Here is a 72089-nt window from a genome sequence, read left to right as displayed (position 1 = left end):
GTTATCAAGCAAGAATTAGACTTACAGTATCTAGTCTATTTGTATTTGGCAAAATTAAAGAAAATATTCTATCTATCCTATATTTGTGAGTCTGAAGTTTCAAATCTAATTTATCTTTTATCATGACTAAGGAAAACTAAAATTATAACTATCTAGTCTTCAGCTACATCAAAGACCCCAAAAGATATAATATTACCTAAGTAAATAGGAGGAACATTGTAAGCAACTTCAAAAAATCTAGAATGACAGAGATGGCTGTCTGTCTGGATAGTCACCCAAAGTTCCTCTACAATGTTGGGGCACCCATCTTCAGCCTATAGGCCTAGAGTTTCTCAGTTGCTTCTCCCTGAGTCCTGTAGAATGTTTGGCAGTCTCTGTGAAACAGGAACCCAAAGAAACATTTCGCCTTGCAAAATTTCAATGGTCATCTTCCTATGGGTCCTGCATGTCTGGTTTATATAACTTATTATCAGCAGTCTAGGCATGAGCAGTTTCTTGACCAAATGGCTATTTTTGCCAAAAAGAAGATAAACTCCATATAGAGTACCTACAATGCCCATATTTTTCTTTGAAGTAAATCTGTGCTGCCAGAAACAGATATGTCTCACTGTCCAGAAAGTGTAAGTTTTTAAAACATTTTAAATGCCATATTCTGTAGGCCTTTGAAGTGTTTTAGGATTACCTACCTAAAGGAATTATATCTATGTGTACCTAGAAAACTAACATGACTATAAGTTTGATTATCATCGATGGCTAACTATTAATCTTTATTTCTATATTGTACATTAAAATTTCAAATGAGCTGCACAAACATAATACCTTAAACAACAGAAGAAATATATATAATATGACAAATTAATTTTAAATTTTTATCAATAAAGTAAAATCCATAGCAATATAAAACATTTCAAACAAGTTGTTGTTCTTTAAATATAGATTCAATAATCTACCCTTTCATCCTATCATATCTATAATATCCCCCTTTCTTCTTTAGAAAGGGATTGGATTTATAATCGACCCTTTTTAATAAAAATAAACATTTATAAATAATATTTTAAGAATTTGGGCATAGCTTCTCACACTACTTCTTGCTGGCTGAGGGTGCTGATAGTCTATGGGGATCCTAAGAAAATAAAAAATTATGGTCAAGCCCTAATTAGAATAGTCTGTGAGGCTGTATTGCCTGAGCCAGTTGCCTTGAAGCCATTCTGAATGTTGGATCATCTGGACCACAGTGTCACAGGAGGTCTTTCAGGGTATCTTGGCTGATCAAACCATATTAGCCTGGAAGCAATCAACAGGTTCTCATCTTCTGTGGAAACAAAAGTAGAATCCCCTTCTGAAAGCAATGTGTCCTTAGACACAAATTTTGAAGTCAAGATACCTTTAAAATATACATATTGGTTTAACTCAGCAACCTTTATAATCAAATGTCTTTCTGCAGTTAAAAATTCAAAAGACAATACAATCCAGACTCTGTGTGTGATTTCCATCTTTACATGGCTTATTTTTTATATTACATTTTTTTCACATTTTTAATTAATTTTTTTTATTTTATAATTTAATATGATTTTACATATCAGCCACGGATTCCCCTGTCTTCCCCCCCCCTCAGATCCCCCCCAACGCCTTCTCCCCAGCCCAACCCCATTTCCATCTCCTCCAGGGCAAAACCTCCCCTGATAGATTCAGTCCAGGCAGGTCCAGTCCCCTGCTCCCAACTGAGCCAAGTGTCCCAGCATAGGCCCCAGGTTCCAAACAGCCAGCTCGTGCACTAAGGACAGGTCCCGGTCCCACTGCCTGGGTGCCTCCCAAACAGTTCAAGCTAATCAACTGTCTCACTTATCCAGAAGGCCTGATCCAGTTGGGGGCTCCTCAGCTATTGGTTCATAGGTCATGTGTTTCCATTCATTTGGCTATTTGTCCCTATGCTTTTTCCAACCTTGGTCTCAACAATTCTCGCTCATACAAACCCTTCTCTTTCTCACCAACTGGACTCCTGGAGCTCTACCTGGGGCCTAGCTGTGGATCTTTGCATCTGCTTCCCTCAGTCATTGGATGAGATTTCTAGCACGACAATTAGGGTGTTTGGACATTTTATCAAAGTAGGTCAGTTTGGGCTTTCTCTCAACCATTGCCAGTAGTCTATTGTGGAGGTATCTTTGTGTATTTCTGTGGACCTCTCTAGCACTTTGCTCCTTCCTATGCCCATGTGGTCTTCATTTATCATGGTCTCTTATTCGTTATTCTCCCTCTCTGTTCTTGATTCAGCTGGGATCTCCCACTACCCTAAGCTCTCTTTCCCTTGAGCCTTGCCCTTCATTACCCCCACTCACGTCCAGGTTGTTCATGTAGATCTCATCCATTTCTCTGTCATTGGACAATCCCTGTGTCTTTCTTAGGGTCCTGTTTTCTAGGTAGTCTCCCTGGAATTGTGAGTATCGGTCTAGTCATCTTTTTTTACATCTAGTATCCTCCTATGAGTGAGTACATACCATATTTGTCTTTCTGAGTCTGGGTTACCTCACTCAGGATGATTTTTTTCTAGATCCATCCATTTTCCTGTAAACCTCATGAGGTCATTGTTTTTCTCTGCTGAGTACTACTCCATTGTGTATATGTACCACATTTTATTTATCCATTCTTCAGTTGAAGTAGGAAGGCTACTGATTTTTTTTTTTGAGTTAATCTTGTATCCTGCTATGTTGCTGAAGGTGTTTATAAGGTGTATCAGTTCCTTGGTGGAATTTTTGGGGTCACTCATGTATACTATTATGTCATCTGCAAATAGGAAAAGCTTGACTTCTTCCTTTCCAATTTGTATCCCCTTAATCTCCTTATGTTGTCTTATTGCTCTGGCTAGAACTTCAAATACTATATTGAGTAAGTATGGGGAGAGCGGACAGCCTTGCCTTCTTCCTGATTTTAGTGGAATAGCTTTGAATTTATCTCCATTTAATTTGATGTTGGCTGTTGGCTTGCTGTAAATTGCCTTTATTATGTTCAGGTATGTTCCCTGTATTCTTGAACACTCCAAGACCTTTATCATGAAGGGGTGTTGGATTTTGCCAAATGCTTTTTCTCCATCTAGTGGATGATCATGTGGTTTTTATTCTTTGAGTTTGTTTATATGGTGTATTACATTGACGGACTTTGATATGTTGAACCAACCTTGCATCCCTGGGATAAAGCCTACTTGATTATGGTGGCTAATTGTTTTGATGTGTTCTTGGAGTCTGTTTGCCAGTATTTTATTGAGTATTTTTGCATCAAAAATCATGAGGGAGATAGGTCTGTAGTTCTCTTTCTTTGTTCCATCTTTGTTTGGTTTAGGAATCAGGGTAATTGTAGCATCATAGAAGGAGTTTGGTAATGTTCCTTCTGTTTCTATTGTGTGGAACAATTTAAAGAGCATTGGTATTAACTCTTCTTCGAAGATTGGGTAGAATTCTGCATTGAAACCATCTGGTCCTGGGCTTTTTTTTGATTGGGAGACTTTTAATAACTGATTTTATTTCCTTAGGGTTATTGGACAATTTAAATAGTTTATCTGGTCTTGAATTAACTTAGGTATGTGGTATTTATCCAGAAAATTATCTCTTTCTTTAGATTTTCCAGTCTTGTGGAGTAGAGGCTTTTGAAGTATGACCTGATGATTCTCTGAATTTCCTCATTGTCTGTTCTTATGTCCCCCTTTTAATTTCTGATTTTGTTAATATGGATGCTCTCTCTCTGTGTCATTTGGTTAGTTTGGATAAGGGTTTGTCTATCTTGCTGATTTTCTCAAAGAACCAACTCTTTGTTTTATTGATTTTTTTGTCTTGTTCTATTTGTTTCTATTTTATTGATTTCAGCTCTCAATTTGATAATTTCCTGTCATCTATTCTTCCTGGGAGACTTTGCTTCTTTTTGTTCTAGAGCTTTCAGGTGTGCTGTTAAGTCACTAGTGTGAGATTTCTCCAACTTCTTTATGTGGGCATTTAGTGCTATGAATTTCCCTCTTAGCACTGCTTTCATAGTGTCCCATAAGTTTGGGTATGTGGTATAGTCATTTTCATTGATCTCTAGGAAGTCTTGAATTTCTTTCTTTATTCCTTCCTTAACCCATTGTTTTTTCAGTTGAGCATTATTCCGTTTCCATGAGATTGTAGGATTTCTGTAGTTTTTGTTGTTGTTGAAATCTAACATTAAACCATGGTGGTCTGATAGAATGCAGGAGATTATTCCAATTGTTTTGTATCTGTTGAGATTTGCTTTGTGGTCAAGTATGTGGTCAATTTTAGAGAAGGTTCCATGGGGTGCTGAGGAGGTATATTCTTTTTTGTTAGGATGGAATGTTCTGTAGATATCGATTAAGTCCATTTGAGCCATAACATTAGTTAAGTTCTTTATTTCTCTGTTAAGTTTCGATTTGGGAGATCTGTCCAGTGGTGAAAGTGGGGTGTTGAAGTCACCCACTATTAATTTGTGGGGTTTTACATGTGATTTAAGCTTTAGTAATGTTTCTTTTACATATGTGGGTGCCCTTGTGTTTGGGGCATAAATTTTCAGAATTGAAACTTCATCTTGGTGGATCTTTCCTATGATGAGTATGTAACGCCCTTTTTGATCTCTTTTGATTGACTTTAGTTTGAAGTATATTTTGCTGGATATTAGGATGGCTACACCCGCTTGCTTCTTTTTTTTTTTTTTTTTTTTTGGTTTTTCGAGACAGGGTTTCTCTATGTAGCTTTGCGCCTTTCCTGGAACTCACTTGGTAGCCCAGGCTGGCCTCGAACTCACAGAGATCCACCTGGCTCTGCCTCCCGAGTGCTGGGATTAAAGGCGTCCGCCACCACCGCCCGGCTACCTGCTTGCTTCTTAAGACCATTTGATTGGAAAAGTTTGTCCCATCCATTTACTCTTAGGTAGTGTCTGTCTTTGAATTTGAGGTGTGTTTCTTGTATGCAGCAGAAAGATGGGTCCTGCTTTCATATCCATTCTGTTAGCCTGTGTCTTTTTATAGGTGAATTAAATCCATTGATATTAAGGGATATTAATGACCAGTGATTGTTCATTCCTATAATTTTTTTTTTTTGGTGATAGTGTGTGTGTACTTCTCTTCTTTGGGGTATACTGCTGTGGTGCTATCTATTGCCTGTGTTTTCAGGAGTGTATCTGACTTCCTGGGGTCGGAATTTTCTTTCTAGTGCTTTCTAGTGTAAGGCTGGGTTTGTGGAAAAGTATTGTTTAAATCTGGCTTTGTCTTGGAATGTCTTGTTTACTTCGTCTATGATGATTGAAAGTTTTGCTGGGTATATTAATCTAGGCTGCCATCCATGGTCTCTTAGTATCTGCATTACAATTGTCCAGGTCCTTCTGGCTTTCAAGGTCTCCATTGAGAGATTGGGTGTTATTCTGATGGGTTTGCCTTTATAAGTCACTTGGCCTTTTTCCTTTGCTGCTCTTCATATTCTTTCTTTATTCTGTACGTTTAGTTGTTTAATTATTATGTGGCAAGGGGACTTTGGGGGGCGCTAGTCTGTCTGGTGTTGTATAGGCTTCTTGTATCTTCATAGGCATTTCCTTCTTTAAGTTGGGAAAGTTTTCTTTTATGATCTTGTTGAATATATTTTCTGTGCCTTTAAGTTGGTATTCTCCTTCTTCTATCCTGTTATTTGTAGGTTTCATCTTTTCATGGTGTCCCAAATTTCCTGGACAATTAGGGTCATTACTTTGTTGGATTTAGTGTTTTCTTTGACTGATGAATCTATTTCTTTTACTGTATCTTCAACGCCAGAGATCCTCTCTTACATCTCTTGCATTCTGTTGGTTATACTTGCATCTGAAGTTAGTGTTCGTTTACTCAGATTTTCTATTTCCTGCATTCCCTCTGTTGTTGTCTTCTTCATTTTTTCTATTTCCCTTTTCAGGTCTTGGACTGTTTCCTACATTTGTTTCATTGCTTTTTCATGATTTTCTTTCAGGGATTTATTCTTTTCTTCTGCTTTATTTGTCCTTTCCTCTAGTTTTTTTTTTATAGCATTCTTACCATTTTTTGTTTGTCTCTTCCTCCATTTCATTTTTGATTTCTTCTTTATAAGCCTCTAGCATCTTTATGATGTTATTCATAAGGTTGCTTTCTTCTGCTTCTTCCATTTTGTGGTGTTCAGGTCTAGCTGTTGGAGGAGGGCTAGGTTCTGGTGATGCTGTATTGCTCTTCATTTTGTTGTATGTACTTCTGCCTTGATGTTTGCCCATCTCTATGGTGATATTTTATTTGTACTGAAATGTAATTTTAATTTTATGTTAATAAAGTTGCCCTGGGGTCAGAGCTATTAGAGCCATAGCAAGAGCGTGGTGGTTAGAAGAGCTAGGTAGATTTCTGTGTGTTCAGGGATACAGCCAGTATTGGAGACATACGCCTTTAAGACCTGGGGGGTGGTACTTACAGGCAGTGATGAGGCAGTCATGTGGTTGGGTTTACAACCAATGAGAAGGCAGAACAGAAAGACTATTTAAACACAGACAAACAGGAAGTAGCTCTCTCTCGGGGAAGCTAGGAGCACTGCAGGAGGTAAGATTTTATCTCTGAGCTCTGACCTCTCAGCTTTCTCTTTTACATTGGCTCTGTGTTTCTTATTTTAATAAGACGATTGGTTACATCTACACATCTCCTTGTGGATTCATTCTTGGTCTTATCAGTGTCTTGGTCCAGACAGAGCTGACAGATTCAGGAAGCCTCTCTGGGCCAAATGGGAACTGGGGGTTGGTCTCTGAGTCTCAGGAAGTGGCTGGGTTCTCCGCGGATGGGTGTTGGGGCAGGGCTTGGAGATTGCAGGCTCTGCCGGGGGCGTCTTGGGCAAGGGGAAACTTTTTTTTGGGGGGGGGGTCCTACCCGATGGCCAGAACCTGGGGCCAAGTTGGGCAGGTCTTCTCCAGAATGGCTGCTGCCCCGGGATGGGTCCTAGGGTCAAGCCTCCCTGGGTATGACCCCAGGCACTCACCTCTGGTCCATATGGGAGTTCAGGGCTTGATGGAAGCTGGGGGCTGGTCTCTAAGTCTCAGGAAGTAGCTGGGGTCTTGGGCAGATGGGTGTGGGGGAGGGCATGGAGATTGCAGGGTCTGTCAGGGGTCTTGGAGAAGGTGAACCTTCCCAGTGGGGGTGGGGGAGTCCTGCCCTATGGCCAGAACCTGAGGCCAATTTGGGCAGGTCTTCCCAGGAATGGCTGGTGCCAGGGATGGGACCTAGGGGTAGGCCTCTCTGGGTATGACCCCAGGCACTCACCTCTGGTCCAGATGGGAGATTTGGGCAGGATGGGAGCCAGGGGCTGGTCTCTTAGTCTCAGGAAGTGGCTGGAGTCTCGGGCAGATGGGTGTGGGGTCAGATTGTATAGATTGCAGGGTCTGCCTGGGGTCTTGGAAAAGGGGAACCTTCCTGGTGGGGGTTGGAAGATCCTGCCCTATGGCCAGAACTTGGGGCAAATTGGGCAGGTCTTCCCTAGAATGGCTGGTGCCCAGGGATGAGATCTAAGGCCAGGCCTCTCTGGGTATGACCCCAGGCACTCACCTCTGGTCCAAATGGGAGTTCTGAGCCTGATGGGAGCGAGGGGCTGGTCTCTATATTACTTTTACTGTTTCTTTAAAGACTTTATTTTTTTAATTATCTATTTCTTTATATGATTGTATATACTTCTTTTCCTCTTTATTCCAAGCCTATGTACATTTTCACATACACTGTAAACTATTTAGGGTTTATGCCATCTGAATCTGTCTTATTGTGAATCTACTGCTTTAAACCTCAGCATGGCTAGTACTTAGGTCCAGGTTTGGCTGCTGACTCTGCCCACCTCAGCTTCCCAATATGGCAGAGGTAATTCACTGTCAGCTCTGGGAGCCATGCTCTCTGCCAACTCTGGGAGGCAATGGGTCCATGCCTCCATCCAGCACCCTGTAGCCCAGAAGCCTATTCTTTCTCTTTTTTTCTTTATTTTTTATCTGTACTAGCAAAAGCTAAATCCACCATGCAGCATACTGCATGACTTGGAGACCCCTCTGTGTACTGTGACAGGAATCCAACATCCTTCAGGTCAAGCCCACATGCTGCAAACTGCCATAGAGTATCTCAAGCCTGCAGGCTGTGGCTGGCCTGAGAGACACACTAGGAAGCTGATTTTAGTTCTGTTTTAGAATTTTTTCTTTAAGTTCTCTCAAGTTTTAGGTAGAAAGTCGAGTCCCACATTGGTTGTCAAATGACAAGGCAGCTTAGAGGCAGACAGAAATCCAAGCAGATAGACAGGAAGTGAAAGGAGAGTTGGAGAGATGCTATCCTGCCATCCAGGGAACAGCATGTAATAGCACACAGGTAAAGCCCTGGAACACATGGTGACAGATAGATTAACAGAAATGGGCTGAGTTTAGTTATAAGAGCTACCTAGCAAGAAAATTGAGCCATAGGCCATGGCCATGCAATTTGTAATTGATATAATTGATATAAGCCTCTGTGTGTTTACTTGGGTTTGAGTGGCTGTAGGACTGGGTGAGACATAGTAAAACTTCCAGCTACAGTGCACATACTGATATGCACAGGCACACACACACACACACAGAGCATGATTCTGAATTTTGAAAGTGAAATGTAAAACATTGTAAATGTAAGAGGTAATACTAGGAAAACCAAATTTTTAGATATGCAAAACCACTGTAATTAAATACTTTAGGTACACAGCACCTATAATTTTCAAAAGGTACTAAATAATTTGTACCAATTGGTAAGAATTGTCTCATTAAAAGAAGGTAAGGAAATGTGTTGAAGATAGACAGACTCAAAAATTTAAAGTGAACAAGGAAAAGGGTATATAAGATATGTGTGTGTGTGTGTGTGTGTGTGTGTGTGTGTGTGTGTGTGTGTGTGTATTGCTGGTGATATATAGACCTCAATTTTTTACAACATAGTTTGTTTTAAAAGACTCTTCTTATATATGCACTGAATGTCACTGCTCTTTATCAAATGCCAGTTGATCATCTAGTGACTTTATTTATTTAATCTATATTTTTCACATTAATCATTTCACAAATAATACATTCTGGGGGCTGTTGTAGCATAGTCTTTAGGTTAGGTAATGACAATTCAATGATATTCTTTTCTAATTTTTATTTGAGTATTTTGTACATAGATGTACTTTATTTACCTTCTTTTCACTCCCCACTTCCAATTCCAATTCCTCCCTTGACACCTCTCAAACTCATGACCTTTTCTTCTATGTTTAATATATATAATTAACATATATAATATAATATATAATATAAATCCTATTTAATCCACTAATTAGCATTGACCTTTTTTTATATTTATTTAGGGTTGACTCTTAGCATTTGAGTCTCATTCCTGAAAAAGATGTTTCCCCATTGACTGCCACACTTCATCTAGGAGTGAGAGCTTGTTAAAATATCCTTCATCCATGTAGATATGTTGACTGTTGTAGTCTTTGTGGGTCTTTTGCTGGCATCCATGTTGTCTAGAGTGCAAGGGGAAAATATTCCTATCCTTTCTGGAAGAAACTTTAAAAAATCTTTCTGGACTCTCTTCCACGATGATTCTTGAGCCTCAGGTATAGGTTTTGTGTTAATATGTCTTATTTTATTCCAATCACCTTTTCTTTAAATTTAGACAAGCTGGAGAATCTCCCTTATAGTCTTCATTTGCTGCAAAAAGGGTAGTCAAACATACAAGTAGAAGGATGAATATTTAGTAGGGTTTACACTACAGAGAACAGAGCCACTTTAAAAAGTATATTCTGAAATATAGCCAATCAATTTTTAAAAGAGAAAAAATTCCTTGAAGTTGACATAAATACAAATTAGAAACAGATAAAATTGGGACCATTCATCTACTCTCAAGTAGGTTTTTGCCTTACAAATTTTGTCATGTATTATAGTGTTTATTTTTCCATCACTGAAGTAAGGACCAAGACTCTAACCTTATTCTTTTTATTATAAAGAAAATTTTTAAATGAGTAAATATATTCTACATGTTTAAAATCCAAAAAAGAAAATATTCAAATGGAAAGGGATGGTGACATAGATCTATAGTCACTATACCCCAGGAGGCTGAGGCAGAAAAGAGTAAGACTCATGGCAGTCTAGGTTACAAAGTAAAGACCTGTCTGGAAAAATATTCCATGCTATGATTATTATTTTTATGTTTTGTGGGACTCCTAATAGTGAGAGAGATGATATCTCTGAGTCTTTTGTCTGCTCTTGGGACCCTTTTCATCCTACTGCATTGCCTCTCTCAGCCCTGATATGAGAGGTTGGGCCTAGTCTTATCATATTTTGTTATATTATGGTCAGTTTATATCCCTGGGAGGCCTGCTCTTTTCTGAAGGTAAATGGAGGAGGAATAGGTCTTGGGAAGAGGGGAGGTAGGGGAGGGACTGGGAGGAATGGAGGGAGGGAAAACTGTGGTCGGGATGTATTGTATGAGAAAAAATTAAAAATAGAAATAAATGAAATAATATATAAACAATAAAAAGATGAATAATAAAATAAATTTTAATCAAATAAAAGAAAGAATAGTCTCAAATTTGTCTCCCAGGTATGCAAAATATGATGTTTGAAATGAAAAATGTGCTGACTCTAAAAGCATGGGCTTCCAGTTTAATAATGAGGCAAATGAAAATTGTGATTTACTTCCGGGTAAGACAGAGCTTTAAAAGATGTCTCCCTGTGATGGGTTGAAGGGGAAGAGTTGGAATAAGAAAGAATATACCTGGGAGGGGACTATCGAGGGGCTGGACTCCCATAGTCCCCAATACCAGTTATAGGAATTCATGAGATAATGACTCCTCTAGTGGGATTATCCAGCAGTGGACAATCACATAATAATACTACCCATGACCTAAAGGGCTGTTACCTGTCCCCAATTAGAAGTGAATCCCATTGTTTAAAACTGATACACAGGGACCAGAAACACAAGCTATCTTAACACTTCCTTGGAGTAAACAGACAGGAAGTTCTGCCTATATGATAGTCGTATAGCTCTTGCAAATCCCAAACCCAGTTTGCTGCGGGTGGCAGGAATATCATAAGAACTCAGCTGGTTATGGCAAAGTCACTACATGGAGGAATCAGGGAATTCCTCCAGAGGAAGCCAAATCCCAAGGAGTTTTTGGTGTTACTTAGCTTGTCATATGTCAGCTGTATTCTGTTATGAAAATCATGTGTGCCTTCATAGCTTTCCCAATTGACTTTTCCCTAAGAAGTGCTAACAGTGTGGACTGATCACTCTCTGGGCATACACATTCCAGGAATTTGGAGAACTGCCTTAGGAAAGGCTTTCTCTGGAATCAGATTTCTCCCTTGGCTACTGTCAAGGACTAGCAGTAATAACAGTCCACATGCAAGTCTCCTGATTTAAGATAAATTCCACTAGGAGACACCACCTAGGTCAGGTGGACGTTAGTAATAGCTTTACACAATTCAGCTCAGACCCTCCTTTCTTACAGCCTTACTAACTTTATAGACCTCTAACTCCTTATCTAACCACTTCTAGGATTATTTAGATAACCTTCTGCGCTGACAGCTATGCTCAGCCAGAACTCCAATTCAAGCATCCCTGTAATTATCATCATTAGCAGCATCCGGCCAGGTCCATCCCCAGATGGAGGAAAGTACTTTATCAGAGATACCTCTGTACTCTCTAAGAACAGACTGAAGCATCCGGGCCACCTGTTTGAGACGGCCTGGCAGATGTGCCAATTAAGCCTTACATCCTTTTTTCCCAAACCTTACCTCCAGTTCCAGATCTCCCTTTAACTATCACTAGAGGCATCTAGCTGTACACAGGTTGCCTAGCGACTGAGCACACTTCCCCGACCCTGCAGAAAAACGGCAGATAGCTTGGACAGATAGGAGCCACAGGAAAAAAGAAGACAGTTTTATTTTCTCCCATTGAACTAGCAACTTATAGATTCTTAGCACTTCCTACCAATCACATTTAAGATTATACTTGAGCACATAAGAGCCCTCTTCTTAGATATTACCTGATTTAGCCTTTAGTTAATTCATTTCCCCATTGGTCACTTCCCTTTGGGGTTGCAAATGATAATTAATGGTTATTGCCTCCCTATGTGATTCTTATCACCCCTCCACTTGACCCTGGAAGCCTGGTTTTGCACTGCTAAGGGAATACTGCTTGTAAGTGTATATATACCAGAACTCCCAGGGCACAAGAGGACAGAGAAGAGAAAAGAGAATGGAAGAACTAGATGGGTAAGAACTTGAGAGGAATGAACTGAGATGGGGAAGAACTAGATTGAAGAGCTAGAAGAGAGGACAAGAAGAATGAGATGGAAGATGAGGAAGAGCCAGATGGGGAAGAACAAGATGAGGAAGAGTCAGATGAGAGAGAAGGAGATGGGAGAGGAGCTGATAGGTGAAAGGACTAGATAGAGGAGAACCTAGAAGGGACAGAACTAGATGAAGGAATTAAGATAGAACCTAGAGGGGACAGTAGACAAATATAGAGAAATCAGGCAAGGAAGAAACTAGGCATGAGAGCAGAATAGAAGCTGTGTAGAGAGAGAACTATCACATAATAATAATAAAGTGTATGAACTAAGGAGTTTCGTGTACATAGATTCATTTCTTTTCATCAAAGATTAATTATTAGCTGGTTGTAGATTCTTCCTGGACCCTGGGAGGGGACTATCGAGGGGTTGGACCCCCATAGTCCCCGATACCAGTTATAGGATTTCATGAGATAATGACTCCTCTAGTGGGATTATCCAGCAGTGGACAATCACATAATAATACTACCCATGACCTAAAGGGCTGTTACCTGTCCCCAATTAGAAGTGAATCCCATTGTTTAAAACTGATACAAAGGAACCTGAAACACAAGCTATCATGAAGCATGAAGTTGAACAGCTACAGCAGATTTAGAGAGAGCTGTGGGATGTATTCATGAAATTGGACTGAGTGTGGGAGGAAGGTGCCTCTCTGCCACAGGTTTCACTGCTACAGAGACAGAGAACTCTGAATCTCAAAAAAAAAAAAAAAAAAAAAAAAAAAAAAAAAAAAAAAAAAAAAAACCAACTGGCATCCACAGTGGCCAGATATCCAACCAGGTGACTAATAACTTTCTCCAGACTCCAGTTCTCTTGGTAAACACTCCCAAGCCAGAACATTAATCAACTCAGGTGTAGTAAGTGGGAACTGCAGAACGGTAGAAGAATCTGATCAGTCCACGTACTTCAAGTCTAAGTGTGACCAGGAGAGAGACTAGTTATATAAACACAGGAAGCTACTGAAATGAAAACAGCTCTACAGACATCTACTAGGTGCCCAGGACATGAGAGCAAAAGCTCAACTGAGTCCTATCATGCTCCATACATCTTCCAGATCTCAGGTTTTGAAGAGGCTGCTTCAAAAACTTCATCTGTTTTTGCATGTGTGTTAAATATTCAAAACTCATGATAAAGTCTGAAGGGGCTTCCTACTACTAGATTTTCAAAGATTAGAGTCAGTCAGAGATAGGCAGACTGGTAAGAATTAATTGAGCATACAATCTCTTGTCTTATCTGTAATTTATGATGACACACACACACACACACACACACATATATGTAATCATAGTTGATGATCACATATATGTTTGTGAGTGTATTCAACCATAAAGTAGAATGACGTTGTACTATTGACAGGAAGTGAATGCACTAGAGATCATCACAGTTGGCAAAATATGCAAAACCTACAAAAATTTCATGTTTTTGCTTACTTTTAGATTCTAGATCATATAATATACATACATATTTGTACAACTTGAAAGAAGAAGTAAGCCTATCTGAGAAAAGATAGAAGGGGGAAAAGGAAGGATATAGGAAATGCAAGTGGTGGAATTATTACATTTATGAATGAAAATGTCTATGTAATTCTTACCACTATGTACAATTAATATATGCCAAGAAAAGAAAAAAAGAAAAAACAGTGAGTCTGAGAAGCAAAAGCAATATGAAAAATCTAGATGAATAAAAGCAAAGCAAAGTAGAAGGGGGCTCTGTATGGAGAAAAAGTAAAGAGTGGGTTTGGGAGCCTGGTAAAGAGAGGGTAACAAGCAGTGATGAAAACCAAAGTTCAGCTATACACATTTATCATCAGAATGTCATAATGAAGCACATTATCTCCTATGATAACTTCAAAATTTAAAATAATAAAAAGAAATAAAACTTGTTTAGATACATATTTATAAAAATATTAAAATGTGACAGATATACTATGTTGTTTTATGTCATAATAAAGAAGAATTATGTCATCTGAAGAAAAATGAATGGAAATGTAGGTATCTATTTTAAATAACACAATCCAGAATTAGAAAAAAATACTACATTTTTTCTCTTATACAAAGAAGCTAGGTTTTAAATATATGTTATATATTTAACATTAAATATTAGTTAAATAATTGATTAAATTATGCATTAATAGTTAATTAATTAGATAATGATATTTAATATTATATATAATAAAACATGAATTTAGAGAAATATGACAGGAGAGGAAGAAATTTATAAAGAGAGAGAAGACAACAGTATGGTGGGGGTAATAATGAGAAAATGTCACATCTTTCATATGAACAATCAACAATTAATTAAAATTATGTACATATACATATATTCACATATGTATGCACACATATGTGACATGAATGCTTAAGGAGAACTTTAGAGGATGAGAAAATAGGGACCAGAGAGAGTACAGAATGGTTGATTGGGAGAGTGAATGATAGTGAATATAAGCAAGGCACTACGATGTATCCATAGCAAAGTTACAAGAAATACATTTTGTATGATAATTGAAAATTAATTAAAATAGCTTGTTCAGTCCCCCAGTAAAACATCAGCCACAACTGTAGCATTCCACAGAACACTATACATGGTACTCCTCAAAGCTTTCCCATTCATCCTTCATATTGGAAGTTCAGAAACTGACAATGAAGAACATCCTGAGAGCCAGGTACATGTCTGTAACGCCAGCACTCAGAAATCTGAGTTCAACCACAACCTGACTACCTAAAAGAGACCCCCCAAACCAACCAAACAAACAAACAAACAGCAAGAAGCCTGATGAAAATCTACCAAAGTGAGTTAAATGAGCTATTCTTCCTACGATCCTGAAACAGATAAAGAATGTGAGATGAAAACCAAAAAATTCCCAAGTGTGGTGGAAATGTATGCCTGCATGGATGCCTACAATCCAGCACTGGGGAGGAAGGAAGAAAGTAAGTTCAGATCAGAATGAGCAACAGAGAAAGTTCTTATCAAAACTAACTAACTAAACAAACAAACAAACAAACAAATAAATAAATAAGAAACACAAATAACTCTGAATGTTATATATACTTTAAAAACAATATATTAATATTTCTACATTAATTATTACAAATGTATAAACTAGTATGTGATAATAGCAGGGGAAATGTATGTATATCATCTATTATCTCCAACACTTTTCTATGAACCTAAATCAATTCTAATAAACACCACGTTTAAAAATTCATATGAAACTAAATGGGATTAGCAGATTAAACACAAGAATAAATTTTTAGTAAACTTGAAAAATCAATAAAATATTCAAAATTAAATGAAAAAAGTGACTGGAAATTAGTAGATTAAATCGTACATTAGTCATCTTCAGTCAACTTGCTGAATATTTATTTAGCAGCCAGAGAGGATAAAGTAGAAGACAAAATAAAAACTAAAAATTATAGCTGAAGATATTCACCTACAATTCACCTAATTACACTATGAGACCCTGGACTCTTTTTACTGTTATTGTTTGTTTGGATTTTTGTTTTGTTTTTTGGTTTGGTTGCTGTTAGTTTTGATTTTTAGAGATGGGTTTCTCTGTGTAGTCCTGCTTTTCCTGAAACTAACTTTATAGACCAGGCCAGTCTTGAACTCACAGACATCTACCTGCCTCTGCCTCCTGAGTGCTGGAATTAAAGGCATGCGCCATCACCATCCAGCAGCCATAGACTCTTAGTAGTATTTTTTAGCGTGTTGACTAAATGAGTTTCATATCCACTATTGGATCTGAAATACTAGTCCTAGTTTATTGAGACCTAATCACTTATACATGCAGCTAACTCTACTGAATAAAATGTTCTGAAATACTTTCTTTAAGATGATGCCAATTGTCATTACATATTTTTTAAATTATTCACTGACCTGTTAACTTATGTCATATAAACTTTTACAGATTATATTACATTTTATAGAAAAATATCAGAGAATAAGATGCATTCAGTATATAGCATATTAAGCAAGTATTCTAGTTTGGGGACAAGGAGATGGCTTAGTTTGCCAAAGTGCTTGCCACCTGAGCCTAATGACCTAGGTTGTATCTTCATAACCCACACAAAACTGGATTTAGTCTTCAAGCATCTGTAATCCCAGTGCACCTGTGGGAGGTAGAGACGGGAGAATCCCTAGAAGCTCACATCCCATCTATCCTGGCTTACCACACATTGAAGTTACCCTGCTTTGAACAACTTAGAAAATGATAGTAACACCTAATGGTGGACTTCCAATCTTCAAACACAGCTACAGATTTTAAATATTTATAAAATGCATCCAAATTTTAAAATATCCCAGAAAATAAAAGTCATTTTTATTTTTACTAAATATGATCTCAAATAAAATATATTTAAAGTTACTAATGAAAATATATAATTGTTCTGAAACACAATTCATCAGTCCATGTACTTAATTGTTAATGACTATATCCTAATTTGCTTATAGTCTACATTAATAAGGAATCATGTATTTAAATAATGAGTTTTTATTATTTTATTTGTAATTGAAAAATAAAATTCTACATATTTTGTTTATGAGGAACAATGCTACTGTGTAGATATCTACTGTGCGGGGATTAAATTGAATAAAATATGCTTCATCTGACATAATTTTAACTTCTTTTCAATGAAATTATCCATATGAATATTATAAAAAACAAGTCTACCAAAATACACATATAATTAAAAGTGAAGTAACATTGACAAAAAAAAGCAATACCAAAAAATTACAGTCTTCCATTTTCTTACAGAACTATTGTTTCTGATTAAAATCTGTCTTTCCTCTGAAACTTAATCAATGATTTCTTTAATGCCACCTTAACATCTTTGTTCCTCAAACTATAAATCAGGGGGTTGAGCATGGGCCCAACATTAGTGTAGAAAACTGAAGATATTTTTCCTTGTTCCATAGATCCAGAAGAATATTTAAGATACATGAATGCTGCTGATCCAAAGAAGAGAGAAATCGCCATGATGTGAGAGCTACAGGTACTGAAGGCTTTTGATCTTCCTTGTGTGGATTTGATATTGAGAATGTTGGCAAGGATGAAAACATAGGAAATGAGGATGGTAAAGCTGGGCACTGTGATGTTAATACCCACAACTATGAGAACTACAACCTCGTTGACATAGGTGCTGGTGCAAGAAAGTTGGAGGAGGGGCAGGATGTCACACAAGTAATGGTTGATGACATTGGCATTGCAGAAGGTCAGTCTGAGCATGCAGCCTGTGTGGGCAGAGGCTCCAGCAAACCCCATCCCATAAGCAGCAATAGATATCACAGAACAGACCTGAGGGGACATGGTGACCTTATACAGCAGTGGATTACAGATGGCCACATAGCGATCATAGGCCATTGAGGTCAACATGTAGCATTCAGAGATGACAAAAAAGAGAAAGAGAAACAGCTGAGTCATGCAGCCTACATATGAGATGGTATTCTTCTCGGAGACAAAGTTCATCAGCATTTTGGGACTGAAGACAGAAGAGTAGCAGAGATCAATGAAGGAGAGGTTGAAGAGGAAATAGTACATGGGAGTGTGCAGGTGAGGATTGAAGCCAATTAGGGTGACCAGGCCAAAGTTTCCCACCACTGTGACAATGTAGATCATTAGAAACAGGTAAAAGAGGGGCAGCTGGAGCTCTGGACGATCTGTCAAACCAGCAAGGACAAATTCAGTCACAATGGAGCTGTTTTGAGCTAGCATAATTATCATTGAAAATCTAGGAGAGAAGAAAATTTTATTCATGGACAAACCAGCTTTGTTTCTAAGCTTTTAACCTCAGCAGAATTTGGTACAACTGATGAAAGTTCTCCTTTTTCATATGAATATATTATCACACTCTCCAATTATAACAAATTTGAGTCACTCTTGCCTGTTTTATCTTCTTAACCTGAATAGCACAATAATATTCTCCTATCCCTGCCTCAGCATATGGGGATATAATGACTGACCTGTAAGCCTAGCCATTGATAAACTTAGGTGGTGAGATATGTTGTACAAAATGTACACTCTTTCATCTGGTCCTACAATTCTCATTCCTTAGTTCCATTAGAATTCCTTAGTTCTTCTGTGATGACCAAGAGAATTCCAGTAGGGCATCAACCACACAGATACTCCTTATAAAAGGTCATTCCTCACAGTTGGTAAGGTTTCCATAGAGCTTACTTCAAGGCTCTATGAAGCTAGCAATGGATAGTAGGTATGAAGAATATCCACAGTAGATTAATATTTACCACTAATTATCTTCTTCCATGTTCCTTCACATTTTATTCTACTCTATCCTAGTTTCACAGAGGATGGAGAAAGGTTTTGATTTCAAACCTCTATAAAGGCACCAAAGAGAAAATAGTAATTTATATGGCTGTGGGTTTCATTAGTGATAAAGATTTTTAATGCCCAAACTGTATTCTTATGTTATATAAACTATGTATGTACATGATACATTAATGTTTTGTATAAAATAGAATAAATACCCCCCCTCACACACACACACAAAGACAGCTTTGGGTTTCCTGTGTTACCTGGACCTATTATGGCTGTCTTACTATCAGACTGAAGAGGAAGCCAACACAACAAAGAAGAACCACAGGCAGGCTGACAGTAGAGCCTGAGCCTTGTAGTATCGATTTGTTGTTGTTGTTATTCAGCGGAATAATTTTTTTTCCTTTTTACCCAGAAGAAGAATTAGAGACATGAACAAGGAGTGAATGAACTCACCCTTTCTCATTTCTGAACCGTCCTCTATATATGTCATGCCACCACTATCCAGGAGGTAGAACTGGCATCAAATGTGACAGAAGTGGCCAGATGTCATCACAAAATCTTGCATAACAGAAGTGTCATAGCACAGGTCTTACAGTCTGGATGTTACAGGAGTCACTCTGAGATGTGGAAAACACTTTTAACTGGTCATTTTCCCAAACATAGTAAAGAAAAGCCACTGTCACTCCAGAGCCACTATATCAATGTAGACCATGGCTTACTTATAATTCTTATGACCTGATTAGAAATCCAGGAACTGTCATTCCCTAAGGAACACTCCACGGTAATCAACTAGGAATGGAAAAAACACATCTGTGTTAAATCCCAGTTTGTCATAGTAGTCATAAACTTTTCACCAGGGGTTATCTAGTCCACTGGGCATAGATTTAAAGAGATGTAAATACAATTTACATCATTAAAAATTTCACTAATCATCATCTATGGGGTAAATTAGTTGTAGTAAAAATCTGTATATAGTTAAAGTAAATTTTATTTGTTATGCTCATTTTTAGTAATTTTATTATATATGAATTATACAAAGGGTTACATTTAATAAACTTTGAACATATTCTCCTCATACTAATCTTTTATTTTCCATCTTTCCACTCCTTTTTCTCTTTTTCTTCATGTCAATATCCTTTTGTATTTCTCTATAGCTCTCACATACAAAAGAAAACATGCAACACATGTATTGTATGATTAGCTTATTGTGTTTAGCACAATGATCTCCAGTTCCATCCATTTTCAAACAAATGTAATAATTGCAATACTGTTTATGACTTAAGTAATATACCCATATTGTGTATGATGTTTCAAGGTCTCTATACATGCATCAATTGATGAGAACCTCAGTGTTGAATTATACATAAATCAGACATGAAAACTGGTAATTTGTTCTTAGGCATTTCTACTTTAAAAATATATAAAATCGGAATGGCCCTTTGCTTCATGACAGTTTCATTGTCTTCTATTGTTCAGACAATCTTTACATATAATAGAAAAAATTAAATATTTAAGATAAATTAATATTTGTGAGTAACCATTTCAAGAAAACATGACTTCACAATTTCCACTCATACATGGATATATACTTATGAAAAAATATGTATTTTGTTTCATTTCTAGGTAAAAATTGATATGTTTAATACATTTTAATGTAGAAACTTTTAACTTAAAATTACCTGAATACATTACCAGAATTAATGTTCAATGATATATGCCAATATATTCCAGAGAGATTAATATTAATATACACATAAACAGAAATTAAAGGTTTCTGCAAAACTGTATTTTAAGCCACATTATTAAATTTTTATTTGCTATAAATGCTTCTTCCATTAAATAAGCATTCATGAATCACTTACTATATGCAAGTCAGTGTGGGAGTAAAAAGAAAGTTAAGTAAGTCGATAAGAGTTAAGACTCAGCTCTTATTCTCATTACTATTTGTAATAGGTGAGCCAACTCTAGTTATTGGAAGTATCAGTTTTCATCTAACAGAATACAGTAAGGAATCAACATCTATTGATACCCATTTGACCTAGTATGTCTCACATTGCTTGACATAAACATCTGATGAGTGTTGACCTTCACTACAAGAGGCATATTTAAGTAGGTGGGAAAAAAACTGTGACTCTCCAAAACACACACACACACACACACACACACACACACACACACACACACACATATTGTTTAGCTTTCAAGAATTCTGTGTGTGTGTGTGTGTGTGTGTGTGCGCGCGCACACACACACGCATTCAAGGGTCTATGTATACATACATTTGTGAAATTTAATCCTACATATATATTCCAACAAAGCTCACTATAATTAAGATACAAAATTATTCTACCAATATAAAACAATAACCACATATAAAGTATATAACCTCAGTGCTCACATCATCATCTTATTCTCTGACAACTAATGATCTTATCATCATCTCTACAATATGATTAACTGGAGGTTAATCAATGGAATATTCTACAATATGTGACCTCTGGAAATGCTCTCACAGTTTTGTGGGTGTTTTTGTTTTTCATTTTTGTATGGTTGCTTTGTTTTGTTTTCTCTATACATAATGCCTTTCAGCTATCTTTAAACTGGGGCATTTGTCAACATCTTATTGCTTTAATTGCTGAAAAAAATAGTCTGTTTATGATAATCCAAGTTTTCCATTCTTGTGTGACAAACATAAGAGTACTTGGTCTTCATTTTGTCACAAGGCCTAGTATGGGGGTAATAGTGCCATACAGGGACTGGAGTATCACGGTTGAGTCTATTGTCATTAGCATTTTCAAGTCAAGAGTCTCAAATTCCTCATGTTAAAAGAATAGGCAGAATGTAACCCAGTCCTGATACTGGAAACTTCATTTGATGACAAGAGATGGCAAGTTGGAACTCCATCTCCCCCATCATTTGGAGATGTCATTAGGATTTTAGGAAGTTTCCAATTTAGTAAGTTTCCATACAACCTCTCAAATGCTCCTCAACTCTGGTTGTCTCTCCCTGCATTAGCTTCTCCTCCCCACTGTTCCTTCTGTTCCATCCCTCCTGTCCCTAGTCTACATATAAAATATATTCTATTTTCCCTCCCATGGAGATCTATGTGGTATCCCCTCCCCAGTTTTTTATTGTATTCCTAATTTTTCTGAGTCTATATATTGTAGCTTGGTTAGCATTTATTTGAAGACTAATATCCACATACAAATGAATGCATACTATATTTGTCTTTCTGGGTCTATGTTTTCTCACCCAGGTTGAATTTTTTAAAGTTCCATCCATTCACCTGAAAATATCATGATGTCACTTTTTAAACAGCTGAGTAATATCCCATTGTGTAAATGTACCACATTTTATTTAGCCATTCTTCTGTTGAGGATGTCTAGGTTGTTTCCAATTTCTGGTTACAATGAATTAAGAAGCAATGAACATAGTTGAGCAAGTACCATTGTGACAGGATACTTTGGATATATGACCAAGTGTGGTATAGCCAGATCTTGAAGTAGATTGATTCTTAACTCTGTGAGAAACCACCGTAGTGAATTCTGTAGTGACTGTACAAGCTTGCACTCCCACCAGCAATGGATGAGTGTTCCATTTATTCCATGTTTTTGCCCACATGAGCTGTCACTGGTATTGCTCTTGCCATTCTGATAGGTATAAGATAAAAATCTCAAAGTGGTTTTGATTTGCAATTTCCTAATGGCTAAGGATGTTGAACATTTCTTTGTTTCTCAGCCATTTGAATTTACTGTATTGAGAATTCTCTATTTAGATCTGTACCCCATTTTTAAATTAGAATATTTGGTACTTTGATTTCAAGTTCTTCAGCCCTCTGTCAAGTACAAGGTTGATAAAAATATTTTCTCATCATGTGAGCTTCTGCTTTGTCTGAGAGATGTTGTCTGTACCTCATTTTTAAGTTGGAATATTTGGCATTTTGATATCTAGTTTTTTGAGTTCTTTATATATTTTGGATATAAGCCCTCTGTCATGTGTAGGGTTGATAAAAATATTTTCCATTCCTGTAAGCTTCTGTTCTGTCTGTTCTTTGCCTTACAGATCTTTTTAGTTTCATGAGATTCCATTAATTGATTACTGATCTTAGTGCCTGCTCTAATGTTGTTCTGTTCAGAAAGTTTTCTCCTGGGAAAAAGTACTGGGACTGGGTTATATCAAATTGAATTATTGGCCAATGTGGTCCTATGGATATCCACAAACAACCCAGGCTCTTGTTAAAACAATAGGTTTCTCTCCACAACTATCAACAATGCCCCATTGCTGAAGACAAAACCCAAACAACTCATTGTATATGGAGTGGCCAAGCTAGTGCCTACATAGAACATTCACCCCTATGTTCTACTGTTTTGGGTACTAGGGGTACTTCAAAGTCTACCAAAAGAGAAACATACACCAACACTGCCATAAAACATTTGATCTAAAATGCAGTCCTGCCTGCAAAATATGCTAAAGCAACATTGGCCCAAAGCTTATGGAAGTAACCAACCATTGTCTGATATTTAAATAAGGCTCATTCCCTAAGATGGAACCCATACCCAACACTGCTTGCTGATCAAGAACCAGAGACCTAGGGGAAAATCAAATACTATTGGGGGAAAAAAGCAGCAAAAAGAGACAAATGACTTCTAATGGTATTCTTTTATACTCATAGATCAGTGCCTTATTCAGCCATCATTCCTCTTGTAACAGATAGGAACAAATAGACCCACAACTAGATATTACACAAAGAAAGCAAGAGACCTTGGAACACTCAATCCTAAATGGGATGTCTCCATCAAATCCCTTCCCTCAAGCTTAGGGAACCCAGTGGATGAGGAGGCAGAAAGAGTGTAAAAGCTATAGGAGATAGAGGATACCAGGAAAACAAGGCCCTCTAAATCAACTGAGCAAAGCTTATATAAACTCATAGAGACTGAAGTATCAAGCACAGGGCTTGCACAGGTCTGCATGCATATTATGGTTTTTAATTTATCATTTTCATTGGATTCCTGAATGTGTGAACAAGGGAGGGGGGAGTCTTTGAGTCTTGTGACTTTTCTTGAGGAATTTTCATTCTATTGATTTGCCTTGTCTAACTTCGTGTAAAGTTTTTTGTTTTTTTGTTTTTTACTGCATTTTGTTTTGTTGTTATCTTTTAGAAGTCTGTTCTTTTCTAATGCGAGACAGAAAGGGAGTAAATCCAGATGGGAAGGAAGGTGGGGAGAACCTGGGAGGAGTAGTGGGAGGGAAAATTGTAAATAGGATATATTGTATGAGAAAATAATCTATTTTCAATAAAGGAAAACAGAGTGGAAAGGGGAATACACTGATTTTCTAGCTTTTATTATCTATCAAACACAAGTGAGCTAAAAAATGTTCCACATTTATTGTTTGTTAAAGAATAATTATTAGTTATAATCAAATAGGACAGGAATAGGGACTTGAGAATAAAAATAACCGTGAACATGGGAATATATATCGTTTTCAACATAAGGAACCTCCAATTAAGAATATCTCTTATATAAGCCTGTGTGTAAACATATACATATATAGTGTCCCATTTGTGCTGACAATGCTCTCCCTAAGAGTCAGAGACCAACAAAATGCCAGTATTCAGCATGAGAAAACCCATTTTGATTTGTTGGTAAAGGGAGTCCAATAGACTCTAAGAGCTATATAGGATATTGCTATTGTCCTTGGTTGCCTCCAAGAAGTTGAGATTAAATCACCGTACTGACGACACCATACACTATAGACACAACACTTAGAAGAGGTTAGGATTTGACCAGTAAGCCTACCCCTAAGTACTAGCTTTCATAGTACTACAAGGTGCTATTTGAATTGCCAAGGAAGAGAAACAAGCAATAATCCTAGACAACAATGTCACTTATAACCACATCAATGGTCAACACAGCAAGATACTCCTAAAGGTGAAAAATGGCACTTCATATCTAGGAGTATCTAAATGGACTTAATGTCAACTCAGTAGGAAGAAAATCATGTTTAATTCTGGAAACCTAGACAATACCCAAAGCTAGTGAGGTCATGTATATTAAAGGAAAACTTACTATGACCATTTTACTAAACCAGCATAAATCTTAACTTCATTCTAAATATTTATCCTTGTACCCTCAAATAGGCATAGCTTTTACCATTCATCAATGAAGCTTCCCTTTGCAACAAATGAAGATTATTACAGAAATCTGCAAGTGGTCAAAATGCAGAAAACAATTGATCTTTGGTTCCCTGTCCCAATTTATAAATCTACACTATAACTCCTGAACCTAAGACTCAGCAAACATCAGGAAAGAAGGACCAGATTATGAGCCAGAGAACCAGGAAATCTGTTGAGAGACTGTATCCCTAGAAATGACACACCCATGATACTCCAACAATATTTATGCCTAAATGGGACCTGAACAAAGAAAACACCATAGAAATAAACATACTAATGTGGAAGGGATGACATCTCACTAGGCCCCACACTTAGACAAAGAAATGCTGACAGTGAAAGAATTAGTCATCATCAGGGATAAACTCACTAACTGGTTATTGAATAACAAGTAATCAGCCCTGAAATCATACATACAAGCAACCATATGAGAGAGAGAGACAGAGAGACAGAGACAGAGCTTGTATGTAAAATTAAAAGAGGCCATGAATTTAAGAAAGAATTGAAAATTAGGGGGAAGATGGAGAAGGAGAAAAAGAGTGAGATAATGTAATTATATGTATTAATTAAAAAAAATCTCTTCCCCTGCTCCAGCTTAGAAGATGCAGATGTTATACAAAAATGGGCCCAGTCATGGCAACAGCCAAGTTTCACAGACTACTGGCTCAGTTGTGACCTGGTGGGACCACTAGTATCATAGAGCATGTCTGCAGAAGTGTTGCTCTCAATGACAGGAAAGAAAAGTCCATCACCCTGAGATCAAGGTTACAATCAGAGTAAGCATGTTCCATCTGTGTGCTAAGAAGGATATTTCAATTTTTCTGTACCTATTTCTTCTAAATTGAAACATTCCTTCCTCAAGAGAGGAGTGTCCTAAGACTCAGGGGAGATCACAGAACTTACAAGTCCCCTCCTAAGATGATATAAGTCATAAACAGTTTCTCAAAGAAGGGGGACTCTTTGGTAAGACTTGCTTGAAAGTTGGACAGGAGCACTAGAGAAGCAGCTTTGGGGAATCTCCATTCATGTTGGGTAGGATTATAGTGACAAGGCTGCCTTTGGTTTTCCCATGTTCTTTAAGTAACCCAAATGAATCTATTGCTTTATCAAGTTGTTCTTGCGTGGAATCCTTTCATTTGTCTCTTTTGGATGAACCCTTCAGGGTCAGTAGATGTTGAGCCATGTAAACAAAAAAGTCATGTATTTTAACTACACTGAAGCACATCTACCATGAATTCATTCAAGGTAGTAGTAGAGGTTCCTTAGCCTCAGAGGCAGTGCCTAGTGGTGAGCACCTGCTCTGCTACCTAGAAGAACAGATTCCACCAGCAACCTCACTATGTTTTATCCCCCTCTGTCTTTGACTGCTGTCCTGCTATAGAAGGACCCTGCTTCAGCTGTTATACTGAAGCAAGGAGTGCCATGTTATTTCATTCTTATTCCTAACAAAGCCATGATTTGCTTGTAAGACAGACCAGCTAAGTTTTGACCTCACCAGAGCCCTTTCTAGGCTGCCATCTTCCAGGGTAATGAGCTTAAATTCTAACTATGCCATCATATCCAACTGGTCTGGGATTAATTCCTTCATTGGAGATGCATGTGATAGTTTTGAAATTCTGTGCTGATATCTATTCATGAAATAGAAGGGGTGAGAACTGCAGAAAGAAGCATCCCAGATTTATCCACAGAGAAGTTGATGTTGAGGGCACAACAAGTGAAGAATTCAGTAGCATTTAAATTCATTTGAGTGACATATTGAACTAGATGGTAAAACAGACACTGTTCCATGAGCAGCAATACACTAAACTTCTGAGATTTCTCACTTCATAATTTCTTTGGCAGTTCAATCCAGAATTATGGCCATTTATGTTGACAGTGCCTATTCTTTGTTATTCAATGTTATTAAGCTTTCATCCCAAAAATGACTTAATATGATTTTAATAAGTTAATACCAGATTTGACTTACTATGTTAATTTTTTAAAACTATGTTTATATCGAGTAATTTTAGTAGTAGATAGTATTAAATATGAATTTAATTAAAATATTAAATCATTTCATTTTCCTAAATCAACAAAAGCAATTAAACTTTTAAATAAGCCCGTTACTCTGAGGTGATAGCTCAATGGATAAAGCACTTACCATGGAAGATGGAGGACTAGAGATCAAATCTGAGAATCCACACAATAATATCCACAGGTGGCTACCTTGATCTGCCTGTAATTGCCACACTCAGATGACAATGAGGAACCCTTGGAGCAGGCTGACTATCTAGACTAGCTCTATTGGTGAGCTTTGCAATCAAATAAAAGCTCCTAACTCAATGACTAAATGGATAGTGATGGAGAAAAACTCCTGATAACAACCACATGCACATGCACACTGTGTGCACACATTCATATGAACACTACACACATGTGAAGATGGAAGAAAGAAAGAAAGAAGGAAAGAAAGAAAGAAAGAGGGAAAGGAAGGAAGGAAGGAAGGAAGGAAGGAAGGAAGGAAGGAAGGAAGGAAGGAAGGAAGGAGGGAGAAATATGCCTATTTGATTTACAAAACTGAGCCAGGCTATGCTCTGACTTGTTCTCCTCCAGTCTAAGCTGCTGTCTACAGAAGAATACTCAGTGATGCTTTGCATCTTGAACTTACGACTCAACACTTAATCTTTATCTAAGTACACTTACTTTAGGTTTGTGTTTTACACACCTGACCCTGTATCCTTAAGAAATATTGCATGTCTACTAAAATACATATATATTAGTAGATTTCAAACCATTTTTCACAAGTCTGATTATTCATGTGCAGCAAAGAGTACAGCAAAAAACAAAAATATAGAATATCCGTGAAAAGTCAACTTTAAGCAAACTTGATAATTATACAAACATAAATAATAATGCTTAATTCTAGTACCAATAATTTTATTCAGATTGATTGAAAGATTTAACTGGAATAAGAATTTATCAGCCTATATATCCAAACAAATATTTTAGAACTTTTCAAGTATCATGATCTACATAAATAAAAGAATCACACTTTAAAGATCCAAGGAAGACATAACCACTGTTTTTTATACTATTGCCTCAGAACAGAAACACTCCTGGTGGAAAGGGTAAGGCTCCTGATATTCAGTACACACACAATATTCACAAAGCACTGCCTCAAGAATATGTTACCAGTAAACAGTTCCTGAAATACCAAAAGCCTCTGTGTAGAACTGAGTGTTTATCAATGATGAGACTTGAGTGAGTCATTAACCATAATGGCTAGGGCTTATCAGTAATGCAGCTACTCCTGAGTCTCCCATATTCCTGTCAGACCCTGTGAGCAACCCCAACCTACTCATAGTTTCACCAGGATTGACTTGTGTTCAATCATTTCTTTGGTCTGTTGTTGGTATCCTAAGTAGACTAGTTGAAAGCTTATCCTTTTATCCCCAGAAAAAGTCAAAAGATGTAGATGGAAAACTCTCTGTTCAGAACTGTTTTGGGTCCTGTGGATACACACACACACACACACACACACACACACACACACACACACACACACACACACACAAATTAACTGTTCTTTCTGTGCTCTGCCTAAGTCATTTCTCTCTACAAATGAATATGTGACATACAACAGGCTCCTGAAATATATATTTAACTAAGTGAACATGACTCATCAGAAAAGCTTACTAAAGTTCCTCAGTCTCAACATCCTAGAAAAATGATCACCAATCATAAAAAGATGAAAATATTTATTACTCTGTCTCCCATACCTGCACTGCTTTAATGTGAGGTTTTTGTAGGAATTTGTGTATTTTCTAGTTGGATCTCAAATCTTTGCATTATGGCATCATGGCTGTCTATTTTCTGAGAGAATCCCAACATCTGAAATCACTATGAAACAACTCTCTAGAAAGTCTTTTTTCCCACAATTACCTACCCTTGTATTTCTTCATCAAATTCAAGATGGGTGTGAATCTAATCTCTGATTCATATACTGTGTGTCCTTAAAAAGTCATATAAACTATTTCCTTATCCAGATAATAGATACATATAAAAATAACACTATAGATTTATACATTATTTTTGTCCCTGAGAGTCAAACTCAAACAAAAGCAGGTATGCACTTTATCCCTAAACCTTAAATCCAGCTGTGGTTTTGTTTTTATAGGAAGCAGATTGATTTTACAAAACTGTATCCATCATATATATACAACAGAAGGAATAAATAGTCCTGTGTTCTGTATCCAGGAATGTGAATATGTCACTTAAAAAAATCATAGATCAATCCATGTACCATAGAAAGACAGTAACAATTTCAGTTCTATTCAAAACTAGATATTAGATTGTCTATGTATTGTGGGGGTTGATTAGAGGGATGAGGCTGAATATATCCTCAGAGACTTGTAAGAATCAAGTGCTATTTAAAAATAGTACAGAATTAAATTATAGATATGAGACTAGAAGTCTGACATAAGAAAACCTCTCTGAAGGACCTCAGATAAACTTGAAATTTGACAACTATGTTATATCTACCTCTTTGTCCTTCCTTATCTCATCTAAATTTAGTTAATGAAACTCCCTGTTTTCTCGGGAAGCAAACATGCAAAGAAAACCAAAATTGTCTCAGAAATGGAAGAAAGAAAGAAGTGGAGCATAAAAAATACACTTCATGAATTTCCTTGAAGAGAAGGCACACAACAAAAAGCCATAGGTATTATTATCTCTAGGAACAGAAAGACAGGAGAACAGAGTCTTGATCTGATACAGGCAATGACCAACATCTTGGAGCCATAGTAAAGTTGAAAACAACTCAAATGGAAAAAATAAGACACCAGAGTAACATCTCATAGTGGCAGGATGAGGGATTACAGTAGAAATCCCCAGACTATATATAGATGAGAAAAAACAGAACAGGAGAAATGTAATGAGAAAGACAAAGAAGAGAGAGGGACATGCCAAAGCAGTGGGGCAGGGATAAGGAACCATCACTGTTCATTCAGCTGTGATTCTTTTCATGGTTTTCTTCACAGCAAGTTTGACATCTTTGTTCCGGAGACTGTAAATGAGAGGATTCAGCATGGGGACCACAAGAGTGTAAAACACTGAGAAAAATTTTCCCTGGCCCACAGTCTCAGCAGATGATGGCTTGACATAAGCAAGTAGCCCAGATCCATAGAAGAGACTAACAGTCACAATGTGAGACCCACAAGTGCCCAAGGCTTTGGACCAACCCTTACCTGATGACATATGAATGATATTGAAAAGGATCATAGCATATGACACTAAGATAATGAGGCTAGATAAAATGATAATTGTTCCAACAACAGCAGAACTCACAAGCTCATTGACATAGGTGCTACTGCAGGAGAGCTGGAGAAGAGGGAAGATGTCACACATGTAGTGGTTGATGATGTTAGAATCACAAAAGCTGAGCCTGATCATAAACCCTGTGTGAACCATGGCCCCAGCAAAACCCATCAAGTAAGAACCAAACATCAGCAGACCACAGATCTTAGGGGACATGACAGTTGTGTACTGGAGGGGCTGACAGATGGCCACATAGCGATCATAGGCCATGGCTGTCAGCACATAACACTCTGAATTGACAAAAAAGCAGAAGAAAAATAGCTGAGTCATGCATCCTGTAAAGGAGATGGTGTTCTTCTCCAAAACAAAACTCATCAGCATTTTGGGAGTACAAACAAATGAATAACAGAAATCAATGCAGGACAGATTGAAGATGAAAAAGTACATGGGAGTGTGAAGGTGTGAGTTTAGGCAAATGAGATTCACTAAGCTCAGATTTCCTAGAACAGTGGCTGTGTAGTTTAACAAGAAGAGTGCAAACAGTGGCAGCTGGAGCTCTGGTTGAACTGTTAATCCCATAAGAATGAACTCAGTCACTGAAGAGTTACTTTCTCTGGCCATTTGCTTCATTGCTTGCATCTGTAATAATGGGAGTAGAAAATGGCATTAACAAGTAACCCATTTTTTTTTTTTTTTTTTTTTTGGTTTTTCGAGACAGGGTTTCTCTGTGTAGTTTTGCGCCTTTCCTGGAACTCGCTTTGGAGACCAGGCTGGCCTCGAACTCACAGAGATCCACCTGGCTCTGCCTCCCGAGTGCTGGGATTAAAGGCGTGCGCCACCACCGCCCGGCGAAACCCATTTTTGATTCCAGAGGCAGAACTGGAGTTACTGCTTACTAATTTGGGGTTTAGTGAACACACAGCACTGACATACAATTGATCTTTTTTGTTCCTCAGAAAGCCCTGTTTCCTTTTCTCTCATACCCACTTTATTTCCACATATGCACAGGAAATGCATATAGAACTTCAATGTCTCTGAACATTTTTCCCCTGGTTTTCCTCTACAAGGAACTAGGGCAGTAAAGAGTAAAGTGGAATAACCCATAGGGATTTGTCAAGGCAAAGATCATTTACTGCTCACCTTTGTCATCTGGAGCCTTCCCTGCTATCAGAACTCATGATGTCTTTCTCTTCACTGTCTTGAGAGGGTTGCAGTTAACAATAATGAAGCAGGTTATAGTCATCAATGAGACATGCCTGTGCTAGTCTGGGAGTAGTATAGGGGGAAGTAACATAATTTTGAGAACTTCACCAAAAATTTATTTTCACATATAGAAGAGAAAATCAGTATCTTCTATGTATCTCTAAAAAATGAGAATATTCATCCTAAGACCAAGATACCTTAGAAAATTATTCTCTTTGTTATGGGACTTCTTCCCACATTGGATAAGCTCTCGAGGGTAGATGTAGCTGAGCTTATGTTTGTATCCAGTGTCATAACTAGTGTTGGATGCTTAGAGATAATATAATTTCCCAGCAGGAGTACCTGTTCCTAAAGGCAGAGTTCTGACTAGTCCCCTTTGTCATTCTCCTCATTATGCTTTGCATAACTCTGAAAGAGGAATGTCTAGGGACATGCCCACTTACCATTTGGAACTTTCTTATGATTATAGTAACAAAAATTAGACCAATGAGCAACATTGTACAAAACTATTGTACAAGGACGATTTCAAATCAATATAATTTTAAATCCAGATTTCCCAGTTTGTAACTATAAAACTGCAGGTTTCTCTGACACTTGTTTATATATAATTGCAAAGTAGACTGATAAAAATGATTTGATTTAGTATCAGTATAGACATCTTCCCTAGAATACATAAATCCGTGGTTTAATTTTAGTACCGCAAAACAATTACACAGTACTAGCGTTAAGTAAAAGAGCTATCTCATTTCATGATTCAATGAAATGATTTACAATATGTATTAGAACTCTACTGTATATATGAAAAGGGGCTGGTAAGTGTTAGCTGTCCTTTATTCCACATTTTTATTCAGATAAATTAACCTTCTCAGTTTGGGCATTATTGCCATGTGAAGTAGATATCATCTTGTGGTACTATACTATGGAGTGGAGCAGAAGCAATATCCTTGACCCTACTCCCTTCACGTTAATATCTCCTCTCAAAGATCACATATAGCAATTTTCACCAAAAGTATTTTTGTAGCTATTTTAAGACATTCTACTGGTACTACTGGGACCAAGAAAACTAGGTGCCAAAGCATGGTGCACCATTTTGGTGAATACGCTGAAATTCAGAATTGCTGCTAATAGAGGATACACAAAATCAAATTTTACAAAAAATTACTAAGCTGTTTTTCCTAGGTAAATTTAAAATTTCAATTTAAAACAGTAAAATTAAAAATCAAAATGTTAACCCTTTGTGTATAGATAATTTGCATGATTCCTGGTTCTATCTTTCTACCTGTAGACCAATCAATTGATCATGGGCTATTTTTGCAGTTGAGATGATGAAGTTTCTACTCAACCTTAATTCACACAAAGAGATGATATTTTATATTTTCTACAAATTATATTATGACACACATTATTTGTGTATGTGACTTGTCAATGCACTTTTTTCTTGGGTACTTGGGATCGAACATCTGGACCTCACACATATGCAGAAATTGTTCTTATCCACCAAACTACATTCCCAGTCCTGTTTTACTTATTAATATTAATTTTCTGCTGATTTTTGAATGTATAGAATAAGTTTCTTTTTTTCTTTTTGAATATATCCCTACTATAGTTTCCCTTCCCTCAACTCCCCCCAGTTTCTTCCCATATCTCCTCCCCACTGAAACCACTCCCTTTCTGTCTCTTTTTAGAAAAGAACAGGCTTCTAAGAGATAACAACCAAACATAACAAAAGAAGATATAATGATATACAAAAAAAAAGAAAGAAAGAACTCACATTGAAGTTGGATAAGGCAAACAAACAAAAGAAAAGGAGCCATCAGAATAGTCATGAAAATCAAAGACCCATTCTTTCATATATTCAGGAGTCCCATAAAAATACTGAACTGACAGCTAGAACATGTATGCAGAAGACCTGGTGCAGACCTCTGTTGGCCCTGTTCTTGCTGCTTCAGTTTCTGTGAGTTCTTTTGAGCTTTGCTCAATAGATTTAGAGGGCCTTCTTCTGTCATCCAGCATCCTCTCTGGCTCTGCTTCTGTGGAGTTCTGTGAGCTCTAACGGGAGAAATTTGATGGAGATATCCCTTTTAGAACTGTGTGTTCAAAGGTCTCACTCTCTGTGTAATGACTGGCTGTTGGTCTCTGTATTTGTTCCTATATACTGAAGCAGGAAGCCTCTCTGTCTCATAAAATTCGTTCTATTTCCTCCCTCCCAAAGAGATCTATATGCCACCCTTCCCTTCCTCTGTACCTAACCTTTCTGGTTCAATAGATTGTAGTTTAGTTATAATTTATTCAATGCCTAATATCCAGATGCATACCATATTTATCTTTCTGATAAAAATCATCTCAGTTGGAATGATGTTTTTCTAGGCCTAACCATTGGCCTGCAAATTTCACGGTGTCATTTTTTTAACAGCTGAGTAATAATCTGCTGTGTGACTATACCATATTTTCTTTATCCATTGTTCTGTTGAGGGACATCTAGATTATTGGTAGTTTTTGGCTATTGTGAATAAAGCTGCAAAGAACACTGTTGAGCAAATGTCCCTGTGGTAGGATGAAGAGTCCCTTAGGTGTATGCTAAAGAGTGGATCATGATATAGATAGATTCCTGACTTTGTGAGGAAACACCATGTTGATTTCTGTAGTGACTTTACAAGTTTGAACTCCCACTAGCAACAGAAGAGTGTTCCCCTTATTCCACATCCTTACCAGCAAGCAGTCACTTGTGATATTGATCTTAGCTATTCTGACAGTTGCAGGATGGAATCTCAAAGTAGTTTTGATTTACATTTCCCTGATGGCTAGGGATGCTGAATATTTCTTTAAATGTTCCTCAGTCATTTGTGTTCCCTCTACTGAGAATTTTTTTTAGATCTGTACTCCATTCTTAATTGAATTATTTGGGGTTTTGTTTGGTATCTAGTTTCTTGAGTTCTTTATATATTTTGGATATTAGTCCTCTATGATGGCTATTCCTATCATTAACTGGACTATATCTGGAATGAACTATAATCCAGAAATGGAGGGCACACTTGTGATCCAGACTTGAGTCAGGAAGACAACATGACTTTGATCCAGCCCTTGAGGCAAGAAGGCACACATTTTAAAATCTTGGCCACACCTTTAATTGGAAGCCTATATAAGGACAATGGAAGAAGAAAGGGTGTGTTATTCACTGTAGGAGTTCCCAGTAGAATTTTTAGGATCTTTTATGTATACTATGATATCATCTTCAAATATGGATACTTTGACTCCCTCCTTTAGAGTTTGTATCCCCCTGAGGTCCTTCATTGTCTTATTGCTCAAGCTAAACCTTCAAGTACTGTATTGAATATGGAGTGGACAACCTTATCTTAGTCCTGATTTAGGTGGAACTGTTTTGAGTTTCTCTCTATTTACATTAATGTTAGCAATGGGTTCGTTGTTAAGTGTTCTTATGTTTCTATGTATATTCCTTGTATCTCTGATCTCTCTGGGACTTATATCATTAAGGAGTGTTAGATTTTACCAAAGGTCTTTTCTGTATCTGATGAAGTGATCATGTGGGTTTTTTTTCAGTTTGTTTTATATGATCGATTACATTTATTAATTTTTTGTATATTCAATCATCCCTGCATGTATGAGATGAAGTTTATTTGATTATAGTAGATGATCTTTTTGATGTAGTCCCTGATTCTGTTTGCAAGTATTTTGTGTGGGTAAAGGCAGGAATAAGAGTGACTCTCTTAAAGTAGCCAAATAATTCATCATCTAATTAATAAACTTTAAACTCCATTTACCCTAATGATATCCCATCCCAAGTTGATATTAATCTTTTCTTGCTCTATGTTACTCCATTGCTCTTATACAAATTAATTGCTTATTCTGCCTAGTTTCTGTTCATTATTTCCCTTAATAACTAATATCCTAGTATATACCATACTCTTTATATTCAACAGGCATTAATAATATGAATGCACAATTGTTTAACCTAGTACTCCACAATTTCTTTATGGATTTATGCATCATTATTGCTGCTTCTAAAATTAACATTCTACTCTCAGGGATATGCTGGAGAACACACCATAAAGCCTAACCACACAGGCTGAGTTGGCTACTAAGCCATTCTCCCAGTATACTGGCAGGGGGTGGAGGGGATGACACAACAACCTTAACACAACAGGTTCCACTTGAACATTAAGTACTAAAAAGAATATAGATGATTAAAAATCAAAGAAATTCAATGGAGCAAGTTTCTCTGGGCACTAGGACTTGTAGAGTCCAAGCTTGTACATCATCAACAAGAAGTTAGTGGGAAAAAAAAGAAAACTGGTCTTGTGAATCCTCAGTGTAGTACTACACATAACTACAGGGTTGCTATTATAAAGTTTTTTTCTTTTTTTTTAAGTTTAATTTTTTAAGAAGTAAAATATAATTACATAGTTTCCCCCCTCAAGCTCCCTCATTTTCTCTCTCATCTGCTTTGTCCTACTGGTACTATTTGTATGTATATGATTTCAGGAAACCAGAAGGGTCAAAAGGTAGAAAACCATTGTGGACCCCATGGCTATACCACCAATACAACTTCAGCACCTAACATCAAGGAAGCTTGGGTAAGAGGTGGAGTATGTGTATGTGTAAGAACCAGATGACATGGAAGCTACTGTGAGATTGGGTCGCATAAAAAATTACAGAGAACTTCACTGATGAAACAGAAATAGCATGGCCTCCTAAGCGGGGCCTGAAGGAGTATAGCACAAGTAGATATGCCAACATAGAAGGGGCAAATATCACACGGCTCCACCCATAGACAGAGAAGTATAGGCAACTAGGAGCATTGGAGGAGGGTAGTTCTCCCCATGGATGACACCCCATAAATTGGTTATGAAGTGTTTTTTTTTCTTTTTTGGAGATGGACATAAAGATGGAAATTCAGCTTCCCACAAAGGCATAATCAGGATGATTCTCTGGTGAAGACTGATACTTATGCTAGGATGGCAAAGGAGTCCGTCCTACCTGTGAACCTTAGGTGATCATTCTTTGACTTCTGGCTAAGATCATGTGTAGAACACTGGAGAGCCACAGAAGTTACAGTGACAGAATCCAGATTTGCTTAGGAGATATTTTTGCTCAGAGTTTTCCTCTTTTAAGTTTTCATGTACTCTTTGTAGGTAGGTTATCTTTTACCCAACTGGATTGGAAATAGTTTCTTTGGTACAAAATGTTTGTGTATGTTTCTTTCTGCAATAAAAAAGAAAATATAAAATGGAAGATTTTCCTCATTTTTTCATTATATTTAAAGCTATTTTTTTCACAGTGTAGACAATTTTTCTAGGTAGAAGATCTATGAGACACCATAAATATCATTCATAAAGCCAGATGGATGCAAGGGTGTTTGTTGTCTCTCCCTTACAGGAAGACTCAGGATTTAATGCAAAAATTCTTTAAATTTGTAATCCCATATGATGTATTATAGCAAAGTTTTCTGTCATGTTAAGGATTTCCGTTGGGGTTTCCTCTACAAGGTAGCAACCTTGAATTTATTTTGGTATTTTAACTATCTTATAGATGCAATTTTGACAAATTGATTTTCAAGACTTTAGGGATATACATTTCATGCTCACATTCAGAAACCAAAAGTTCTGTAAAAAGTCCTTCTTCTGGGAATTTCTATGAGACCAGTACATGCTATGGAGCAATGTCTTGATAATTTAACAGTCAGTAGTTGTCTAGATTCTTAGAGCACTCCCTCACAGGAAGCAGTAGTATCTGTTTCCATATTCTTCTGACTGAGATTTATTACTGTAGAATTTTATGCTGATGACTGAGAGTCAAATCAGCATGGATTAGGCTTGGTGTTATAAAATGATTGGCCAAGAAATTGGCCTTGAAATTAATAAAAATTTGATCCTATGGGAGACCTCAGAGAAAAAAAGCTTGTATAGCTATGAAGAGCAATGTAAAAGATGTCACTAATAATGTTCCAAGACTGTTTCTGATAGACTAATAAGTGTCCCTGCCTGAAATGAAAATTAAGGAGTGATTAGCACACACACACACACACACACAAGAAACAGAGAGAGAGAGAGAGAGAGAGAGAGAGAGAGAGAGAGAGAGAGAGAGAGAGAGAGAGAGGAGAGAGAGAGAGAGAGAGAGAGAGAGAGAGAGAGAGAGAGAGAGAGAGAATTTGACTTTTTCTCATTAACCCCTTTCTTCTAAATTTCCCATTTCTTTGTCCTGAATTCTTTTCCTAATGTGATCCAGGTCCTCTGAAACCCTCAATCAGCTGAAAAAAAAAAAACTAATGAGATTTGTTCACAGTTAAAGATAATCCTAATTTAAGATTGTTTATAGGTCTGTAAGTCTCAGTGTTTTTATCTTACAGTCTTTCTGTTAGAGTGTTATGGCCTTAGATTTTTATATTTACATAGATGGCTTGTTGTGAATTAATTTTTGTGTGTAGTGTACATAATTCTTATTATCAATCTTAAATACCCTTCTTCATATATCCAATGTCCTTTTGTTCAAAATAGTCCCATTGAGAATATGTACTTCAGCACCTCATCTTCTGTGGGCAGTTACTTTGCAATGAACATTTGATTATATCTAGAGGAATATTGTAGACTGAGGTTCATGTGTGTATGGTGGTGATAAGGAGAGCATGTCATAGAATGGTAGGGGCCAAAGATTCTGTTTTGTTTCCACTACATAGGATAATTGCACAGCAATAATTTAGTTTCTTGAAGTGTGTCACCGCAATAACAACTTTACTTATCTGAGTAAGCATGTGAAGAGTAGAAGGGGACAAATACTATTGTATTTTCATGTATCTAATAAACTTTTAATATATTGTGTAAATTTTCTCAAAACATAATAGATCTTTTATTTTATATATTTTAATTTATCATTATCATTATTTTACAATTTGTACCCATAAATTTCTGTATGATAACCAAGAGATTTACTATGGGTCCAGAATTTAAGCTAATTTTTATGAAACTATTTTTTAGTTTTTTATAAGAATATGCAGATATGCCACAAGGTGGTGGTGCATGCCTTTAATCCTAGCACTTGGGAGGCAGGGGCAGGTGAATCCCTGTGAGTTTGAGCTTAGCCTGATCTACAGAGTTAGTTCCTGGGCAGCCAGGGCTACACAGAGAATATTGTCTCAAAAAAAAAACCAACAAAAAAGTGCAGACATAAATAAACAATGATCAATATAGTCTACAGTATCATACCTAGGAAGTGAAAAGTTCTAATGTAAATTTCTACTAACTTGAGAGCCTATTTATACTTCTATCGCATTCATACAATTATTTTTGTACAATACTACTCCTTGGTCAACAGTTTATTACTGAAATCAGAGGAAAGCTAAAAGTGGCAAGTGAGAATGTCCCTGGACATTTCTTCTTGTAGAAGTGTGCAAAGCTTAATGAAGAGAATGACAAGGGGTACCACTCACAGTTCTGCCCTGGGGACTAGATACTCCCTCTGGAAATTTATAAATTGAGTAGAATGTTGAATCTCCAAAGGACTGATGTTAGTTCTATGGCACACACTCAACAATTTTTTTCTCTCAAGAAACTCATCCAGCATGGAGAACATCATAAAGAAGGAATAATTTTCTGTGCTTCTAATAAATTTTCTCAAAAATCTTAACCTCGAGATATTGGAGACTCCTGAAAGAAAGCCACCTTCTTTTTTGTATGAAAGAAGAATCTTGGTGAAATTCTCAAACAGCAACCACGTTGTTTTCCCCAGAAAACATCTTCTAGCAAGTCAGACACATTGTCAGCATATTGCAATTGCTAGCTTCATTATTAGCAACTTTGGGCCTCTGAGCACTTTTTGGAGGAAGACATCATGAATCCCAATGTTAGGGAAGGCTCCAGGTGAACCAAGGTGAGCACTGAATAACCTTTATCTTGACATTTTACCTTCGAAACCACATCTATATGAATCATAAGTTCTGAGGAAAATGCATGCATTGCTGTTTTCAGTCTTAATCCTTAGTAAACACTAAAAGAAAGAAAGGATGCTTCCTGCAAAGAAACTGAAATCCCCTAGCATCTTTCTGGAGTGATATAGACAACATGGGTAGGCAAAGGAAAAAGTAAGGATTCCTCAGGACTCCATGATCCTCACTCAAGCTTGGAAACTGATAAATCCAGCTCTGCCCTTGGAGTGAATGATGGTTAGTGGGTTAACATTGCTTTCTACACTTACTCTTGCAGATGCCACACATGATGCAAATGACTATGAAAAATGACTCTTCAGTGTCTGAGTTCTTTCTTATGGGACTGACAGACCAACCTGAGCTCCAGCTGCCTTTATTTATTCTGTTCTTGGTGAACTACACAGTCACTGTGATGGGAAATTTGAGCTTAATGAATCTCATTTGCCTAAACTCAAACCTTCACACTCCTATGTACTTTTTTATCTTTAATCTGTCCTTCATTGATTTCTGTTATTCACTTGTCTTTACTCCCAAAATGCTGATGAGTTTTGTTTTAGAGAAGAACACCATCTCCTTCAGAGGATGTATGACTCAGCTCTTTTTCTTCTGCCTTTTTGTGAACTCTGAGAGTTACTTGCTGACAGCCATGGCATATGACCGCTATGTGGCCATCTGTCAGCCATTGCTGTACAAAGTTGTTATGTCCCCTAAGCTCTGCTGTCTGTTGATATTTGGTACTTACTCAATGGGATTAATTAGTGCCTTGTTCCACACAAGTTTCATGATCAGGCTCAGGTTTTGTGATTCTAACATCATCAACCACTACATGTGTGACATCTTCCCACTCCTTAGGCTCTACTGCAGTAACACCTACGTGAACGAGCTTGTGAGTTCTGTTGTGGTGGGTATAGCTATCATTTTATGCTGCCTCATTATCTTTATCTCATATGCTTTGATCCTTTTCAATATCATTCATATGTCATCAGGTAAGGGTTGGTCCAAAGCCTTGGGCACTTGTGGGTCTCACATCATAACTGTTTGTCTCTTTTATGGATCTGGGCTGCTTGCTTATGTCAAGCCATCATCTGCTGAGACTGTGGGCCAGGGCAAATTTTTCTCAGTGTTTTACACTTTTTTGGTGCCCATGTTGAATCCTCTCATTTACAGTCTCAGAAACAAGGATGTCAAGCTTGCTGTGAAGAAAACCTGGAAGAGACTCACAAGCTAATTTATCCATTGATGAGTCCTTTAGCCACATTTATTTCAGTTTGATGTGTCTTTCTCCTTCTTTCTTGTCTTTTACACTACATATATACTATTATTTTCTTTCTCCTCATTCAATAGAATTGATACTGTACATTTTTTCTTCCTCCATGCAAAATTGCTCTGTATGTACCATGAGGATATGAGACATCTTTAAATTCAAATGTGTTTATGATGGTGGAATGTCCACTGCATATATCAGATTAAGAGCCTGGTTGGCTTTTTTTACATTTTACACTATCTAAGAATAAAATTTCTTAGTACTTTTTCTTATAAATATCATTGTGCACTTATTTTAAAATTTATTTATGTGTATGTGTTAGTGTTCCTGAGTTCACATTTACCATGTGCATACAGGAGACTGAGGGAGACAGAGAGGTATCAGATTCCCTAGTGGCAGAGTTATAGGCAGATGAGAGCCACCATGTATAGAACAGAACTCATGGAATAGAACTCAGATCTTTTGTAGGAGAAGCAAGAGTTCTTAACACCTGAGTCCTCTTCATGGCCCGAATTACATTTTGTTCCCAGCTAATGAAATCCCTGGCATTCTACACTTTATTTCTAATTCATTTCTTTCTTTTTTGGTACAGTTTTGATGTTTTTCCTTATTTGGAGTGTTTATTACCTGTGTATTAATTCAAAGAGATGAGAAGACACTTGAGAGCATAAAATAATTGTTAAAATTTCAGCAGTTATTTGATATGGTTCTTATTCTAGCATTTTAGCTTCCAATTGATAATAGAAATCTTTAAGTTAGGGGGTAAGGCTTTACTTTTACACAATTTATTATTTGCCTTGTATTATAATTTCTTATTGTCTGTGTTGGATAGGAGACATGCTCTGTAGTGTCCCCTGAAAACCCACAGATGTGTGGATAGTGAGTGTCTAAGCTCCCTCAGTGAATCTCCCAGCTCAGCTTGCAGTTGGCTTCACTGAAGAATCTGTTTTCTTCCTGACTCTGAATACTGATGATATGTTCTTAGGCAGCACCTTGTGAAGACAATGAGCTTTGTGAGCTTTCTTAATACTACAGGCATCTGTCTTCCCTCCAGGAGTAAACATGTCTATTTTTAGATAATAATTGCATGATAGAGGATGTATCATGCTTAGGGTTTAATGAATCATGAAAGTGTAATTTTTTAAAAATAATTTGTCTATTTTTATTTTATGTGCACTTGTGTTTTGCCTGCAAGTATGTCTGTGTGATGGTATCAGATCATGGAGTTATGTACAGTTGTGAGTTGCCATGTGGGTGCTTGGAAGTGAACCCAGGGCCTCTGGAAGAACAGTCAGTGCTCTTAACTGCTGAACCATCTTTTCAGTCCTGAAAGTATATATTTTATGTTAATAATGTTTAAAAAAGAGATTTGACTTAGAACTGCAGAAGTAGAAAAATGATGCATTTAAAAATTAATTCAATCTGCTAAAAGTTAGTTGTACTAGAGAATTAAGCATTTCTATTTATTATAATGATGATAAGATTATTGAATGTTTTTAATTTCTCAAAGGTATTCTGAATGCCTAGAGACTTTTCAGTTGTTTTTTATTGATTAATTCATTAAAGCATGTGATTAAATAGAGGAAGTGAATGAGAGCCATAGGCACAGCATATAAAGTGTGGTCTTAGTTTTATATTGCAGTCAGCATCATAGCCTGAAGCAAAACAAATCAGCAAATAGCCTAGCTCAGTTCTGGGAAGTAAATAGGTCTATCTCCCCATGGAGCAGTGTATATTTACCCAACTAGTTCATTCCATCATCTAAAGGCATTCTTGAGTTCTGATTTGATGGTCATGAAAGGCTTCAGGTACATCTCTCCACAGTATTCACCTTTTCCCATTCATGTATAAATATTAAGATGGAGTTTTCAAACAAACATTAAGGTGTGGAGGCCATGCCTATCATGAGTATCCTGGATCCATTGTAATTTCAGGGTTATTTTGCTGGCATTATTGTCTAGAAAACAGTCTGGTGGGGCCAAGGGTAGGGAGATCTGATGTATTATCACCCTATGGCCCTGTCAGGAGCAAGGACAAGATGAATGCCATTGACTAATCCACCATTATAGCCCTAGCAAAGGCATTTACCTCCACAGCAGCTTCAGCAGTTACTGACAGGGGGCAATGTCCACTATGGATAAAAGGTAGCTTGGGCTAGATCTCTTGCTGTACTGATGGAGGATGTTTTCCAGCCTTAGACACCTCCTCTGTGGTAGTGGAAGGCCAGGCCAGCATTCCTGTGATGTCATCTTTTCAAGCAGAAGCCTTGACCTATTTGTTTCCAGGGTAGATATAGATACTTCTGTTTATTTTCAGCTGACATCATCAGTGGCCTCTTAAATAGTTGCAATGAGATTACTCCGACATGGCACAAGCTTTCTGGTAATTTTTGCCTTTGATATTTAGAAGTACTTGAAACTGAAAAATGATTTTGAACAGTTCAAAGTTCAGTGTGTCAGAGAAATAGAAGACATCTTGTGTTATTTAAATGCAATCGAATTTAATCATTTTAAAAGGTGGTAATAAATATTTGAAACAATGTCACCTGTAGGTATGATTACATAGACCAGAGTGTCATGATACTCTTCTCCATTTTCTTAACTCCTAAATCCTCTCTGCCTTTTCTCCTATGATGTTCCCTGGGCTTTCAGAAGGGGGTGATACAGAGGTCCCATTTAGGGTTCAGAGCCCATCATTCAAATGTTCTTAGTACTTTGACAAGATATGAGTCTCTGTATTAATTATAAGCCTCTGAAAAAGTAATTTTTTTGTCTCAGGCTGAGAGCAGCACTAGTCTATGGGTATAAGGATGAACAATTACAAAATGACTTGACTACATATTCAATTAGATAAATAGTGGTATTCTGTTGTCTTTTAAGCTTATGTCTTCCCTCACTCACAATAAACTTCTGAAAATGTTCATAGTACCAGAAATACAGTATTTACAGTATTTCTTATGAAGTAGGCATCAAATCAAATCAATAAGTGGTTGGTTATTATCCTAATATTCTTGCCACAATTGCATCAGTGGACATATCCAGCTTGGCAGGTTATTATTATAGTAGGCATGGTTAATGCTTTAGTTTGGCTTGCAATGAGTTTTCTAGCCAACAACCTGCAAAACACACTATAGCTGTGAAACTATAAAACCTATCCAGCCTGGAAGGAGTTTGTATCTTAGTACCAACTCAATTTCTCTGTGTCATGTATCCAAAATTAGCAGTGTCTTCAGAAATGAGATCTTACCATCTAGTTATGGTCGGCAACCAAGAGTAACAATGATAATACCCTGTTTTCCTTTTGGAGCCTCTTGGATTTCTCTAGCCAACAATTCATAGAAGGCATTTTGCACCTGGCCCTGGGGTTCTTATTGAAAAGGCTATGACTTCTGGGAGCAGTATAATAGCTCCTTTTTACTTTGGTATGTTAACTTGACATATGGTTATCTTTGAATTTATTGATTTTCCTTCTCATGTATTAAAATTTATTGTCTATTTACACACTGTTTAATCAAGTTTTGAATTGCATTTCATGTCATTTCAAATAAACTTTGCCTTGCTTATAAATTGAAATTACCTATTAAAATAATGGGGATATGGTGCAAAGATAAACTGATCACTGGGAGTCTAGCTAAAATAGCTACATTTACAACACAACTCTTGCATCTAAGACTCAAGGAACATCACAGAAGGCTGATTTAAAGTTGATTTTAAGAGCTGGTACTCTACTCTTTCCCATTCTAGCGCCAGCATCATCTTCTTACGTAGTTCCAATCTAGTCCGTAATACTGATGGTGATGGTCTGAGTGAATGGATTTGGCTATATTGGTTGCCTGGTTACCAGGGTTACCTTCAGCTCTGGCCAAGTGGATATTTTTGCCGTCAATGACACATTCATTGACCTCAAATACATGGTGTTTATGTTCCTGTAGGACTCTACTCATGACAAATTCCACAGCATAGGTAAGGCTGAGAAGGGGAAACTTGTCATCAACCAGAAGGCTATTGCCATCCTACCAACATCAAATGGGGTAGTACTGATGCCAAATATGTTATGGAACCTCATGTATCTTTACCACCATGGAGAAAACAAGGCCCACTTGAAAGTTGAACCAAAAGGGTCATCAACTCTGCCCTTTCTGCTGATGTCCCCATGTTTGTGATGGTTGTGAACCACAAGAAGAATGAGAACTCAATCAAGATTGTTAGCAACGCTTCCTGCAACATCTACTAGTCTCTCTGGGGAAAGTCATCCATGAGAACTTTGTAATTGTGGAAGGACTCCTGACCACAATCCATACTATCACTGTCATCCAGAAGACTGTGGATGGCCCTTCTTGGAAGCTGTGGTATGATGTCTGTGGGGCTGCCGAGAACATCATCCATGCATCCACACATCCACTGGTGCTGCCAAGGCTGTGGTAAAGGTCATCCCAGAGCTAAAGTGGAAGCTCACTGGCATGACCTTCCACTGTTCCTACCCTTAATGCATCTCTCACAGACCTGACATGGAAAAGGCTGCCAAGCATGAAGACATCAAAAGGTGGTGAAGCAGGCCCACTAAAGGGCATCCTAGTCTACACTGAGGACCAAATTGTCTTCTGCAACTTTAATAGTGACATCAACTCATTTTGGTTTTGTTTATAAAGGCACCAGTTTGAAAGGATTAATTTGTAGTGATTTCTTTAATATGCAAACCATTCTGTGTCATAAGTACTATTAGTATCTGCATTTTACCAATGCATGTAACTAATCAAAGGAAATTATGTTATCAACTTGAAAATGAGAAAGGTTCAAGGGAGAATAACAGGGAAGGTGGTGAGGGGGAAAGGGATGTAAATCTATTTCTTTTAAAAATGTTTTACATAATAGGTCAACTCATTTATTTATTTCCCCCTTATATTGAAAATCAGTTCTTTTCTTACACAATATATCCTAATTACAGTCCCCCCTCCTCCCAGTTCCTCCTAACCTGGATCCATTTCCTTTTTGTCTCTCATTAGAAAAGAACAGGATTCTTGCACACTCATTCATACACTGAGGAATTCCCATAAATACACTAAACTGGAAGCCATATAATGTATATGCAGAGGACCTGATGCAGGGCATAGGCTTACTTCTTCAGTCCCTTGAGTTCCTATGATTTTTGCTCAGTTGATTTAGAGGGCCTTGTTCTCATGGTATCCTCCATCCTCTCTGGCTCTTATATTCTTTCTGCCTCCTCTTTTGCTAGGTTCCCAAAGCTCTGATGGGAGGGATTTGATGGAGATATTCTATTTGGAGTTGAGTGTTCCAAGGTCTGTTTGTTTGTCTCTGTCTGTCTCTCTGTTTCTCCATCTCTTTCTCCCTGTAATGTCTGGCTATGGACCTGAAAAATATTCTAAAGCAATGGTGATATAAAGCTTGTAGAAGTAACCAACCATTGTCTGATTTGACTTAAAGCCTACTCACTGAGACAGAACCCATACCCAACACTGCTTGGTGACCAAGGACCAGAGACTAGATAGTCCAAGAGACCTAGGGTCAAACCAAATACTGTTGAGGAAAAAGGTAGGAAAAATGGCAAATGACTTCTAATGATATTCTTCTATACTCACAGATCAGTGTCCTATTCAGCCATCATCAGAGAAGTTTTCTCTTGCAGCAGATGGAGAAATAAGGAACTGATATAAGAAAATAGCAGAATAACATGAGGAGTCATTTTATCACTACTCTTTCTTTTTTAAAAGACCAATACTACTTCAACCATTTGAGATCCTCTATTGAGTACTCCCTTTTGAGAATTCTTTCTTTAGATCTGTCCACCATTTTTAAATTGCACTGTATGGTTTTCTAATATCTAGTTTCTTGAGTTCTCTATATATTTTGGATATCAACTGTGACAAATGTGGGGTTGGTGAAGATCTTTTCTGACTCTGTAGGCTGATGCTTTGTCTTTATGATGTTATTCTTTGCCTTACAGAAACTTTTCAGTTTCACGAGGTCCAATTTATTAATTGATGATCTCAGTGCCTGCTCTAATGGTGTTTTGCTCAGAAAGTCATCTCCTGTGCCAGTGGGTTCTAGGATATTCCCCTCTTTCTCTTCTATTATGTTTAGAGCCTATAGTTTTATGTTGAGTTCTTTAATCTGTTTTGAGCTGAGTTTCATGCAGGGTGATATGTATGGATCTATTGCATTCTCTCCCCTTAAGACTTCAAGTCTGTATTGAATTGGTATAAAGAGAGTGGACAACCTTTTTTCCCCCCTGATTTTAGTGGAATTGCTTTGAGTTTATCTCCATTAAATTGATGATGGTTATGTGTTTGCTGTAACCTACCTCTATTATGTTGTCCCTACCTCTATTATCTAGTGTCCGTAATCTCTCTAGGACTTTTTATCATAAAGGGGTGTTGGATTTTGTCAAAGGACTTTCTGCATCTAGTAAGCTGATCATGAGATTTTTGTCTTTCAGTTTGATTATATAGTGGATTACATTTACTGATTTTCATATATTGTATTATCCTTCCCTCTCTGGGATGAAGCCTACTTGATCAGGTGGATGATCCTTTTAATGTGTTCTTAGAGTTAGTTTCCAAATGTTTTATTGAGTAATTTTGGCAACTATGGTCATAAGGGAAATTGCTCTGTAATTTTCTTTATTTATTAGATCTTTATGTGGTTTGGATATCAGGGTTACTGTGGCCTCATAAAATGAATTGGGCAATGTTCTTTCTGTTTCCAGTTTGTGGAATAATTTGAGGAGTATTGCATTAATTCTTTAAAAGTCTAGTAGTATTCTACCCTAAAACCATCTGGCCTTGGATTTTTTTGGTTGGAAGACTTTTAACGACTGCTTCTATTTCCTTGGGGGTTGTAGGTCTGCTTAAATTGCTTATCTGATCTTAATTTAAGTTTGGCAAATGTTACTTATCAAGAAAACTATCCATTTCTTTAAAATTTTTCAAATTTGGTTGAGTGCATTTTTTTTTCTTTAAGTCAGACTTACTGGTTTGTGTCTTATTTTTCTCAAAGAACAATCTCTTTGTTTAATTTTCTCTGTAATTTTTTTGTTTCTTTGTTTTTAATTTATTGATTTGTTTGAATAATTCTTGCTGTCTACTCTATTTGGGTATGATTTCTTCTTTTTCTTCTAGACTTTTCAGGTATGCTAATTAATTTCTTTATTTCTGTCATGATCTATTTTTTATACTGTAGAGAATTGTTCAATTTCAATGAGTTTGTAAGCTTTCTCTTGTTGTAGATATTAAATCTGTGGTAGTCTTACAGGATGCAAGTAGTTATTTCAGTTTTCTTGAATCTGTTGAGACTTGCTTTGTGTCTGAGTAAGTGGTCAATTTTGGAGAAAGTTCCATGAAGCACAGAGAAGAGGTATAACCTTTTGTGTTTGGGTAAAATGTTATGTAAATATGTTAGGTCCTTTTTGTTTTTAATGTCTGTTAGATCAAGCATTTCTTTGTTTAGTTTTTGTCTGGATTACCTAGCCGTTGATGAGAGTGGGTTATTGAAGGGTGTGAGGGTCAATATGTGATCTAAGTTATAGTAACGTTTCTTTTATAAACTTGGGTGCTCTTGTATTTGGAGCATAGATAAGAATTGCAATATCCTCTGGGTGGATATTTCTTTGATGAGTATGCAATGTCTTTCCCTATCTTTTCTTATTATTTGTGGTTTGAAGTCCATTTCGTTAGATATTAAAATGGCTCCACCACCTTGCATTTTAGGTCCATTTACTTGGGATATCTTTTACCAACCCTCTATCCTGAGGTGATGTCTCTCCTTGTTGTTGAGGTACATCTCTTGGATGCAGAAGTATATATCCAGTTTTCACATCCATTCTGTTAGTCAGTGTCTTTTTATGGGGGAGTTGGGGCCACTGATATTGACAAATATCAATGTTCAGTGATTTTTGATTCCTACTATTTTGTTGTTGGTGGTGGTGGTGATGGTAGTGGTGTGTGTGTGTGTGTGTGTGTGTGTGTGTGTGTGTGTGTGTGTGTGTTGTTTCCCTTCTTTTAATTTTGCTGATCTGAGATTATTTATTCCCTGTGTTTTCATGGTTGTAGTTAACCTCCTTAGGTTTGAGTTTTCCTTCTAATAACTTGGGTAGGGCTGGGGTTGTAGATAGATACTGTTTAAATTCAGCTTTGTTGTAGGATATCTTATTTTCTTCATCTATGATGACTGAGAATTTTGTTGGGTATAGTAGTCAGGGCTGACATCTGCAGCACATCTTCCAAAACATTTCTGGCTTTTAGAGTCTCCATTAAGGAGTTAGGTGTAATTATAATAGGTCTTCCTTTATGTGTTACTCGGTCTTTGATTTTTGTTTTCCCTCTGTGGCTGGAGCCTAGCAGCTGACTTAGAACTGGCATGGGCCCAGGGAATCATGGTATTTAATTAAAACAAAGCATGAAGAATGTCTGAGGCAAGGTTAGCAGGATGTGATTTCTGCTCAGTAGTTTGAATGTCATAGTGAAGACATTCAATGAAGTGTGGGCAAAAGGCAGGAGTAAGTGTGACTCCTAAGGTAGCCAAATGCCTCATCATCTAATTAATAAACTTTAGACTCCATTTACTCTAATGATGTCCAATACCAACTTGCTATTGATCTTTCCTTGTTCTATGTTACTCCATTGCTCTTATACTAATTTTTTGTCTTACTCTGCCTAGTTTCTGTTCATTATTTCCATAAATAACTAATATCCTACTATACATCATATTATCTATTCCACAGGTATTAATAATATGAATGCATAATTGTTTTAAATATTACTGCAAAATTTCATTATGGACTTATCCATAATTATTGCTGCTTCTAAAATTAACATTTTACTCTCAGGGATGTGCTGGAGATCACACCATAAAGCCTAACCACCTGGGCTGGGAGGTTAACTACTAAGCCATCCTCTCAGTGCACGGGGTGGGGGGGGATATGTCACAACAACCTTAACACAACAGGTCTCACTTGAACATTAACTACTTGAAAGAATAAAGATGATTTAAAAAAAAATACAATCCTGGGTGAAAGAAAATATCCAGTGCACAAGCATGAGACAAAAATTCAAGACAACATGATTCTTGTTGTGGTTTGTATGTGAAATATCAATCACAGGCTTGTGCGTTTCAACACTTGGTCACCATAACTGGCAGTATTGTAGAAACATCAAGAAGTAGAGACTTGTTCGAGGAACTGAGTGCCTGTGAGCAGACCTTAAAGTTTTATATCTGGCTCAGCTTCCTGATGCTTTGTAGATGCACTGGGACAAACCACCTCACACTCCTGCCATCATGTCTACTCTACCATAATGGACTGAATCCACTTGAACTGTAAGCTGAAATAAACTCTTCCTCTTTCAGATTACTTCTTGTTAGTATTAGACCACTGAAGAGGTGAGTTTCAGCCCCAGTGAGAGACATTGACTGAGAAAGTAAGATGGAGAGACTGGAGACATGATACAGCAGTTAAGGGTACTTGTTGCTCTTAAAGAGGACCCCAGTTCAATTCCCAGTACCCACATGGTGGCTCACAACTGTCTTTTACTCCAGTTCAGGACATCTGACAACATTTTCTGAACACCATGGCCACCAGCACAGACTAGGTGCACAGACATACACCCAGAAAAACACCATACACACAAAATAAAATATATGTTAAAATAAAAAAAATAAGAATGAAAACAGCAATATTAAAATGTTGGAGACCTGCTCCATCTGAGTTTGGTGACCTGGGATGGAGGTGTGGAATAGGCACCAAGAAAAGATTGTGACCACGAGTTGTCATTTAAGCAAGTGGCCCCAAATAGCTTGAACTGTCTTTATTTACACAATTTTGAGTTCGCATCAACAGTTTTAAAAACAATTTATATTTCTTGAGTTTCTAAGAACTGTTACAAAAATTGCCAGCTTTTTACCAGTCTCTTTCCATCTCACTGACCAACTCTCTAGCATCAGAAGCACGAGCAGTCTTGCAATCTACAAAGAACTTTTCTAACTAGGTAGGTCTGCATGTTAAACAGTGTGCCCAGTTGGCAGCACATACAGTTACAGCATCATGTATGGTGAGAGACAGTTTCGTGCATGATGAGAGACAGTTTCATCTCTTGTGGTTAATATTTATATTCATATCATCCAGTAGGGTCTGGATTCTCACCATCAACCTCATAGCCACCAAATGATGCCCACCATGTCCCTAATTGTTTATATAATTCTCTGCTCCAAACTTCTAGAGGAGGGCCCAGCTCTGGTGACTGGACTATCCCAGCTCTTATGCTTAGAATCATTCTCCCCAGAATAGTTATGTAAATATGTAACATTAAACTCCATGACCTACTGTGACTGACTCAGGCTTGCAGGCTGTAACATAAAGGCAACATCCTGTTTTCTTAAGAAGGCTGTATTAATAGTCACATATGAAACATCAAAGACTTTAGGGGCTGAATCAGCTTCTCTGTATATTTTGGGCAACAGGCCCTCAGGCTCACTTACAGGGAAGTGGGGTGTGGGGGAGTATTTCCCTCAAAATCCCCATTTCATCCATGACTGAGAAAGTTAAACTAAAAGCAGCAAGCATTATGGGCTAGCATAGTGAAAGTAAGGAGAGCATATAGCACACATGCCCCCTCCTGGGGTCATGTACAGAATCTTGTTGCAAACTTTCCACAGGTCCTTGCCAAGTGGTTCAGGGTCTCCAGAGGTCTTGCCACTAGGAGAACCACTTGTGCTATTCTCAGGCATTGTTCCCTGAATAAGTCACATGGCTCCAGCCATTAAAGGTTACCTAATGTTGAGCCTTGCCATCCACACACACATTTATTTGTTTGTATGTGCCCACCTGGATATTTACATGCACACACACACACACACACACACACACACACACACACACACACACACAAAATAAAGTGCATATGTGTTAATCTAAAAGGAAAATGAAAATTTTAAGTAAATGGATAGAACTGGAAAAATTATACTGAGTGAGGTAACACAGGCCCCAAATGAAAAAAGCAACATGTTCTCTCTTATAAGTGGGTCCTAGCTTTGACTCATTAGATTTGGGTATTTAACCACAGACCGCCATAAGGACCAGCCTTCAGCAGCTCAGTGATTGAGGTGCATCCTCAGAGTCAAGAAACTAATCACTCAATTTGACTTTGTTATCTGAAGGAGTAAAACTTAATTCTCAGGCCACACACACACACACACACACACACACACACACACACACACACACACACATCTTCAACATGTCAGGATCTCCCCTAGGGTGCTGATGAATGGTAAGCTCTTGCACGAATCTTAAAAGTTCTTATTAATAAAAACAAACCCAGAGCCAGGTATTGGGGTGAATGCTGGAAGATCAGAGAAGCAGAACAAGCCACAGCTTCCTCGCCTCAGCAGTTCCTCAGCTGATCCTGTTTCCTTAGACTGGAAGCCTCTGTGTCCTCATTCTAATGGATCTCAGCTGAACTGCTTCACGAAAGTCTGAAAGCTTAACCAGACTTGTTCCTGGTTTTCACACCTTATATACCTTTGTGCTTTCTGCCCTCACTTCCTGGGATTAAAGGCTCACTTCTTGGGATTAAAGGCATGAGTCACCATGCTTGGCTGTTCCCAGTGTGACTTTAAACTCACAGAGATCCAGATGGATCTCTGCCTCCCAAGTGATAGGATTAAAGGCTTGTGTGCCACCATTTTCTGGCCTCTGTATCTAGTGGTTGTTCTGTTCTCTGACCCCAGATAAATTCATTAGGGTGCACAATATTTTGGGGAACACAATATCGCCACAGTAAGTCTCCAGTCATAGAAACTGAAGAGGAGATGCAGAGCAGGCAAACTATAGGACAGACAAATAGACACATGAGGACTTTTCTGAGGGCCAAAGCTTAGTTCTTCATTTTATTATTCTTATTGTTGCTTGTTCTACTCTATTCCTTTTATGATCTGTTCTTCTACCCTGATGTTTCTCTTCTGTCTCTCTTGATGTCTTCCTTCTAGGTAACTTAATTTAACCCTTACAGTTTATATACCCCAGAAAAATCTTTCAAGCAGAATAAAAATCACTTTTTGGTTATACTCTTTATTTAAGTGAATGATTACCATGAATACAAGCAGAAAACAGAATATTTTCCATACTCCTTACATGATTAAACATTTTACATATTACAGGTGAAAAACAAGTTGTCCCAAGATCCCATATATACCATACCCAAGCAAGTTGTTATAGATTAACAGAGTATAAGCAAGCCAGGTATTTTTCTCAGCCAGTTCTTTACTGACAGGCTATATTGACAGGTTAATGAAAGGGTCAACCACTTTATTATTTATCTCAAAAGGTAGTTTTATGCCCCGGAGGATGCGGGAATGGGGGGGGGGGTTGGCCTGGGGGGAAGGGGAGGGTGGGAGGAGGGGGGAGAACAAGGGAATCCGTGGCTGATATGTAGAACTGAATGGTAATGTAAAATAAAATAAAAGGAAAAAAAAAGAAATCTTAAAAGAATCATGAATCTAAACATTTATGTATGAAAAATAATCAGAAAGTGCTAATTTAAATCCTCAGGGTGCAAACCCACTCATCAATAACTTTTTATACCAGGAAGCTGAGAGCAGAAATAGTACAAGGAGTTAATCATCACCCTTGATCACCAACCTATCCCAGCAAGAAAGGTACATCAGCCAGCAATAGCCAGGCTGTCATTGTTCCTTTTCCCTGACCCCAATGGGCCCCTTGTTCAACTATTAAAAGTATTTCTTTATGAACTTTAAATTATTCCTCAAGATTTTCTACCTCAAAGCAATTTACAAAAACATCTTAACCTAACCTTAAGTCATTATTTGGAGTTTTGTTTTAGCTATGATGTACACCAAAACCAATGAACATATTTCCAACATTAAGATTAAAAGAATTGGAGCTATCTTAGCTTTTGAAATTCAACTGATTTTCTTAATTATTAACTTAAGCCACACTCTATACAGCTTCTCGAGTGAAAGTCTTAAGTCCTAGCTGCTTGACAGTAGGATAATGGAAGTGGAAAGATTTAAGCAGAGATGGAGGCAGGAGAATGATCCAGACAAGGGTTAGAGGGAGGAACAATGACAATAAGGTAGGGGAACATGGAAAAGCTGTATAAAAGCCTCATATTTTGTAAGTCAATTTTTAAAAATAGAGATTGAAGTGAGATATGCAGCATCACTGGATAATGCTGTTCCTAAAATCATGAGTTACTAAACAGAAGTCACAGTATGGTACAATTCCTTATCAACTATTAGTCCACGAAAACTCAGAGCCTCCCCCACCGCTCAAAAAATACACAGGCATTTGCAATTCTTCTAGGTTATCCACCAACACTAGATGATAAGACAATGTTGGTGGTGATATCACACACCTCAGTGGCAAGACAGAAATCAACTGGAGCTGAACTAGGTGCCTCCTACATTCCATGGTGATGGATGGTGCTATGCAGACTGCTGGAAGGGATGGGGTACATCTGTCACATCGACAGTCTTACCCATCTGTGAACTCTAGAAATTACAATACAAAACTTCCAGGTAAAATGTGCCCAATAATGCAATGGTAACATGACTGTTATGGGGATGCACAATAATTCTCTAGTTGTTTTCCAGGCTGCTTCACAGTAGAGACTGTATGCCAAGCATTAACTCTCTAATCAAAAGCCATAGTTAGGAGGCCACAAGCCCCATGGAGTGTATTACTACCCTTGTTTAGCTAAATTGACACAGCATCTAAATATATGTTTATACCTGTAGAAAAGGCTACTCTCAGCCTTAATCAGAGAAACTTCCTTTGCAATGAATGATGATCAATCAATGCAGAGAATCAAAGTTGCTCAAGGTTCTGGAAATAAGTGACAGTTGAGTGTTTATTTCTAAGCAGGACATTTATACCACCCTTCCAAAGCTCAGAGAACATCACAAAAAGAGAACAGGAAAAAATAAGGGTCAGAAGATAGGGAGAAAGTTTGCAAAGTGCTATTTTCTGATCATGACAGAACCATTGGAATCATGAAATCAGAGTAGCTGTGGTTGTCTCCACTAACCCTGCCCAAAACTGGGCCTGATAACACTCAGACATTGGATGTGGAAGGGATATCATGGCTCCAGCCCTTCCTGCATAACTATTGAAACCTGATGGACTATAAGATAAGAAAAGTCATAGTCTTCAGTTGAGTACCCACAGTTCTATGAAGCTCCACCAGATAGTTCTAAAGCCATGAAAACATGGAAAGTTCTGGTTAAATTCAGTCACCTACAAAATTAAAATTAAAGATCATAAACAAGGGAAAGGGGATTGGAGGGAAGAGAGATTAATAGAAGGGGTGTGAGACACTTTTTTTAAAGGTAGAGGATTGAGGAAATCAGGATATATCATATATATATATATATATATATATATATGAAATTGTAAAAAGGAACAAATTTTATAAGTAAGAACAATTAAATTAGACAATGAATGTGGAAAAGTATAGAACATAAAGATAACCCATCAGGAATTTCTCGCTGGAAAAGACTGATTCTCTTTTTCTCAGCAACCATTAATTGCCTGTGGCTCTCTGTCTAAGGCCTTGTGAATAATCTCTTAGCTACACTGGCCTGTCAATTGTTAGTGCCAATTTTTAGGTCTTATTTAGGAAACCTTATTTTTGATATTTCAAGGTGCTGTTTCCCTATCATATATAGAAGATTCGTGTTGAAGACAGCAGATGAATAGGGGAAATGAAGTAAATATAGTACTGACATATAAAACAATGAAACAAAGATAATGATGAACATGAGACAATGTCATCTGTGTAATATATGAAAAAATGTAAGATATAGTTTTGTATTTTTTTATTATGAATAAATCAATTTTATATCTAAACAATGGAATAATGTCTAGTGAGCTTCTTAAAGCATCTGTTCATTAAAGAAAGTTCATCATACCTTGGGAAAAAGGTCTTTAGCAAAATTCCTTAGCCTTGTCATGTCAGAAAAGGCATCATTTATCTAAAAAGACCAATGAAATGTTTCTGTGCAGCTCACCCTGCTTGCTTCACGTTAAAACCACACCTGCACGGGGAAATGAGCATTTCTTAAACCTGCCTTGTAGACAGTCACTTTCCTTGCGATATTTTTGCTGGTGTTTCCTTTTCCATCAAATACCTAGTTGGAACTCATTATAAAACTATTCTGAAGAAGTTCTTCATATTCTTTCACAATTTTCTTTCTATACATTCTTTGCTTCATGGACTCTAGAGGCAATGCCTTCTATATTCTCTAATACCGTAAACTGTAGTGTAAAGCAAATCTCATCATTTTCTTATCCACAGTACAGGAAAAGAAGAATTATCTTTAGCAGCATATTTTAAAATTTGACACATGGCAGGAATTCAGACATGCATTACTAAGAGAAAAATGGGAGACATAAAGTTTATACATTAAAAATGATGGTCTTAATTGTCCTGTATTTAAAATATAAATACGTGTATATGAATAAAACTTTTATATATATATATATATATGTTTATATATACATGTTAATGTTAATGATCAAGGCTAAAACCATGGACAAGCATATATGTGATCAATGGAACATACTTTCAGCTGTGGTTTGTTTTTGCCATTAGACCTATTGTTGTAAGAGAAACCTCATCATGTAATAAGGAAAATAGCAAATTTTGGTATTATGTACAATACTCTGTTCAATAGCCAGGAACTTTAAAAAAAAATCACAGACAGCTGGGCAGTGGTGGCACACACCTTTTAATCCCAGCACTTGGGAAGCGGAGCCAGACAGATCTCTGTGAGTTCGAGGTCAGCATGGTCTATAGAGCAAGATCCAGGACAGGCACCAAAAAAAAAACACAAAAAAACCCTGTCTCGAAAAAAAAATCATAGACATAATCTACTGATCAAAACTAATGATAATTTCATTTATATTCAGACAAATTATCAGTTCACCATAGCAATGTAAGTTGAGTTTGAAGAATACCATGGTCAGGAATGTAATTTAATACAGATTCAAATATTCAAAAAGTTGAACATTCGTCAAAGAAATAATATAGTATCATTAAAGGCTCATAGTTAAAAACCCAGAATAAGAAATATCTTTTAAAGACTCTGAAAAATTATCAAATTATTGATGACTTTATAGTCCACATTTTTTTGTCATCCATTTTCACTTTTAAGGAGGTACAAATAATTAATTCCCTGAAACAGGAAATGGATCTGAAGAAATCTTTCATAAAAGCAAAAGTTGAAAACCATCAACTTTTCTCATTCCTTGGGTGGATAAAATACATCAGGGGGAAAAAAAGTTGATAGTTTCAGTTTAAAGTAAGAAAATAGCAGTTCCAGCTCATTTCTTCCAAGTTCTGTTTCTGAAGAACATGATGTCTACAGAAATACGGTCTTGCCTTCAAATTCTGGAAGGCAACCAAGTTCCACAGAAATTACACTACATTATTGAGGAAAGTTTCTTCAACTCCCTTGTACAACAACTCAAAGGCAGACTTCCAATGCCTAGCACTGAAGATTTTGTGGGGACCGACTCCCAGAGTATCCAAGGGTGTTAGACAAGCTGACAAAGGGGAAAACAGTCAATAGTCCTACCCAGCTTAAAGCCTATGAAAGACAACAATGACCACCACTGTACGATATCCCCACGGGTGCAATGATGGCGCTTATCAGTCCTGCAGCAACTAACAGTTGTCTAAGTGTCTTCAAGCTTGCATAGTAGGAGGGAATTCATGTCTGTTACTGTAAACCTAATGACGAACCATGAGTGGTAAAGCTATGGATCCTAGAGAAGAACCTGCAACTGTCACTTTCCCCAACCAGTATAAATTTCCACTCCAAGTACTTATACCCACAGATAAGTATAGCTCTCACAATCATTAAAGATGCTTCATTGGGTAGCAGATGGAGACCATTACAGAAATCCAAGGTTGTCCAAAATTCATAGAACAACTGGTCATGGGTTGCCCATTCCTGATGAATACATAACTTACTATAACCACTACACTTTAAGTTCAGAGGACGTCAAGGATGAGGGTTGAAAGAAGATTGTAAGAGCCAGAAAACCAGGATGTCTGCTATGAGATTGTGTCCTCTATATATGACAGGGAATTATACCCATGAAATCTCAAAAAATATGACTAAATAACAAGACCTTCACAACAACAACAATAACAACAGTTGTCATGTCAGTGTGAATAGGAGAAACCTTCCCACCCTCAGATGAAGATCTATAGGCAATATAAGCTGCAGAGAAAATGAGAACTCAGTCTTCTCCAGGAATGAGCTCTCTGATAGGTTATCTGATCCTGAACAGTTGCCCTAAAAGTATATAAACATAAGTAACACCAAATAAAGTAAATATATATGCAAATCTATACTGTTATATGTGCATATATATTACATTAAATTAGAGGTCATGAACTGGACAGGGTTGGGGAAACACAGGAGGAGTTTGAGAGAGGAAAGTGAGTTACAAATGATGTATATATAATATATAATATATATACATATTAAAATATATATTATATTACATGACCCATAAATGAATTTCTCTAATAAATAAATAATGGAAAAATATGAAGAGGTATCATCTCAGGGTCTCTGTCTGATAGAATCTATTTGAGGCAATAGGGAAAATAACCTGAACATTACCATGACCCTTCATTCTTTGTCTGTAGTCAAGAGAATAAGAGGTTCTTAAGAACTATATCATAGATATAGTTCCAGTATCATGGGAAGGAAAGCTACAATTTCTATTAAATTCAAAATAAAATATAAATGTGTTAATGTATTATAGGAACTGATGGATTTGAGACATTGGGCACAGAAATATGCCTAATACACACACACTCAAATAACTATAAAAATAAAATCCTACACTAATAAATTGTGCACTTCCATTACAAGGTAGAAGCTAAAACCCTAGAATAAGAAGCACTCTCAAAAAGACACTGAAAAATTCCTGATACTCTGGTAAATCTCCCCAACCCACAGTTTTTGTCATCTTTGCCTTTTTTAAATATATCAACAGGAAATTAGACTGTCAAATCAGGGAATGGTTCTAAAAATGTTTTTCAAAAAGTAAGAAAGTAATTTATTACAAATAATGCATAGTTGAGATTATACAGCCCAACAGGGTCTTAGTCTGACATAGATAGTGAACAGCAGCTTGAACATACAGGTCTCAAGCTCCCAAACAGGAACACACAGATTTATAATTCATGTTGAGAAGGACAAAGATGGGTAGTAGAAATTGTGAAATTGTGTTGATGTTGTAAAAATATGAGGGGAAGGAAAAAGAATGGAAGACATATAATGAAAAAGACACTGAAAACAAATGGGGACAAGTTATTAGAAGTGCCACTGGTTTAATTAACTTGTGATTCTCTTCAAGGTTTTCTTCACAGCAAGTTTGACATCTTTGTTCCGGAGACTGTAAATGAGAGGATTCAGCATGGGCACCAAAAATGTATAAAACACTGAAAAAAATTTTCCCTGGCCCACAGTCTCAGCAGATGATGGCTTGACATAAGCAAGCAGCCCAGATCCATAGAAGAGACTAACAGTTACGATGTGAGATCCACAAGTGCCCAAGGCTTTGGACCAACCCTTACCTGATGACATATGAATGATATTGAAAAGGATCATAGCATATGAGACTAAGATAATGAGGCTACATAAAATGATAGCCGTTCCCACCACTGCAGTACTCACAAGTTCATTGACATAAGTGTTGCTGCAGGAGATCCGAAGGACTGGGAAGATGTCACACATGTAGTGGTTAATGATGTTGTTACTACAAAAGTTGAGCCTAATCATTAAGCCTGTAAGGACCATGGCAGTAGAAATCCCTATCAAATATGAACCAAACATCAGCAGGCAACAGATCCTAGGTAACATGATAACCTTGTACAATAAAGGCATACAGATGGCCACATAGCGATCATAGGCCATGACTGTCAGCACGTAACTCTCAGAGTTGACAAAAAAGCAGAAGAAAAACAGCTGAGTCATGCATCCTGTAAAAGGGATGATATTCTTCTCTGAAACAAAACTCATTAGCATTTTGGGGGTAAAAACAAATGAATAACAAAAATCAATGAAGGACAGATTGAAAAGGAAAAAGTACATGGGAGTGTGAAGATGTGAATTCAGGAAGATAAGACTCATTAAGCTCAAATTACCCACCACTATGGCTGTGTAGTTCACCAAGAAGAGGAAAAACAGGGGCAACTGTAGCTCAGGTTGGTCTGTTAGTCCCAGAAGAATAAACTCAGACACTGAAGAGTCATTTTCTGTAGCCATTTGCTGCATGGGTATATCTGAAAAAATAGAAGGTGACATTACCAAGCAATTCATCTTTGACTACAGAAGGGTAAGATGAAATTATTTTGTTTATAAACTTATGATGAGGAGGACACAAAAGCCATACAAAGATCCTCATCTACTCAAGTTGATTCCTGAAGAGCATCCAATTTCTTTATCATACCCATAATTTCTGCATCTATCCAGAAAGCTTATTAATAAACTACTCAACTTTTAATGTAATTGTATCTCATTCCTTCATTTTTAATAACAATTAAAACTACATAAAAGCAAAACATAAGAACGTCTATACATTATTCATAATTTATATACTGTTGGGTTTCACGATACATACTCAAGACAAAGATGATTTTCTCCTTACCTTCATTCACCTGGAGCCCTCTTTCTTTTTGATGCTCTTAGAACCTCCCTTCTTTCTGTATTGGGAGGACCAAGTATCCAATAATAAAGAAAGCTATAGACATCAGCACAAATGTGTTTATGAACTCCTAGAAGAGTCACATAGGAAATTCTTGTATGAGAATTCCTTGACAAATTTATTTTCACATATACAAAATAAAATAGCAATCTTAAGTAAATTTCCAAACCATTGCCTCACTCCAATGAGAATATCTATTTCAAGGTCAAGATTTCTGAGAAAATTTATTAGGATCATGATAAATTATTCTCTTCTTTATGATTTCTTCCCAGCTGGATCTGTGCCTTGAGAGTCTTAATTAGTAACCTTGTGCTTGCATTCAGTGCCACAGAACTAATGCTGTACCTTTTGAGATTCAAAGTTCTACTCAATTTTTTATCTCCCACCAGGAGTACCTAGTCCCCTTGGCAGAGCTGTGAGCATTCCTCTTTGTCCTTCTCCTCTGTGCTTTGTATAACTCTACAAGAAGAGTGTCCAGGGACATGTAACCTGCCATTTGTCACTTTTCTATGGGCATCTCTGATTGCAGTAATACACATTAGACCAATGGTTTAACACTGTGCAAAAAAAGTTCTACAATGACGTTGGAAGGAGAAGTCTTACAAATCAGCCTGAGTTTATACTCACTCCTTTCCATTCTCTAACTATAAAACTGAAGACTTCTCTGACCCTTGACTATATACAATTATATCTGCATATTCTTAAGTAAGCCTATAAAATAGCCTCAGGAAAATAGGGCTTGAGATGTGGACCAATGTAAAGTTCTTGCATATAAAACTCTGTTGGAGTTCATTCTGAAAAATCAATAAAATTGTATTAAATAAAATTGAAGATATATCTCATTGTGGTTTTGATATATAGATGATGCACATTATGTAGTAAAACTGTAATATACATAAGAAAGGCCATCAGAATAAGGAATAGAAGACCATGGTAAATGAAGACCACATGAGAATAGGAAGAAGAAAAGTGCTAGAGAGGCCCACAGAAATCCACAAAGATGCCCCACAATAGACTGCTGGCAATGGTCGAGAGACAGGCCAAACTCACCTATTCTGGTGATAGGTTGGCTAAACACCCTAATTGTCATGCTAGAAACCCCATCCAATGACTGAGGGAACTGGATGCAGAGATCCACGGCTAGGCCCTGGGTGGGGCTCTGGGAGTCCAATTGGCAAGAAAGAGGAGGGTTTATATGAGTGAGAATTGTTGAGACCAAGGTTGGATAAAGCACAAGGACAAATAGCCAAACAAATGGAAACACATGAACTATGAACCAATTGCTGAGGGGCCTCCAACTGGATCAGGCCCTTTGAATAGGTGATTGGCTTGATCTTTGGGGAGGCATCCAGGCAATGGGACCAGGTGCTGTGCTCATTGCATGAGCTGGCTGTTTGAAACCTGGGGCTTATGCAGGGACACTTTGCTCAGCCTGGGATGAAGGGACTGGACCTGCCTGGACTGAGTCTACCAGGATGTTCTGAATCCTCAGGGGAGTCTTTGCCCTGGAGGAAATGGGAATGGGGGTACATTGGGGGAAGAGGAGGGGGGCGAGAGGGGGGAGAACAAGGGAATCTGTGGCTGATATGTAGAATTAAATTATATTGTAAAATAAAATTAAATTAAATTTAAAAAATAAAATAAATAAAGGAAAGGCCATGGTAAGTGTTAGTTGCTTTATCATCTTCACATTCTTGTTCAGATACATTAAGTTTCTAACCTGGTCACATTTAAATGAAATACATTTTATTGTGGTGCTGTTGCCCTGTGTAGAAAGGAATAAACAACATGCCTGCCTCCTTCCTATTCCATGCCTGTCTCTCCTCTCCATCACTCACGTGTCAGCTGTAGCCAATGAAATTTCTTTAGACATTGCCAAACGCTCTGTGGATAACAATGGAGATCAGAAAGAGAGACTCTGACACGATAACTTCATTGAATAAAGAAAATTGGAAGAGTGAAGAAAGTGTCAACAATAATCTGTGTGTCTTCAAATCAGTTGAGGATGAAGCTAACAATTTAAAAAAAAAAGGCTATCAACTTGAGAGTGGGGACTGGGAGGGGCAGGAGGGAGGTGAGGAGGGGGTAACTGTGTTTCAATTTAAAACATATTTAAACAACTTTTATAAGAAAAATACAATGTTTCATCACACTAAAAAACTAAATTCATATGTAAACATAAATGGCTACATTTATAATTATAATTCATTGCATAGACTGTTTTTAAACACTTTAGAAATTGTTTTTGTTATGGCTGTATATAAAACCTCATGAATTTTAGACTAATTGTCTTTTAGTGTTTCTTTAGTGAGAGACTTGTGCTTTAGCTTTCCTCTTCATCACTCAGTTCTATAATGCAATTAGTAATTCTGATAATTGTTTTGATTATTTAACTGATATGTTTTGGGTCATAGAGAACTTTAACTTCTTCAAACAAGGTAGAGACAAGTTTGAGGAAAACAGTCTATGTCAACCTCTGACTGCACATGCATGTGCAGATACATATAAGTGAACCCACACATATGTACATACAAATATGTACACGCACAATAGAACTTTTAAATCTAGTACATTTGTAGATAAAGCATTTTTGCTCAGTAACATTTCTTTAAAGTATTGCTTGTAGAATCCTTTATGCTAAGGGATTAATATCTAAGATCATAAATTGCAATTCTCTAAAAGTGTGAATAAATATCAGAAAGCCTAAAGTGAGGAGCCAGGAACATCAACATCAGAATTGTATAGGAAGTCAGAGGCACTGGGACTCAATGATTTACACTTACCTCTTCACAATAGAACTCAGTGTTTCTCAGTAGATCCAAATATGTCCACTGCTCATGGGAAATATGAACATCACCATTGCTGAGGTTACACTGTGTGTTAATTTAGAAATTCAAATTTAGAACATGTCTATAAAGTAGCATATGCCTGAAAACCGGCAGTTGAAGGAACATGATTGCAATAATTTTATAGCCCTGTATCCAAAGCTTATGAGATATTACCATGCCTCTGGTAATGTTTGTTCTGTCTGATGGTGGAATGTTTATGAATGGCATATTTCTTGTGCACAGTTATTCAAAATATATCCCTCTTGAATAAACTATTTCTTTTGTACTAGATTATTTTCAAAATAATAACTATTGTTAATAATTAGATGTATGTTTCTGGACATAATTTGCTGCATAGTGCTTTGTGATAGAAACAGCTACTACTTGGCAGTTCTTGGTCAATAATTTAATAATTAAATGTATAAATTCTTTTATACTCAGTATAAAGAATTATTATGGATTAAAAATTATGCTTAGCTTACACTTAATCTCAATTGAAAAATTCTATATGGCTATAGGATACATTACACAGTTATACATTATAAATTGAGTGGCTCCAGTTTGGAGGGGAGGTAGGGAGGAACTAGGAGGAGCAGAGAGAGGGGAAACTGTAAACAGGATATATTATGTGAGGGGAAAAGTGACTAAACCATGCAACTTAATGTATTCATCAGCTTACATATTTATAATAGTGTACAGTTTAGAAATCTTCTTTTAGCAAATGTGGAACATTGCGGCACATGGTCATGGACTATATAACTGTGGTATATATCCTAACAAGTATAACCCAATGGTCAGCTTTGCCCTTGCCCTGTCTATGATACTCCTGTGGTAACTGTGAATTTACTTTCTATTTCTGTGACTTCAATAGATGCAGAAAGACAAGTACTCCTGTGTGCACCCAAAAATATGTTTCTGCATTATAGAATTGTGGGGAAATTTCAATCTTAGTAATTTGAAATTGTTAACAAGTTGCAGGCTCCCTCCATGCTATAAACATCCACTTAGTGTGAGAACCCTTTCAGAAGGGATTAAAGTTAACTCAATCCTCTGTCTATATCAGATAGAAAAGTTACATTATGACGCACATTTCTAACATATTTTTTGTTCTCTTTGAAAATTTTAAAAGTCTAGATTTTATGGCCAGTTCCTTGTAAGCCTGTGAATAGTAATATGGCTTAATGACACAGTTGATTTTTCATATTTTAGGTGTTTGTCTTTTGTAATTCTACAAAGTTGGAGATTCATCCATAAAGTAAATGAGACATAAACACTTTGTTTTTAAGAATATTTTCACGCTTTTCTTCCTAGAACAAATCCAGATTCTATGACTTTTCCTCTATGGGGATAACCATAATATCTTCACAACTCAAGCTTGACTCTTAAGAATATTACATTTCCTAATATTTTTATGAGTATGTGTTTCCAATGTACTTTAATTTTCCTCATATAGAAAATTAAAATTCAAATGTACATCTTTGGAGAAAACAAATCCAAAATATGTTTAGAGGATTACCACCACAGTTTCCAAAAGCTGATCACTCAGATGGTTTAAAATTTCATATTGGTTAACTTTGGTTAGATGATATTATAGTAATGAGAAATTGAATTCATCTCTGTATACATTGTTAACAATTACAGCTGTAATAGAAATTTGGTAAATATATTGGATTCACTTATATTTAAATGACTTCCAGGGAGGAGTAATTCCAAAAAGTTTTCTGTCTTATTAAAAAAGTGAAAACAAGATACAAAATTAAGGCTGAGTTGTTTGTATTTTTAAATGTGCATGGTGCCAAAGTTAAAAGATTGTTGTCATGCTTTAATTTTAGAATATTCATGATGAATTGTGACAATTTCATAAATGGCTTACATATGCAATGCTAATTTTCACATTTTAGGTGTGAAACACAGATAAGATACAAATCAGAAAAGTATCATAATGCTAATTATGAGAGTTATTTACATTGAATCCATTTACACAGTATACATTTTTGGATTTTAGGATGGTCTTCACACTACATACAATGTATCTTGTTCATATCCACCTCAGTGTTGCTTAGATTTAGCTTGCAACTGACACAGTGTCCTAAGCAGTGTAAAAAAAAAAAAAAGAAAGAAAGAAAGAAAGAAAGAGAGAGAGAGAGAGAGAGAGAGAGAGAGAGAGAGAGAGAAAGAAAGAAAGAAAGAAAGAAAGAAAGAAAGAAAGAAAGAAAGAAAGAAAGAAAGAAAGAAAGAAAGAAAGAAAGAAAGAAAGAAAGAAAGAAAGAAAGATTAAGCAAGCAAGCTATGATGTGTTTCTTCTCTTTATTCTTGATTGTGGGCATGATGTGACCAGCTGCTTGAGTTCCTGCATTAATTTCCTTGAAATCAGGGGTTGTATTGGGTTTTAAATGAGGTATAAACACTGACCAAGATAGTATGGCTCTGGACTGGCAACTTAGCAGCTTTCCACAACACAGTAAGTTGTAATCAGCGTTCCAGTCTTAGAGAATCTGTAACATGGGTGTAACCTTTTCTTGGAACTTCAGTTTACAACACTTAGCTTGGATCAAAGATGGTGGACAGAACTATTCTTGGGTATGTTTTACTTAAGTCAGGCACAACATGTGAATACTGAATATGCTTATTGTGCATTATAAAGACAGAGCGTATGTCATGGTGTGGTTGGTGTCTGGTGTGTTATCATGAGCTTTTGACATGTGTGCCATAAGTGTTAACACAAGAAACAACCTCAGAGTCTTCTTTTAATGTAAAAGGTTTTAACTGCAACCAAAAGAAAGGACACTTTGAAGATAAAATAATTTAGGTATTCACATACAAGTACACACACAAGTGCACACACATATGTGTGCATACACATGCTATATCCTGAGAAAAAATATATATTAATTGAGGGATAGAAAGACGGTATAGGTTTTCAAGTATTTTATTGAATTTTTTTCATCTATGCTCAGAACGGAAATTAATCTGCAACTTTTTGTTGTAGTTTTGTGAGATTTAGGCATTGGGATAACTGTGACTTGTAAGAAGAACTAGGCAATGTTCTTTCAGTTTCTGTTTTATGGAATAATTTGAGAAATCTTGGTGTTTATTCTTCTCTGAAGGTTTCATAAAATTCTGTATTGAATCCACCTGGCCCTGGGCTTTTTAGTAGGAAGACTTTACTGCCTCTATTTCACTAGGGATTATAGATCTGTTTAAATTGTTTATCTGAACTTGATTTAATTTTAGTAGGTGGTACACATCAAGAAATGTATCCATTTCTTATAGATTTTCAAGTTTGGTGGAGTTTATCAGCATGACTTTATGATTCTCTGAATTTTCTAGATGGCTGTTGTGATGTACCCCTTTTGTCTCCAGTTTTATTAATTTAGATCTCTCTCCATCTTTTAGTTAATATGGCTACAGTTTTATCAATCTCATTGATTTTCTCAAAAAAGTAATTCTTAATGTCATTGATTCTTCTGATAGTTTTTTGTTTGTTTGTTCATATTTTGATTTCAGCCCTAAGTTTGGTTACTTATTGCCTTCTGCTCCTTTTGTGTTATTTCTTCTTTTTTTCCCCTAGAGATTTCAGATTTGCCATAAAGTTCCTAACATGAAATATCTTAAATTTCTTTATGTGGACATGAATTGCTGTGAATTTACCACTTAGAAACAACTTCCTTGTATCCCATGGTTTGAAAATATCTTTTGTTTTGAGGTAAAATGTTCTGTAAATATCTGCTAGGTCCATTTTTTTTTATTTCATTTAAGTACAGCATTTCTCTATTTAGGTTTTTGTCTGGATGACCTGTCTATTGGCAAAAGTAGGGTACTGAAGTCACCCATGATCTCCATGAGAGGGTCAATGCATGCTTTAGCTATAGTAGTGTTTCTTTCATGAACTTGGGTGTCCTTGTGTTTGATGCATAAATGTTCAGAATTGCAATCTCCTCTGGGTGGATATTTTTCATTTGATTAGTGTGTGGTGCCCTTCCCTATCACTTCTTACTAGTTTGATTTGAAGTTATGGGGAGTCTCTTACAAGCCTTACTCCTAATTATCTCATTTATTTCCCAAACTACATAATACAGCATTTAATTTCCTGTCCCCATGAGTAAAATTGTTCAGTGTGTTTACAGTTCAGTTCTATTCTTGGAACTTCATTTCTCTCCAAAACCCACATGAATCATTTTAAATTAACTTGTACATAAGATTCACTCCTTTTGATAAAAATTTCCATCGATTTTAAAGAAGTAATGATGACATGTTTCCAGCATTAGTGTACCATACAATAGTTCCAGTCTTCAAATTTTCTTACTTTCTTCCTATTTCTTCCTTGCACTCTCTCCCAAAATTTAGCAGTTATTGAGACTTTTGTTGTCTATAATTTTAGCTTTTTCAGAATGTTGTATCCTGGAATAACTTATTGTCAAGCCATTGTAGACTAAGGTTTGATGGTTGAAGTTGTTTTGTATGCTGTGAATGTGTGTTGCTCTGATTGGTTGATAAATAAAATGCTGATTGGCCAGTACTCAGGCAAGAATTATAGGCAGGATAAGCAGACAAGGAGAATGCTGGAAAGAGGAAGAGCAGAGTCAGGAGTCACCAACCAGACACAGAGGAAGCAAGATGTTAAGGCAGAACTGAGAAAAGGAACCAAGCCACGTGGCTAAGCACAAATAATAATTGTGGGTTAATTTAAATGTAAGAGCTAGTCAGTAATAAGCCGGAGCTAGTGGCCAATCAGTTATAATTAATATAAGCCCCTGTGTGTTTGGTGGGGGGGGGGCACGAGTGAGAGATTTGTTCTGACAATGGGTCAGGAGGGACACTGAAAAACTAACTACAAAGATTTTTTTCACTTAACTTTATGACTTGCCATGGCTTTGGTGAACTTGAGGCTAATTTCTGCCTTTTTCCTTGTACACATGTACCACAGCTTAGTTGTCCTCCCAGCTTGTGATGGGCATCTTGTAACTCTTTGCTTTTCACAAACATTAAGAAAACTGGCCGGGCGGTGGTGGCGCACGCCTTTAATCCCAGCACTCGGGAGGCAGACCCAGGCGGATCTCTGTGAGTTCGAGGCCAGCCTGGGCTACCAAGTGAGCTCCAGGAAAGGCGCAAAGCTACGCAGAGAAACCCTGTCTCGAAAAACCAAAAAAAAAAAAAAAAAAAGAAAACTGCTAAAAACATTTACATATGAATTTGTTGTAAATTACTACTCTTGAGATCACTTAAAAGTAAATAGCTGGGAGCAGATAGATGAGATAGATACAGCACTCTTAGAAACTGGCAACTTCTCTTTCACTGTGTCTACCATTTTGATACTTACCAGTAATGAATGAGAGTTTCTATTGTTCTATGTGGGAATGGCTTTCCTAAGAAATGTTGTTTAAAGCTTGCCTTTACAAATAAAAGTTTTACCCAACATGTAACAAGTTAATGATGTGCTTTGAGATCATTTGTAACTGTATTCATTCTGGTCACATACCATGTACTCAGCTTGTTCAAATTAGCTGACTTATAAAGAACATATTTTAATTGATCTTCCTATACTTTAGATTTTCAATTAACTCCTTCAAACTCAGCTGACTGCACAACCTCAATTGTACTAGTATCCCTATTATTCCTTTGTGATCCATCTATACCCATGACTTAGAACAATGTGTGTTTGTGAGGCCTGGTGACCCGGTCTAAGACCACTGCTGAAAGCAGCAAGGCATGGAAAGCAACACCCTCTCCCATGCAAAATATTTTGGAAGCAACATATGGGAATAGAGTGATAAGACCTGATTGTGGCTTTCTGTGCTGTTCTGAATCAGTACGATCAGGAAAATAACTATGTTCTGCGGCGCGCTCCTCGGCCAGCGAGGAAGAACGACCACCATGCGAGGATCCGTCTCAGAACACACTTTATTGGAGCGCCTCTTTTCTTGATCAAGGGAGAGCGGGAGGTGAGGGGCCCCGAGGACTAAACTGCCGCTGCTTATAAAGGGAATCAGGCAAACGTGCCGTACTGTGATTGGGTCCCGCCAGAATGCTAGCACGGGGAGCCACGGGATAGGCTGAGGACATAAGGCCAATTACCATACTCGTGCATCATAGCCAAATATGGAGTTGTTTACAGCTAGGCTACCAGGAAGCCAGCGCCATCTTAGAATGGCGGCTCCCTACATCTCCCCCCTCTTTATTAATTAAGCCGCAGGAGAGAGTATAGGTCTGATTTCTGCAACACAAGTATTTCATCCAATCAGGTCCCCACCTCATGATGTGTTGACCGATCGAGGATGAGTTAACTGTGCATAATTGCCTGCATACCTTCCCGAGTGCAATGGACCAACCAGTCCCTGGGGTACAAAGGCTATGCATGTAACAATTGTCCACATACCTTCCCAAGTGCAATGGACTAACCAGTCCCAGGGGTGCAAAGGCTATGTGACTCCATGTGCAGTCAGACTTGCTCTCCTTGAAGGAAGGAAAATGTCCTACACTTCAAGTGCAGTGCACGAGCCTGGCATCCTGTGCTTAATTGTCCACACACCTTCCGGAGTGCAATGGACTAACCAGTCCTGGGGGTGCAAAGGCTGTGTGGATATTAGGTATCTGGGGGGAGGCGCCACACTCCAAAGCGGCCAATGCTTGAGTGATAATGCCCTTGTCCTTTTTGTACATGCTCGCAAACGGCAGACCAACCACAGACAAAACACGCATCCTCCAAGGCAGCATGCCAAAATTAAATTCTATCTCCCTTAAACCATCCATACCCAGCCTTAGTCAGGGGGATACAATCCCCAGACTGATCTAACTGGAAACATAAAGATCCTCTCTCGGGAAAGATATGGTTTTCTCCTAAGGTCGCTTGTACCATATCCAAATTCAACAAAAAGGAAGATTAATTGCACTATTGGGAGTAAAGTATCTGGGAGAGACTTTTGCATTATGTTGTATCGGCATCGGCTTCGGGAACACAGACAGTATCCCCCATCTCTGTTCCATCATCCCTGGCTGCAGGCTCAGCAGAAGCATCAGTAGGCCCAACCACGGAGGCAACCTTGATGATTCGCGTCAATCGACTCGGTACCCAAATTGGATCCTCCTTGTCCTGTGGAAGAACACAAACAGCTCCCCTGGATCTCGATATTACGGGATCCGGTCCATGCCATTTGTTATTTAATACATCTTTCCACATCACTTTTTCCTCCTGACAGGGAGGTGCCACAGTGTGTCTGTCAGCCGCTGAATCGCCAGCATCATTCAAGATTAAAAAATTAAGAGTAAATAGCGCGAGAGATATTTTCTCTCTGGGAGAAGCATGCTCTGCTATCCCCCGTTTTTGTTTTTGAATCAATTCTTTAATACTTCTGTTGGCTCTTTCAACAACGCCTTGGCCCTGAGGATTATAGGGCAGGCCTAACGTGTGCACTACTTGAAGTTGTGCACAGAAGGCACGGAATCCGAGAGATGTATACGCAGGGCCATTGTCTGTTTTCATACGCTGAGGCTTTCCCCAGGCTGCCCATGCTTCTAGGCAATGAGTCTTGACATGAGTTACCTTTTCTCTCGTTAAGGGTGTGGCATGAATGACTCCAGAATAAGTGTCAACGGATACATGAAGATATTTTAACCTTCCGAACTCAGGAATATGAGTAACATCCATTTGCCATAACGCATTCGGTTTGAGTCCTTTAGGATTCACACCCACATGAGGTGGATGGAGGAAAGTAACACAGGAAGAACAGGATTTTACAATATCTCTTGCCAGATGTCTGGGAATGGAAAATTTCTGTCTTAACGTGTTTGCTGGCACATGATAAAGTTTATGGAATTCTCTAGCAGACTCTACGGGATCCGTCCCCACCAAGGCCAAGGATCGAGTAGCACGATCAACCAGATCATTAGCCTGGGACATAGGCCCTGGGAGCAAGGTATGAGCTCGAATATGCCCAATGAAGAATGGATGCTCCCTGTGCAATATACAAGTCTGTATCTGGTGAAGGATGTTAGACACCGTGCTAGTATGCTTAATAGATGCTGCTACCTCAAGGGAAGCAACTGCATTCACCACATACTGCGAGTCTGAAAACAAATTAAAAGGTTCTGGGAATCTATTAAAGACTTCCAAGACAGTCTGACACTCAGTAATTTGCGGGGCATTAGGCCGAAAATGAAAAATAACAGGTTTTTGTCCTTGAACAACAAAAGCACCTTTACCAGTCTTAGATCCATCAGTAAATATTGTTAATGCAGAAATTATTGGCACCTTGGAGGTGATCTTTGGAAAATAAACTACATTATTATTAACAAAAATAATCAACTCATGTTTTGGGAGATGGTTATCAATGACATTAGGGAAGACACAAGTAAGTATTGCCCAATCATCTACTGTGCCAGCCAAAATTCCCACTTGATCCTTTGTATAAGGAATAACTAATTTATCAGGCATTTTGGAAAAATGTGCTAAGCTATATTTCAGACCAGTCAATGCCTGTTTAGCAACCAAGGTAGGATAATGTTGGATAGCTTTTCCACCCAAGGACACAGGCCAGGCTGCCTCTGAGGTGCGGACAGGCCTTCCCTAGTCTTAGGGCATTGCCTCTTAAAGTGTCCCTTCTGCCCGCAGTGAAAACATCCTTCATTCTCTCTTCCTTGTGCGGCTCGTGTGGCTGCAAGGACTGCTGCCGCTAGGCCAGCATTACTTAGTGGTCCCCCAATTTCTCGGCAGGCTTTTAGCCAAGCTTCTAATCTTTCCTGCTGCCTCCATCATTCTAGCTACAAAATCTGAAAAAGGTTCATTAGGTCCCTGAATGATCTTGGTCAAATTCCCTGATACTTCTCCTTTATTTGGTAATGATTTCCAAGCTTTAGAATAAATCTCATTTATCTGTTGATAAACTTCAATAGGATATGCTGTCTGATTTACGGTCCATTGTCCTTGACCCAGTAGCATGTCAGCCGTCCACTGTGGTTGATTATTCTGAAGATTAATTCTAGCTTGTACCTGGGCTCTATCTGTAACTATAGATTTGAAATCCAGATACTGCCCTG

At 37.4% G+C, this 72089-nt stretch overlaps 4 protein-coding genes across 4 annotated transcripts; 1 reads left to right on the top strand and 3 right to left on the bottom strand.

Annotated features, from left to right (window-relative positions):
• Positions 1 to 17026: 17026 nt before the first annotated feature.
• LOC102922568 (olfactory receptor 8B3) lies at positions 17027 to 18048 on the bottom strand. The gene has a single exon (XM_006998566.4). The coding sequence runs from the start codon at positions 18046 to 18048 to the stop codon at positions 17098 to 17100; it is 951 nt and encodes a 316-aa protein (XP_006998628.3). The 3' UTR covers positions 17027 to 17097.
• A 6140-nt stretch (positions 18049 to 24188) lies between these two features.
• On the bottom strand, positions 24189 to 30709 carry LOC107400684 (olfactory receptor 8C8-like). The gene is made up of 2 exons (XM_015991713.3): positions 29762 to 30709; positions 24189 to 24272 (listed from the first exon to the last, which is right to left on the bottom strand). The coding sequence occupies exons 1-2, from the start codon at positions 30704 to 30706 to the stop codon at positions 24189 to 24191; spliced, it is 1029 nt and encodes a 342-aa protein (XP_015847199.3). The 5' UTR covers positions 30707 to 30709.
• Positions 30710 to 38296: 7587 nt separating this feature from the next.
• Positions 38297 to 41848, top strand: LOC143274108 (olfactory receptor 8C8-like). Its single transcript, XM_076575565.1, has one exon. The coding sequence runs from the start codon at positions 39484 to 39486 to the stop codon at positions 40432 to 40434; it is 951 nt and encodes a 316-aa protein (XP_076431680.1). The 5' UTR covers positions 38297 to 39483; the 3' UTR covers positions 40435 to 41848.
• A 17008-nt stretch (positions 41849 to 58856) lies between these two features.
• On the bottom strand, positions 58857 to 59798 carry LOC102911278 (olfactory receptor 8C8-like). The gene has a single exon (XM_006997327.3). It carries the CDS (start codon positions 59796 to 59798, stop codon positions 58857 to 58859), a length of 942 nt encoding a protein of 313 aa, XP_006997389.3.
• Positions 59799 to 72089: the final 12291 nt, after the last annotated feature.

Source organism: Peromyscus maniculatus, chromosome 7 (assembly GCF_049852395.1).
Source record: "Peromyscus maniculatus bairdii isolate BWxNUB_F1_BW_parent chromosome 7, HU_Pman_BW_mat_3.1, whole genome shotgun sequence".
Lineage (NCBI taxonomy): Eukaryota > Metazoa > Chordata > Mammalia > Rodentia > Cricetidae > Peromyscus > Peromyscus maniculatus.
The sequence above is the reverse complement of the archived record's forward strand: the minus strand, read 5'-3'. Positions and strand labels throughout refer to the sequence as shown.

What these genes read in the sequence shown, in the direction of transcription:
- LOC102922568 (XM_006998566.4), bottom strand. Translation starts at nt 18,048, where the DNA reads ATGATAATTATGCTAGCTCAAAACAGCTCCATTGTGACTGAATTTGTC.
- LOC107400684 (XM_015991713.3), bottom strand. Translation starts at nt 30,706, where the DNA reads ATGCAAGCAATGAAGCAAATGGCCAGAGAAAGTAACTCTTCAGTGACT. An exon ending in AAACCATGAAAAGAATCACA is followed by an intron (nt 24,273 to 29,761) that starts GCTGAATGAACA and finishes TATCCTATATAG; the next exon opens with CTCTTAGAGTCTATTGGACT.
- LOC143274108 (XM_076575565.1), top strand. Translation starts at nt 39,484, where the DNA reads ATGCCACACATGATGCAAATGACTATGAAAAATGACTCTTCAGTGTCT.
- LOC102911278 (XM_006997327.3), bottom strand. Translation starts at nt 59,798, where the DNA reads ATGCAGCAAATGGCTACAGAAAATGACTCTTCAGTGTCTGAGTTTATT.